At 40.9% G+C, this 72,089-nt stretch overlaps 1 pseudogene across 1 annotated transcript; it reads left to right on the top strand.

The window, feature by feature from the left end:
- The first annotated feature begins 22,718 nt into the window (after positions 1–22,718).
- Positions 22,719–26,132, top strand: LOC147424140 (G-type lectin S-receptor-like serine/threonine-protein kinase SD2-5; annotated as a pseudogene). The gene is made up of 2 exons (XR_015186602.1): positions 22,719–22,852; positions 23,083–26,132. The product of XR_015186602.1 is annotated as a G-type lectin S-receptor-like serine/threonine-protein kinase SD2-5 (transcript).
- Positions 26,133–72,089: the final 45,957 nt, after the last annotated feature.

Genomic DNA, 72,089 nt, shown 5'->3' on the forward strand with positions numbered 1-72,089 from the left:
GTGCACATCCACAGTACCAGTATACATAGCAGATTTCATAGAGTGTGAGTTTCCCTCAGCCCTCATCCCTCCCACAAAACCAATCAGAACGGGGTCAGATACATGAGCTCTACATTCTTTGTCCTGCATGATAACCTTTCTAGATGCCCACGTAAGAGTAACACCACCTAGCTGGCCCACGAAGAAGGACAAATCCTCCAAGGAAATAGACAAGCTTCTTGTGAAGAACGCGGATTCAAAGAGTGATTTGGATTCAATTTTTAACTTTGCAGCTACTGTTTCGGCCACAGTGGCTAAGGTAGTTCCAACTTAACTCCTTCTATATGCTCCAGCCAAAGAGCATACCTTATACAAAGGTCTACGTACTGAGTTTCTATTATGGACTCTGGAACAACAGGGCAGACTGGCATCCATAATGAATCCTAGCACTAAAGAAACAAAACAAATAGAAAGAATTATGACAACAAAAGGGTAGTTGATAGGGTTTGTTGTACAGTCCAATATAAATGTGGAAGGTTGCTAGATGGAAGCATGCTTACTAGTGCGACTAACGCTAGACTTAAGTGTTAAGTATGGAGCCTGATTTACTCCTTGTAACTTTTAGTTTTCAAATTGCACATTTTTAAGGCCCCCGTTATGAGGAGAAGCCATGGTGCATAAGAAAAATCACTCGTTGTTTATCGGAATATTATGGCCAGATGGCGGCCAGAAAGTAATTGGAAAACAGTCAGTCGGTTGGTTGGTGGATGGACGTCAATGTCTAGTGGTCGGTGGTCGGAAGTCTTTGGTCGGTGGCCAAATTCAATGGCCGGTGGCTGATTTCTACACGAACTTGTCTTCTCAAAGGCGGCCTCGCATGGGTGCATGGGAGAATTCAACTCGGACTTATCTACACAAGGGCGGCTACACAGGGATGTCTCTCATGAGAGAGGGTAGCCCTTTTGGCCTATAAAAGGGGGTCTCTTCTACACACAAAAGGTATTGTGGTGCATTGTGAAGTTGACATGAGGTGGTGAGAGTGAAGCAAGGCAAGAGCTCCATTCAGGGTATATATCTTTTGTAACCTACTTCTAGTTTGAAGTACTAAAGCCATTGAGTGGCTGCTTTTCCGTGGATGTAGCCCACATTGGGTGAACCACGTATATCATGCTCTCTCTCTCTCTCTCTCTCTCTCTCTCTCTCTCTCTCTCTCTCTCTCTCTCTCTCTATAGTAGACAGCAGTCCACACTTTTGATCATAACTTCTTCATCCGAACTCCGATTTGGGTGATCTATAGCCTCAATCGAAGAGCACAAAATCCTCTACGCATTGATGTAAAGACAGAAATTTTCAGAGTTATGGAAGGTGTTTCTGTAGCAGCATTTCCTAAGTGAACAGGTTCAACAAAATTGATTCTCATCTCCTATTTTACATACAATGTCTTCCGGCACTCGCAAGGGTTCTTCTTCTTCAACAAGGTCCACAACCATTGTGGAAAATGAATTAAAATCTCCTAAGTGTGGAGATAGCAATACAACCACCCAACCAACGACATCGAAAACCATGATCATGGCGTACTTGGTATCATTGCAAGAGACCGTAAACAAACAAGGCGAAGACTTACGAGCACTTGCAATGGAGAATGGCACGCTAAGTACTTGTGGTTGAGAATGAGAATCTCAAGAGGACACTTGAGATGCAAACAACACGTTTGATGCAACTTGAAGAGGAAGTCAAGGAATGTAAACGCTCTCTTGTGGACTTGAATGCTTTGAAGGAGCGGATGAGCAAAGTAGAGCATGACCATGTATTGAAAGAGGAGAAATTTGACACTATGAGCCGGGATGTATGCGACATGAAAAATGTATGCACAAACAAGTCTTGGGCTGATGTATGTGGTAGCAATGTGGTTTCTAATTCCTCACTCATGCAAGCTATGGTTCAAACAAAGAATGTTGAGAATGTGGATGTGGAGGAGTTAAAGGAATGGGAGCGACGTTCCAAGAACATTGTTATTCGTGGAATTCCCGAAGAGAAGTTAGAGACACCTCCTTCTCTTGCCATTGTTATTGAAGATTTCTTCAAAACCCACTTTGGCATGTCCGGAGTTATGGTCTATAGAGCACATAGAGTGGGGAAGCAAGGAGCTCCTCGCTCGGGAGAACGGCCATTGTATGCACCATGCCGGATGAGACCAAGCGAAAGATTATCCTTGATAATAGTTGGATCTATTTGAGGGATACAAAATGTTTTGTATGTGAAGATCGCACTATTAAGCAACAAAATATGCGTCGCAAGGCATATGAGAAAAAGAATAATAAAAACAAGGAGATCTCTCATGAAGAAAATGTGCCCAAGGAGGAGGCAAGTCTCTCAAGCAAATAGGGATGCGTGACCTATGAGACCGAGTTACAATTGAAAATATGCTTTTGGAATTGTAATGGATACCCATGGAATGCGGGGGTTGGCATTGATGAACTAACAAGCAAAGCCGATGTTGTACTTCTTGTTGAAACTTGGGAGCATGATACACAAAGGATTAACGGCTTGGAGGATTACAATGTACATTCATTGATGTGGTCAAAGAATCTCAAGCAACGAAGAGGACAAGGAGGGTTAGCATGTATGGTTAAGAAAGGATTGGAAGATTTTGTATCAATTGTGAAAGATGACAAGTACAAACGTTATGTATGGCTGAAAATTATGACACCAAAAAGAGCACCCATTTTTGTAGCCGGTTGCTACATTCCTCATCATGATTCTCCCTTTTATGCTTGCATGGATAGAGATCAACCATTTTCTGATTTGGAAGAGGACATTGCTTATTTCAAAGGTGAAGGTGATGTTATTGTATTTGGGGATATGAATGCTCGCACAAAAACATTGCAACATGATACTCAACAATTTGATATGCCATACATTTCAAGGGAGTTGGAGGAAGTTCACTTGTATGATCGTACTTCAATGGATGAGAAAGAGTCGGATCACTATGGAAAGTTACTTTTACACATGTGTAATAGCACGGGTATGCTCATTGCCAATGGTGTATCTTTGTGGAGTGGAACCAATGGATTTACATGTAGGAGACATAATGGGGATAGTGTGATTGACTATATGCTACTCTCTGAAGCCATCATGTATCGCATAAAGAGTTTTATGTTTGGTCAATGGACCCCAGAATCTGACCATCGCACCTTATGTATTGACCTTTCATGTGGAGAAGCAACTAAGCATGATAATCTCAGCCAAAGGAAAGAGAAGTTATCACTATGTATGGATTTCAAACGGGCACCAATGTACATTGAAATGGTTGAGCAAAAATTATGGATGACAAAGCTTCAATGTGATGCACCATTGGAAACTAAATGGGAAGCTTTCAAGAAAGCTATTTGTTCTTGTGTGGAAGAATGCTTTGCCATAAAGCATCTCCATGGTATCAACAAAGATAGATCACGCAAAAGGTGGTTTGATAAAGAATGTCAAGATGCTCAAAAGTCCTTGATAAAGCTTGATGCAACTATGGACAAAGACAACTATCAAAGTCATTTGCATACATACAAGGCATTGATTCAAAAGAAGAGAAGAAGATGGGAAGTAAAGCAACAAGAATTTCAAGTCCAAGAAAAGGCACATGCATGTGGAAGATTTTGGAGAAACTTGAGAGGCAAGCGGGTTGAGAATTTTGGTAACTTGAGTCTAGTGGATATGTACACACATTGTAGGCAATTATATGAGCAAGCAAATACTGAAAAAATGCCATTTTATGGTTCACTCCCATGTATGCCGTCTTTTTTTACTATTGAGGATGTATGCGGTGGGCTTGAAAAGTTAGCCACTCGCAAAGCGGGAGATCTTCAAGGTATCAAGCCGGAGATGATCAAATGGACAGGAGATTTTACCCATGAGTGGATGTGTGATATGTTCAACCTTGCACTTCAACATGGTATGCCTTATGATTGGAGTACTAATTGGGTTAAGCCTTTGCATAAAGGAGGGGATGTAAAGAATGTAAGCAACTACCGGACTATAATGATTGGGTCTCTTATGGCAAAGTTGTTTGGGTGCATAATGGAGATGAAATTGAGTGATTGGGCTGAAGAGAATGACAAGCGTGCAAAGGGACAAGCGGGTTTTCGTCAATGCCATAGCACCATTGATCATCTTGTCACTCTTCGTGTTCTCATGGAGAAAAGTCGGTTGAAAGGCAAGCGATTGTATTGTTGTTTTGTGGACTTTAAGAAAGCCTTTGATATGATTCCACGTAACAATTTGTGAAGAAGGATGGAAGAACTCCAAGTGCCAAGTGAGTTTATGCTTGCGGTTTCTCGAATCTATGAGAAGGTGATTTGTCAATTGCGCATGGGAAGAGAAATTTCAGAAATTTTTGTAAGCACTATTGGGGTTAAACAAGGATGTCCATTGTCACCAACTCTCTTTGGTCTATGCATCGATCAATTGGAACAAATGGTACTTGACTTTATGCAAGAAGAAGGCATTGAAGAGGTCACTATTTGCAATGCGGTAATCATGCTTTTGTTGTATGCGGATGATGTAGTGCTTCTAGCACACACTTTAGAAGATGCACAAAAGCTTATGGTTGTCCTTGAGAACTTTTGCTTGCATAGTGGGCTGATTGTAAATGAATCCAAAACAAAGGTTATGCTTGTGAAAACCAACCATAAGGAGAAGCCATGCATTGTGTACAACAACGAGACACTTGAAGTTGTTGAGAGCTTTAAGTACCTTGGCCTTGAGGTTCCATCCAATCACAAGTGGCATGAATGTGCTATGCGTCGTTTGGAAGCGGGAAAGAGAGCATATTATGCATTTGAGAACATGTGTAATGCGGGAAACATCAAGTGTTGGGTTCTCAAGAAGTATCTTCTTGATGCATTGGTGACACCGGTTCTTCTTTATGGAGTTGAAGTGTGGGGCGGGAGCATCTCAAAGTCTACTTGGAAAGAGTTTGAGAATGTCCAAAAGCGTTTTCTTACAAACTTTCTCCAAGTTAACACACAAACACCATATATGCTCCTACTTCTTGAGTCGGGATCTCTTCCAATTGAGGTTATGGGCATGGAAAGGGTTGCCAATTGAGGTTATGGGCATGGAAAGGTTTGTGGAGTACATGATAAAGATGCGTCAAAACCCCTCACATCGACTTCCTACAATTGCATGGGAAGCAAGCAAAAAAGTTCAAAAGACGCATAAAAGCAAGATCTTGAGCACGGGATGGATGCAAGACATACAGAAGTGGTTTGGGAGATGGGATGCATTACACTTGCTACATAATGCTTCAATTGACTCTCAAGTGAATGAAGCTTTTTTACAACGCCAATGTATTACGGCTTGGGAGAAATCCGGTGGGTCACGCTTCATACATTACACCACCTATATTGCCCCCAACTACAAAACCATGTTCTTCGCTGAGAGAGGGAACCGTACTCACACTTATATGCTTGAGCATATTCCCTTGTCCGCGATACGCACTATCGCAGCAATTCGGCTTAGCTCCCATTTCCTTCAATGCGAGATAGGGCGTTGGGGCAATGGAGAAGAGTCAAATCGATTGTGCACATTATGCTCACTGCAAGTTCGAGAGTCTGAGTACCACACACTACTAGAGTGCTCAGCTTTTGATCACATCCAAACTTGCTTCTCTCACATTTTCATCCATAACTTAGACTACACACTTTCCTCTCCCAGCCAAAGTGTGGGCTCTCCATTGCGACTCTCATCACTACAATTTTGGAGCATCGAGAGTCACTCATCAGCCATACACATACTACATCACATGTAACTTTGGTCCCATAGGTCATATTTGACCTCCGAGGACGATAATAAAATCTATCTATCTATCTATCTCTCTCTCTCTCTCTCTCTCTCTCTCTCTCTCTCTCTCTCTCTCTCTCTCTCTCTCTCTCTCTCTCTCTAATCTCTCATGTGTGAAAATTATCTCTCTCCATTAAGTAAACTACTCTAGTATCTCTTAGATACATCCTATTTTCTAACAGCTGGTATTACAGAAAGGTTTTCTCGTAAGTAAAGTATCTCAAGGAAAGGATTCCTTGAATTGAGTGGGAGTAATGGCGGAGGAAGGTAAGCTCAAGATCGATATGTTCAATGGCAAAAACTACCAACATTGGAAGATGCAGATTGAAAACTATCTCTACTAGAAGGACCTTTATTTTCCACTCAGCTGTCTTGCAAAGAAGCCCATAACATGGCAGATAAAGAATGTATTGTCCTTGATCGAAAGGCATTAGAAACAACCTAGCTAATCTTGGCGTCAATGGTGGCCTTCAATGTTTTGAAGATGAAGACCACAGAGGACTTGATGAAGTCACTTGATGGCCTCTACGAGAAACCATCGGCATCCAATAAGGTATTTGTCATGAAGCACTTATTCAATCTAAAAATGGTAGAGATTGGTTCAGTTGCAGAAAATCTAAAAGACTTTTAACACCGAGGTCTGACATAAGTCAACTTCGATTGGTGAAGGTCAATTTTGACGACCAAGTGTGAGACCTCCTTATACTATCATCTCTTCTGGATAGTTGAGATAGCCTTGTGATGGATGTAAGTAACTTTGTCTCTAGCACAAAGACTCTTAGGTTTGATGATGTTGTGGGTGTTCTCCTAAGCAAGGAAATGTGAAGGAGAAGCACAAGTGAATCACCGTGTTGCACTGTCAGTGAAAATGGGGGAAGATCGAAGGAGAGGTTCAAAAATCAAAAGGGTCGTGATCACTCAAGGCGGAGCAAGTCACACACAAAGTCAGTTCTTGAATGTTGGAATTGTGGCAAGAAGGGCTACGTCAAGAAGGATTGTTGGTCTAAGAAGAAGAAGGACTCGGAGTCTGAAGACAAAAAGGCAATATCAAAAGCCAATGTGGCAGGTAAAGTAGAGCAACACGCTCTAATTCTCTCATTATGTGTCTAATTTCTGGATAGTAGACTTCGGGGCTTCATTTCATGTGACACCACACAAGCAGCATTTCCAAGATTACACCAAAGGTAATTTTGGGTATTCATACTTGGGAGATAATGAAACTTATGAAATTGTCGGCAAAGGTACACTTTGTGTCAAAACTACAAATGGAAATGAATGGAAGCTTAAAGATGTTAGGCATGTTCCTTCTCTTCACAAAAATTGATCTCTACAGGACAATTGGACGATGAAGGTCACAACATTTCATTCGAAAACAAGCGGTGGAAGATTTCAAAGGGATCTTTGGTGGTTGCCAAAGAAGAAAAGGTTGGTACACTTGACTTGTGTACTGTCAGCACACAATCTTCAACTTGTGCAACAGCTATAGAAGTCAACAGTGTGGTGTGGCACTACCCGCTTGGGAATATGAGTGCCAAAGGAATTCAAGTCCTTCAATCAAAGAATATTCTACCCCGTTTGAAAGTGTTCAAAAAGCAAGAAATGAAAGAAAACATAAACAACTTGAATTCGTTCATTCGGCGGATGTTTAGGGTCCTGCAAGTACACCATCCCTTGGTGGCTCATTGTACTATGTAACATTCATAGACGATGCAACTAGTAAAACATGGGTTTATGTAATGAGAATAAATCCAATGTGTTTTCCATATTTCAAACTTGGAAATTGTGGAGAATGGACCAAGTACCAAGCTTAAATCCCTCAGATCCGACAATGGAGGCAAATATTGCAACCAAGCTTTTGAAATATTTTGTGCTAGCAATGGCATTTGGAGGCAAAGTGTAATGGAAATTGCCTATGAACATTGAGAATAGCGGAATTAAGAGAACTGTAGTGAGCATTTTAATGAGACTACTTGTAGAAAATAGAGGGTGAACTTGATTAGCGATAGCAACATAACCATTAGAAAAATACTCTGTAAGAGAGAGAATTAGAGAACTTGACAACAGTTGAGGACCGGATTTATGTGGAGCTGGTCCCCCCTCCAAATGGATTTTTTATTATAATTTCTCCCATAAAGAGGGACTTGGTACAATACAAGCGTTATGTTCCTTGAGACCTTGATGGTACAATGAAGATAGAGAGCTTCATGATCCACATTTATTCCCGTAACTTAGCTAAATGAAAGCATTAACTTGTTCCCGGTCTCAGTCCCAAGACCTCAAACACCTTCAAAGGTGGAGAGAGCTAGCAGGGAATGAGGGTAGGGAAGAGGAAGAAGAAACATTCTTACGATAAAGAAATAGTTCCTCACTTATCATCACTCTTGTTGCTTAGCATAGCATAATACCATAGTATTGATGATGAAGAAGATGGAAAGCTTAAGCATTGAAGCATGGATCTTGGTTGGATTTGCATTCCGTGGCCAAGAGTATTGGTGTAGGCTCTCAACTTCTCAACAAGCTTGGAGAAGGAGATGAAGTTCTTGCACTCACTTCACACAATGAGAGTGTGTGTGCGTGTGTGGTAGAGAGTATACCCCTCAAGCTAGCCCCCAAGTTTCTTGGGTCGACCCCCTCTTTTTTCCCTTGATTGAAGCTCATTTGCTCTCCAAGCCTAGCCAATCACAAGCCTTGGTCACGACTAGCAATAGGGGTAGTCCTTGGACAAGTGTCCTCCTTTCCCTTTTGAGAGAGAGGACTTGATAAATTGTTAAACAATTAATTTATTTAGCTAAATTCTCATTGGACCTCATTAAGGGTCAACCAATAGGCTTTAGGCACACCATGAGGGAAACCTAGCTAGGGGCTTGACATGTGGCCCTTTTGCCTCTTTGAGCAAGGGGTGCCCTATGGATGAGGGAGTGAATACTCAACCCCATCCCCTACTCTCATGGTTCGCCCCCTCCTTTGTAGGCCTTGCTTTGACTTCAAGTACCTCAAGCACCTTAGCCCCCAAGTACCTTAAGCATTTCAAGCACCTTAATCATCAAGCATGACAAGCACCTTAAGCACCTTAGTCAGCAAGCAATACACGCACCTCAAGCACCTTAGTGAGCAAGAACGACAAGCACCTCAAACTTGGGCCGGGTTCCCACCTCAAGCACATCCCTAGCTTGCCTAAGGTCCTATGTCTAATGACTTTTAATACTAACCTTTGGAGGTCTTTAATGAAGATAACCCTAAGGTCTTTCAAGCTCCATTATCTAGCATTGCTCTTTGATAGACCATCTCTCATTTGGACCCATTGACTTTGGCCCCGTGTTGAGATAAATCCATAAGCACATGTCTATATTCTAACTCTTGTTCCTGTTTATTCTCCCACGTTAAATGATCAGTTTGATATGAGAAGATCATTTGGTTAGTTAGATGTTAGATTTTATGACACAAAGGACAATCCCAAGGACACCTCAACAAAATGGCAATTTGGAAAGGATGAATAGAACAATGATCAGTTAATCACCCTCAATGGCATTGGATGGGGGGGTTCCAAAAGAGGCATGGACAGGTAAACTGATGAATTATGCATTTCTCAAAGTGTTTGGGTGCGAGGCTTTCATGCACATAGATAGAAGCCTAAGATCAAAGCTAGATGTAAAGTCCAAAATGTGCTTATTTATTGACTATGGAGAAACTGACTTTGGGTATTACCTATGGAATCTTGAAGATGGTAAAATCTTTAGAAGTAGAGATGTAATTTTCAACGAACAAAATATGTACAGAGATTACTTGGAAAGAAAACATACAAAAGATGCAGGTACATAAAGCTTGAGGACGGTGAAGACTAAAGGAGTGAAAATGGTGACAACGTGCAACAACATCAACCGAATGAGGAGCCTCAACCTATGCCCCAAAGATCTACAAGAGCAAGTAGACCTCCAGAAAGGTTTGTTCCTTCCTTCAACCATCTCTTGGTCTCAGATCTGGAGAGCCGGAGTCAGACGAAGAAGCTATGCAACATGAATCCAAAGAAGAATGGATGAAGAGAATGCAAGTGGAGATGGACTCATTACATCACAACCAAACATGGGAGTTGGTTGAGTTTCCTAATGGTAAGTGGGCACTGCAGAACAAATGGGTGTACAAGCTAAAGGAAGAAGAAGGTGGGAAGAAAAGGTACAAGTCCAGGCTTGTGGTAAAAGGGTTTTCTCAAAAAATAAAGGTATTGATTTCAATGAAATATTCTAATGAACTCAATTAGGCTTGTCTTAAGCCTTGTGGCTACGCATGACTTAAATCTTGAGAAAATGGAATACGGCATTCCCTCATGGTGACTTAGAGGAGGAAATTTACATGCTTCAAACAAAGGGATAAGAAGTAAAGGGTAAGGAGAAAATGGTTTGCAGATTAAAGAAGATCTTGTATGGTCTAAAGCAAGCATCAAGACAGTGGTACTTGAAGTTTGATCGATGGATGCTGGATCACGAATTCAGGAGATGCAACTCATATCATTGTGTCTACACGAAGAATTTGGGATATTAAGTTTAAGAATTATTCTTTTAAAGATGCTAGATGAATGCAAAGAACCTAGCTTAAGGATAATATGAACCTTGTCAATGCTTAAAATGTTACACTAGAGTAAGCATACGAAAATGCATTTTAAATCAAAAATGTTTTTGTCTTATAAGACTAGTTCTCATTTTATTGTGCACAATTTTAAAAGTATGCATGCTTAGAATCATGTTTGTGATGACGACGTCTCCCAAAACCCAAGTAGAACTTGTCATTCTACTTTGGAAGTATGATATGGACTAAAGAGCAGACATGCTTGCGGCAGCTACGTCTCCCAAGCACCAAATGGACTAGTCATCCATCTTGGAATGAAGTCGTAGGGTAAAAAGGGATCCTCTACCCGCTAAGAAACATGGACTAATGACTAGGCTTTATCTTCTCTACCTCATAATCGAGGACGACTATGATTTCAAGAGAGAGGTAATATCATAAAATATAATATCTAGCTTTACCAAATGATTTTCTCATATTAAACTGATCATTTAATATGGGAGAATAAACGAGAACAAGAGTTAGAATAGAGACATGTGCTTCTAAACCTGTCTCAACACGAGACCAAAAGGAGAGATGGGCTCATCTCAATAGGGGTCCAAAAGGAGATGGTCTATCAAAGAGCAATGTGCGATAAGTGCTTCTAGAATTACCTCAGCAGGAGACCAAGAGGAGAGATGGTTACATCTCAATAGGGGTCAAAAAGGAGTTAGTCTATCAAAGAGAAATGTGCAACTAGTGAAGCATAAAAGACCTTAGGGTTAGCTTCATTAAAGACCTCCAATGGTTAGTTTTAAAAGTCCTTTGACCTTAAGCAAGCTAGGGCTGAGCTTAAGGTGGGAACCCGACCTAAACTTAAGCAAGCTAGGGATGTGCTTCAGGTGGGAACCCTAAGCAAGCTAGGGATGTGCTTGAGGTGGGAACCTTAACCAAGCTAGGGTTGCGCTTGAGGTGGGAGCTCGACCTAAACTTAAGCAAGCTAGGGCTGTGCTTGATGTGGGAACGCGACCTAAACTTAAGCAAGCTAAGGCTGTGCTTGAGGTGGGAACCCCACCTAAGGTGCTTATCATGCTTGATGACTAAGGTACTTGAGGTACTTGTCACATTTAATGAGGAAGTTGCTTGAGAAGCTTCCTATGCATGGGGGGTAAGATGCTTGAGTTAAAAAGAGAACCTACTCACTAAATGAGGAAGATGCTTGAGAAACTTCCTATGCATAAAAATCTCAAAGTTAGGGGAATTCTAAAAGATCACATGGGACACATGTCAGACTCTCACTAAGCTTGACCACATGGTGTTCTTGAATGCTATTGGTTGGGCTAAAGAGGGGTCCAATGAGATACTACTTCCATCTAACAAATATCTAGATATTTTCAAGCTCTCTCTCTCTCTAAGGGGTAAGGAGGACACTTGTCAAAAGACTACCCATATGCTTGACTGCATGATGGATGTGATTGGCTAAGGGGAGAGGGGTCCAATGAGCTTGTAGCAAGTAGAATTTTTGCACAAAGCAAGAAAGGGGGGTGCTAGGGGGATATACTCCACACACACACTCATTTGCAAGGCTATTCGCACTTAGTGAAAGTTGAGGAACACCACCTCCTTCTCCAAGCTTGTGAGAGTAAAAGCCTACACCAACACTCACATGGAATGCAAATCCAACCAAGAGCTATGATTCGATGCTTAAGCTTGCCATCTTCTCCATCTTCATTACTATACTATTATATATGCTAGCAAGAAGAGTAATGATAAGTGAGAAACTATTTCTTTCTCCTATGTAATGTTTCTTCTTCCTCTTCCCTATCCTCATTCCCCGCGAGCTCTCTCCACCTTCGAAGGTGTTTGAGGCCTTGGGCCTGAGGCTTAGGATAGTTAATGCTTTCTTTAATTTTATGTTATGATCGTGTTGCATGAAGCTTTCCATCTTCATTGCATCACCTAGGTTACAAGGAACACAAAGATTGTATTGTACCAAGTCTCTCTTGATGGGAGAAACTATAATAGAAATGCCTATTGGAGGGGGGACCGGCTCCATATGAATCTGGTCCTCAACTATTGTCATGTTCTCTAAACTCTCTCTCTTGCAAAAGTAATGTTCATGCCAAGTTAGCTAGGTACCATGTTTATGTTGCTACCATCAATTAAGTTCACCCGCTATGCTCACAAAGTAATCTCTCAAAAGTGCTTCACCTAATTTCTAATTCCGCTATTTTCAAAGTTCATAGGCCATTTCCATTACATTGGTATCAAAGCATTAGGTTTCTCTTTTCTTGCTTAAGAAGAGAGGTCCTTAAGTAGCCTATTAATCGTTGATTTTGTTAATTATATTAGGGTAAGTGGGACTGGTATCTATTATGGTTTTGTTGAGCCCACTATGTGGGATATGGTGCACACCTCGGGAGCTTTGGTCTTAAGAATGGAGTCTTTTTACACTTGCCTACGGCTTTACCATTATTGAGCCATAAGAAGTCCGAAAGGAGCTATCCCTCGTCAACTTCGCTATGTTAGACTCACTCCACTACTCTCTATAATTAACCAATTCGAGCTGTGGGTGTAGATACTTAAGTGCCTATTTTCAAAGGCTAAGAGGAGTAGCAACTAAGGTTTTGAATTGCCAAAGCATACACTATGTAAACAAATAAGATCAATTAACATGGCTAACAATAACCAAGAGAGTAGAATGAACATTGATAACTTTGATTTTGCACATGAAGGTGCTAATGATGATGCCCCCATGTTTGTTAATTATCTTGTTGCTAGGTTGCAACAAGCTATGGGCAACCCCTCTTTGCAAGCCGAAGTTACTCAACAACTTCGTGCTTATGGGATTTTCTTTCCTCTCAAAGAGGAGAGAGAGCTTAGGAGGCCTCTTGGTGAGACCCCAAAAGAAGACTCTCTCCCATACGAAAGGAGGAATCAAAAAAATGACAAAGTAATGACTCCCTAGGTTCCTCAAAAGATGTGGCTCCATGAAGATGGCGGTCTAGAAAATTTCCAACTCCTCCCAAGAGAAAATGGTTAACCCATAGTCCTTCTCCTCGTCACTCTAAAAGGGAAGAGAGGAAACAAAGGAAGAAAAGGGCAAGAAAGAGGTCACCCTCTTCTCCTTCTTCTTCACCTTCCTCCTCTACCGATGAAAGCTATGGCTATTCTCCTAGAGAATACAAGAGGGGAGGACATCGCAAATCTTACCCTGCATGCTGAAGGTCACAAAAGTTAAAGAAGTTCAAAGAGGGAGGAAAGAGTATCTCTTTTCTCACCTATGATGGCACCTTCGGTGCTACCGACAAAGTATTGGCCTTCATCCAACAATTGATGTGGCCTTTGGAGACGAGGGCTTCACGGAGTCCTCCAAGCTACACCATGTAGCTATGCACTTCCAAAAATCGGCTCATCAATGGTGGGCTAGCCTTTGTGGCAATGGCAAAGCCCCAAAAACATGGAAAACTCTACGAGTTTCCATCATGAAGCAATTCCTTGCAAGTAATGCAAAGGACAAAGTGCTTACCAAATGGTGAAGTTTAAAGCTTCTCTCTCATGAGTCTATCCATAAATATGTGCACAAGTTTGGGATTACATCTCAAGACTACTATCTTTCAAAAGATATACTTTGCCGTGCAAAAGAAACAATTTTGTGCGAGATTACCCAAAGAGATGGCCGAGTATGTCAACTCTCAACGGCCTAGTTCTATCACCAAAGTAATCCACCACACCATGGTTGCTTCGCGCATCAATTTCCAACGAGGGGCTAGACGGAATGTCAATCCCATGGAAAATAAAGACAAAAATGATGCCAAGGGGAAAACCAAATGCCCAAAATTCTTACAAGGCTATTCCAATAACAACAACAATTGGTCCAAGGAGAAGGGAGTTTACAAAGGTAAATATAAATTTTAGTAAGGACCGCAAATGTTTTAAGTGCGGGGAGCAAGGCCATGGTTATCGTCCTTGCCCCAAGAGAATTGCCCGCAATGAGACCCCTAGAGTCTCTATGTTTGAAGCTCCAAAAGAGGATGCTCATTGCCAAGGATTTCTCCTTTCCTATGCTTGGGGAAAGATGCAAGAGCATGATGCCCTCGGGGGTTCACTATGTGTGAAACGACCAATCATGTGTGTTCAAGACATGTTTGTAAAACCCCTTATCTGTGGATTTTTTAAAGAATATAATGTACCCTTTTCTTTTAAAATCTGTAAGTTTTTTTCAAATTTGAAAAAATAATGCCCGTTTGTATATATATTTTTGTAAGTTTCAAGAACTTTAAATACCCTTTTGTTGAACTCACGTGATAGGTTACATTTTTATTAGGTGACCTCCCCGGGATGATGCCTTTATTTTGTTTGACCCTAGTTCAACTCACAACTTCATATCCACGGAGTTGACCGCTAAGCTAGGCATACAAACCCACAAGATGGGAGATGCATTGAAAGCCAATGGATCTATCATAGGGGCAAGACGTCTCAGTTACTTCTTTCATTGGAAAATTAAGGCTTCATGTCCAAAGCTATTTGGACAAAGAGGATTTCTTCATCTCCCCTCTCAAACATGAGAATGTTATCGTTGGGGCACCATGGTTAAGCACATGGCTTCCAACATGAAGTTCCTTGAAAGGAGAATCTATTTCACTACAGGGAAAAGAGCATGTACATAGATGCTAATGAGCTGGGGAACACCATATCCCTGCAATAAAGGGAATCAAGAGGAATTAGTGTTGTCTAATTTTCTAAGAGGATTCCAAGATGTTTTCATTGATGGCATCCCTAGTGAGCTATCTCTAAAATGAGGGATGATGACCATGCAATTGGCCTCCTATCAAGAAGCTCACCGCCTAACAAGCCTCCTTATCGAGTTTCACAAGCTCAACAAGAGGAGATCATGAGGCAAGTGCATGAATTTGTTTTATAATTTAAAAAAGGGGGAATGGTGAGGTCTAGCTCCTCTCCATTTCGTTCACCATTGCTTTTAGTGCAAAAGAAAGACAACACATATCACATGTGTGTCGACTATAGAGCACTAAATAAGATCACTATCAAAAATAGATTCCTGTGCCACGGGTAGAAAATCTATTTCATAATTTACAATTTTTGGCCTGACAAATGCTCCAGACGCATTCAAACTCATGATGGACAAAAATCTTCAGGCCATCCAAATTCTCTTGAAGAGTACAAGCAACACCTCCAGGTAACCTTTCAAGTTGTGAGAGAGAATAAGCTTTTCATTAATCAAAAGAAAAGTGATTTTTTTCTACAAGAGATTCAATACTTAGGTCACATTATCTCTAAAGATGGCACCCCTATGGATGCAACAAAGTTAGAGGTAATAAAAAGATGGCCTAATCCAAGGAATCTACAAGAGGTACGAAGCTTTGTAGGTATGTGTGCCCATTACATGACTTAACAAAAAAAGAACGTTAAGTATTCATGGACTGCAAAAGTGCAAGAAGCTTTTGAGAAGTTTATCTCTCAACGTGTGTTCACACTACTAGATCTCTCAAAGCCATTTGAGGTCCAATCTGATGCTTGTGGTGATTGCCTTGGAGCTATTTTGGTTCAAGAAGGGCATACCATAGCATATGAGAGTCAAAGATTCAACTTCATAAGTGAGTATTGGGCAAATACAAAAAAAAAACTATTAGCTAATCTATATGCCCTAAACACGACGAAACACTATCTCTTTGGGACTCCATTCATCCTATGAATGGATCACAAAACCTCAAGAACTTCATGATGCAAACCAAGCTCTCCAAGAAACAAATGAGGTGGGAAAAAAAAAATTGTAATTTAAATTCCATATTTCTCACATTGTTGGCAAGCACAATCAAGTGGTCAATGCACTTTCACAATGACCAAGGGTGAATGTGGTGTCTATAACAACTCACAATGATCTATCTTTTATGATAGATGAGTATGCTACTGACCAAGACTTTAAGTATGTAAGTACATCCTTTGCAATAGGAAAGAAACAAGAACCATTCACCTTGAAGGATGGTTATCTTCCAAACGGCAATAGGCTATGAGTTAATCACCCATATAATACAAAAGTCATGTATGAATCCCATACTTCTCCTTATGCGGGGCAAAGAGGGATTCCATAGTCTACTCTCGAGGAGTAGAAATGAATTTTTGTTGGTCTACCATGAAAAGTAAACATACAAGAGTATGTTTCAAAATGGGTGGTATACCAAAAGTTGAAAATTGATCGAGGGAAGCAACTTCAATTGTTTCAGTTGATAGGCTTAACAAGAAAACACGCTCTATGCTTGTCAAAAAGACTATTAAGGCACATCAAATGGCAACCCTCTTCAGATATCAAATTTTCAAGAATCATGGATTTCCAACATCTATAGTGTCGGACAAAGATCCTAGAATGACCAATAATTTCTAGAAGGGTCTCTTTTGGAATCTACGAAGTAGATTAAATTTGTCTTTCGGCCTATCATCCACAAACGGATGACCAAAGTGAAATAACTAATCTAATGATCCTTAAATCTACTAAAAGCCTACGTCATGGAAGTAGATCAATGTTCTCAATGATAGAAGTACCTACCTCTTATAGAGTATGCGTAAAATGACATTGTACACACTTCTATGGGGAAAGCACCTTTCAAGGTTAAAGAGGGAAGATCCAAAAGTCCCTTACTACTTCAATTACAGGGGAAGACCTTCGTTGCTGATGAATATAGCTGAGACCTACAAGAATCTTTTCCAAAGATTAAAGGGGCTATATCCATTTCACAGGAAAGGCAAAAAGGGCTGCTGCTAATAAGCAGAAAAGAGCCTTAGCCTTTACGAAAAATGACTGGGTCTTGCTAAAGTTTCTCAAGGCTCATCTGAGGCATACTACGGGCAAGAGTCCTACGGACCACCAAGAGTATGATGCTAAACTAGCAAAAAGATACTATGTTCCTTAAAATTCTTAAGCCAATCAATGATATGGCTTATCAATTGAAGTTGCCCAACCATTGGTTCATGCACCATGTTTTCCATGAGAACCTACATAAGCCTTACAAAGGAGCGCCATCAAAAGAAGCAATACTTGTTGCAGACCTTCCAAAAATCAAAGATAAAGAAGAAGTACTTCAACCTCAGTCCATTCTATGACATGAAGACAAGGTATTAAGAAACGGTAAGATTATCTGAGGATATCTTGTTAAGTTTAAAAATTATTCTTTTAAAGATGCTAGATGAATGCAAAGAACCTAGCTTAAGGATAATATGAACCTTGTCAATGCTTACAATGTTGCACTAGAGTAAGCATATGAAAATGCATTTTAAATCGAAAATGTTTTTGTCTTATAAGACTAGTTCTCTTTCTATTGTGCACAAATTTAAAAGTATGCATGCTTAGAATCATGTTTGTGGTGATGACGTCTCCCAAACACCAAGTAGAACTTGTCACTCTACTTTGGAAGTATGATATGGACTAAAGAGCAGACATGCTTGTGGCAGCTACGTCTCCCAAGCACCAAATGAACCATTCATCCATCTTGGAATGATGTCGTAGGGTAAAAAGGGATCCTCTACCCGCTAAGAAACATGGACTAATGACTAGGCTTTATCTTCTCTACCTCATAGTCGAGGACGACTATGATTTCAAGAGAGAGATAATGTCATAAAATATAATATCTAACTTTGCCAAATGATTTTCTCATATTAAACTGATCATTTAATATGGGAGAATAAATAGGAACAAGAGTTAGAATAGAGACATGTGCTTCTAGACCTATCTCAACACGGGACCAAAAGGAGAGATAGATGCATCTCAATAGGGGTCCAAAAGGAGATGGTCTATTAAAGAGCAATGTGCGATAAGCGCTTCTAGAATTACCTCAGCAGGGGACCAAGAGGAGAGATGGTTACACCTCAATAGGGGTCCAAAAGGAGGTATTCTATCAAAGAGCAATGTGCAACTAGTGAAGCATAAAAGACCTTAGGGTTAGCTTCATTAAAGACCTCCAATGGTTAGTGTTAATAGTCCTTTGACCTTAAGCAAGCTAGGGCTAAGCTTGAGGTCGGAACCTGACCTAAACTTAAGCAAGCTAGGGTTGTGCTTCAGGTGGGAACCTTAAGCAAGCTAGGGATGTGCTTCAGGTGGGAACCTTAAGCAAGCTAGGGTTGTGCTTGAGGTGGGAACTCGACCTAAACTTAAGCAAGCTAGGGATGTGCTTGATGTGGGAACCCGACCTAAACTTAAGCAAGCTAAGGCTGTGCTTGAGGTGGGAACCCCACCTAAGGTGCTTATCATGCTTGATGACTAAGGTACTTGAGATACTTGTCACATTTAATGAGGAAGTTGCTTGAGAAGCTTCCTATGCATAAACATCTCAAAGTTAGGGGAATTCTAAAAGAGCACATGGGACACATGTCATACTCTCACTAAGCTTGACCACATGGTGTGCTTGAATGCTATTGGTTGGGCTAAAGAGGGGTCCAATGAGATTCTACTTCCATCTAACAAATATCTAGATATTTTCAAGCTCTCTCTCTCGAAAGGGTAAGGATGACACTTGTCAAAAGACTACCCATATGCTTGACTGCATGATGGATGTGATTGGCTAAGGGGAGAGGGGTCCATATGCTTGACTGCATGATGGATGTGATTGGCTAAGGGGAGAGGGGTCCAATGAGCTTGTAGCAAGTAGAATTTTTGCCCAAAGCAAGAAAGGGGGGTGCTAGGGGGATATACTCCACACACACACTCATTTGCAAGGCTATTCTCACTTGGTGAAAGTTGAGGAACACCACCTCCTTCTCCAAGCTTGTGAGAGTGAAAGCCTACACCAACACTCTTGGCTATGGAATGCAAATCCAACCAAGAGCTATGCTTCAATGCTTAAGCTTGTCATCTTCTCCATCTTCATTACTATGCTATTATATATGCTAGCAAGAAGAGTAATGATAAGTAAGGAACTATTTCTTTCTCCTATGGAATGTTTCTTCTTCCTCTTCCCTATCCTCATTTCCCGCTAGCTCTCTCCACCTTCGAAGGTGTTTGAGGCCTTGGGACTGAGGCTTGGGATAGTTAATGCTTTCTTCAAGTTTATGTTATGCTCGTGATGCATGAAGCTTTCCATATTCATTGCATCACCTAGTTTACAAGGAACACAAAGATTGTATTGTACCAAGTCTCTCTTGATGGGAGAAACTATGATACAAATGCCTATTGGAGGGGGGACCGGCTCCATATGAATCCAGTCCTCAACTCTTGTCATGTTCTCTAAACTCTCTCTCTTGCAAAAGTAATGTTCATGCCAAGTTAACTAGGTACCATGTTTATGTTGCTACCATCAATTAAGTTCACCCGCTATGCTCACAAAGTAATCTCTCAAAAGTTCTTCACCTAATTTCCTAATTCCGCTATTTTCAAAGTTCATAGGCCATTTCCATTACATCACTTATAAGGCAAGCAAGCTTTCTGCTTGCATGGCTTTTGTGTATTTAAAATATTTAGCTTGATTGAACGGACGTATAGACCTCAATTCCTCATACGATAAATGGATTTCTACTCTCTTTACAATATTGAAGAGACTTACTAGCTAATTTAGACAAGGAGCACATAACCATAGCACAAAAACCACATGTCATATAAGTAAACCAAGTCAAAGAAATACAAAGTTTGCAAACTCTCACCTTGAAGCGACAACTCCCTTTGAGGAACTCTGCAAATATTTCACACACACACACAATTGTAGTGAATAGTAGTATACCTTGCTCTTATGCTTGGTCTTTGCTTTCTCTCTCTCTGCACTCCTCACGTTGCTGCTATCAGCAAAGCTTTCTTTTAGCCATATCGTTCTTAATTGAATTCTCTCTCTCTCTCTCTCTCTCTCTCTCTCTCTCTCTCTCTCTCTCTCTCTCTCTCTCTCTCTCTCTCTCTCTCTCTCTCTCATACACACACACAAACACAGACACACACACACACAAACACAAGTGTAGTGCTTCGTGCTTGCTCTCGTCTCTACACTCCTAAGGAGGCTCGAGCTAACAAAGTCTTTTTTACACAAGCGCTATTTCTTTAACAAAGCAGTGCTATTTTTGAAGCATTTGAAAATAGCCTTGAAAATGTGTGCAACATTTGATAGGCACCCCGCCTATGTCACTCCTTACAAGTAGGCAGTGCCAATAACAAAGCCTTTGATAAAAATCTTTGAAATGTCTTTTACAATAGGATTGAATAGTCTCACCTTGATCACTCCTTTTACACTTAGAATCCTTTACCCCTCTCCGCAAAGGTGATCATCAGAGCGCTATAAACAAGGCTCATATCTACTTGGAGGAGCGTTATAACAAAGATAGCATGAATCGAGTGTGTGAGCTTCAATGTGGCATCTAAAGATGAAAGGAAGCAAAGCACAATAGCCAATCTAAAGTGCTACAACTAGTGGGGTGGTCTGAACAACAATGGGTTGATAGTGGTAGTGAACAGAAAGAGGAACCTGCTTGGGACACTATGTAAATTTAAGTTACTATGATATACTTTTGGCCATGAGGGTATGTGTGACCAGCCTCAGTTGATAAAAATTTGCTAATCAATTCATGTTCTTAGCCAGGAATTGATTAGCATATGACCGTGATGGGGCTAACTAGTCCTCATTTTATGGTTATGTGAAAATATTGATGCAAAGGTGATTGCACCATCACCACAGATACTCATGGCGATGTTTGTGTGCAAGAACTACAACAAGGGGATTTAGAGGAAATTCTCATGTTAGCACTGTAGCAAGCCACAAGCTTCAAATCCCATCATCGTCTTCGATGCGGCCATGTCTACTGCTAGCCCTATCTCTATCTGCTCCTCTCTACAACCAGCTATTCTTTGCCCAAGTGTTGCATCTCCATTTGTCGCAACTCTACTTGCAAGGAAACTACCATCTTTCATGCAACAAGAGGCACTGTTGTTGCTCCTGCTGCTAGCGATGGTAATGATGATGATCAAGATGAGGATACCCATCATGAACCCCCACATAGATTGCCCTCTCGCACCCTCCACTTTAAGTCGTTTCTCCCCAAGCCTTCCTACCTAATTCGCAACACAGAACATAAAGTTAGCTTTGTTTCTCTTTAAGCTTAATCAATATCCTGTATCTTTTGTATTTGCCTTGACTCATGTTTTGTGTCTCACAAAGAGGACATATAATCACAACAATAAACGTTTTGACTACACAAGCATGACTTTAACTCAACATCATTGCAAGGTTTGTTATTTGCATCCAATTCCTTATGCATATATGTTTGCTTGGCGGAACACATAAATGCTACTACGGGACAGGACATGGCTTCTGTTTCTTATTATTTGCGGAGAGACCACAGTGCCAACTCTCCACCATACTTTTGTATGGCACTTCTATATGATGTGCATTGTATACTTAGCATTTGCAATCTGTGGCGCTTCATTGCAAGACGAAATGTTTAACTATTTACATTGCTTTTCTGTAGCTTGACTCAAAGATCAACGTGTAGCTTGGACAATCAAAAAACACCTCTACAACATTGCAGGTCAGTAAAGCACTTCATTTCTTATTGCATTCCATTGATGCTTTATCCATTTGTTTGTTTTAGAATTGTGTACATTGCTTCCTTTAGTTTGGTTTACTTGCATCTTGTTTTCACAACTATACACTCGATGTCGATTAACAAGTGTACATATTAATTAGACATGCAATTCTTTGCATATGGTTGCTACCCAATGCATGTAGTGTATTACATTAGTGAATGCACCTTGTGCACCTTTACTTTAGTCCTAAATATTGATGCCATACTATATATGTCATCGTTTCTCCCATACTAGGTCTCAGTATGAGGTTCTCAAGGCCTACAAGACTAAAGTCCAAGCGTAAGAAATCTAGGGAGCTGCAACCAAATTGAAACTAGTTCACCATCCATATGCTAGTCATGGTTTGAAATTACTGCACTATATAAAGATTGGACCATGCAGTGTGACGTTCTTGCTCATAATCCATAAATATGTCCCTGTTGCGTGGCGACAGACCTCACATATGATGATAAACGAAATCATCAGACAAATGAAATAGATAGTCCTACTGCCCTCACTTTAGTATTATTGTTTGACGCTTTGGAACACAAAGAAGTTAAATACTCATGGACAACTTAAACTAGACGCTTGATGTCAATCTACGTATGTCTTGTTATGGGACAGTTCACATGGTGTGCTGGTTGCCAACAAGTTCGCAATCACGCACTCGTCTTGCTCTATTCATGTGCCATCGGTTTTCTTTGCAACGCGTCGCAACTTGTTGCCAGCTGGTTGGCAACCCGGCCACCGGCTGAACCAGCTCTATGCTCTACAGCAATAACCATCAAAAACGTTGCCCGGTCTTCATTGAAGACCCCCTGGTATATAGGGCCGAGGGCCCGAGGGGCTATTGCCGTCCAAGCTTCTGCATTGAAAGCGTCAACCCACCACGAGCTTCGTCTTCGTCTACGCGATTACTACCGCCATTGTTCTCTCAAGAAGCTTGAAGATCAGGTCAGTAGTTGTGCTCTTTTTCGACGGTATCACACACAGTGAACCGTAGCGATGCAGAGAGAAGTCTAAAAGAATTGTGCCTTCAAGTTGCTTTAACAGAGACAAATTTGTTCTCAAAATTGCTTGAACAGAAGAAATGCATGTCTCTCATGAGGCTGTACTCATGTTCTGTTGTTGTTCGTTTCGGCTTGTTTTTGGTCTACCCCCTCTTCCACCTTGCGAATGCTCAGCAGGTATGGCACCTCAACAGCTCCTATTCTCTCACTCAACCCAACCTCACACAAGAGTATGCACCATGGCCTCTCGAGCATTATCCCGGCTCCCTCGCATTCCTCATCTTGCGGGCAGCCTCCTGATGTCTCCACATATCTATGCCTTCTCTCCTCTCCAACATTGTCGTCCACGCCGTCCATACTTGATCTGTCCTTCACGCTCTCCATCTACACTTATTCAGGCTCAGTCATCTATGGAGGTGCCATTGTTTGGACTGCCAATCGCCTTCATCCGGTCACTGCAAGCTCCATTTCGCTCCAGCTACTTGCTGATGGAAATCTTGTACTTTTTGGGGATGACCTTAACATACCCATCTGGTCATCCAACACTGCTAACAAAGGAGTCGCCACAATGGAGGTCGTGGAAAACCCAGTAAGTTTGGTTCTGCGCAATTCCAGCGGGTATGTCATATGGCAAAGTGGAGATTACCCTACAGACACGCTCACCAGCACTCAATTCCTACTTCCAGGACAAAATCTCACTAGTTGGATCTCCCCAACTGACCCCTCCCCTGGTGCCTACACACTTGTGATGGAGCCAAGTGGTCTCGCTCTTTACACCAACCGTCAGAATCCTGAGCCCTACTGGATATGGAGCTATTATGGATTCAACGACTCTCTCTCTGTCAAGCGCACATGTGAGCCGAGCCTACTTGCTGCATTTATGAGCCCTGAAGGTGCACTTACATTGAACACCAATTTTCCAGGGTCTCCAATTGCTGATAATGACTCATATTGGCCGCCATTCTGCTCTGCTCAGACATCATCTGGGCTCCTTCCTTTCAAGCAATATGGAACTAGTGAGAGTGTCTCGCTTAGTAATTCAACCTTCTTATGCCTCCAACATGACGGCAATCTGCGTGTTTACTCATTAGGATCTGTGTGGTCCATTCAACTAAACATCTTCCAATCAGACTCATGTCTACTTCCAAACTATTGCGGGCCTTATGGGGTTTGCACTGCAGGTTCGCAATGTGCATGCCCTGCAAATAGCTCATTGTTTCTTCCCGCCAACACATCTGATTTCTCGTTTGGGTGTAGCCCTGGCAGTGAGCTCCGCTGCAATGCTTTGGCTCTAACAGAACAAACCATGCTACAACTGAAGGGAGTAGACTATGTGGCCAACAACTACAGACCTCCTTTAAACATCTCCACTGAGGAAGCATGTGTGCAAACATGTGTGCAGAATTGTTCTTGCCTGGTTGCATTTTGGCACAAAGATGTGAATGTGTGTCATCATGTGGATGAAGCTCGGAGTCTTCGTGGTTCTCTCGACCAAGGTGCTTATTTTACATATATCAAGGTGAATGTACTTCCTCAGGGTGAAGGGAAGTCATCTAAAACAACCATTCTTGTGGCAAGTATTGTCCCGGCTGTATTTCTTTTGGTTGTCTTTGTGCTCCTGATTTTGTATTGCTGGTATAGAAAGCTCTTGGAAGAGGAGGATGAGGAGGATGAGGGTTTGCTTGATGCTACTGAGGGGCTTCCCACCAGATTCGCCTACAAGGATCTACATCAGATGACCAGTGGTTTTGAAAAGCAGTTAGGCAAGGGAGGTTTTGGGGTAGTGTATCTTGGGCAGCTTCTTGATGGCACAAAAGTGGCTGTGAAAAAGCTTGAAAGCCTCAACCAGGGAAATAAGGAATTCAAAGCCGAGGTAGCCATCATGGGGGGAATTTCTCACAACAATCTTCTTCGGTTGCGTGGATTTTGCGCACAGAAAGGGCATCGATTGCTAGTTTATGACTACATGGAGAATGGATCACTTGACCAATAATGGTTATTTGCTGATGCTCAGAGGAGGTCAAAATTAACTTGGGATGTAAGGTGCAAGATAGCCTTGGGCATTGCCCAGGGTTTAGCGTATTTGCACCATGAAAGCAGAGAGAAGGTTATCCATTTAGACATCAAGCCACAGAATATCCTTCTTGACGAAAGTTTCGAAGCAAAGGTAGCAGATTTTGGTCTGTCTAGGCTTATAAATAAGAGTGAAACACACGTGATGACGACGATGAGAGGCACCCCAGGATACCTTGCTCCAGATTGGCTGAAGGAGGGTGTTATTGATGAGAAGTGTGATGTCTTCAGCTTCGGCATGTTGTTGATGGAGATTAACAGCGGAAGGAGAAACTTGGACTACAGCATTGAGGCTATGAAAAAGGTGTACTACCCAGAGTGGGCATTTTGGCAAGCTCAGCATGAAGATATAGCACTTTTAACTGATGCTTCTTTGGGCAATGAGGATGACATGTTGCAGCTGAGACGCATGATAAACTCAGCTTTCCTGTGTGTCCTAGAAGATCCAGCATCGCGACCAACCATGGCAAATGTAGTGCATATGTTGCAAGGCCTCGTGCGCGTGCAAGATGTGCATCTCTCTGACTTGCACCAAGGTCTTCTCTTTGTGCTCAGGAGCCCTTCTTCGTTTGCAAAAGCGCACATTGACAAGACACTGGAAGGGCTGATGAGTTCCATCTCAGATGTGGATCCTCTCCTTGAGAAGGGCAACAGCTCAATAACGCATATGTCTTCATTCAGCTTGTCTGCAAGATGATTGAACCATCCAGCGTGCAAGCATGCAATGGCAGCTGTTCTCGTTGGTGCCTATCAGATTATGTTCATGTACATGTGCAATGCATAGCCAACAGGATATGGTGACACTCATCAAAAATATGATAACAAGCTCATGATTAGAGCTTGGTAGGAGAGAGAAGGCCTATTGGTGCTTGTTGTTTGGGCCGTTGGTACACAAATGGAGCTTAGGAGTGCGCTTGTTCACCTTACAAGCTGTGTTAAACCCTAAACCCTAAACCCTAAACCAATGAGTATACAGGTTCTGATATGTTCTTGTAGATGCACTTGATGTTGTAATGCTGGTTTGGAATTTTACTGCTCTGTAAAATTTACAGTCATCCTACTTGCAAGTCACTCTGGGATGTTTTTATGGGAATGTAAGTATGAAATTGTTTGGTCTTGTGAATCCCATCCTCCAAAGACCAGGTAAACAACAGTTGCCTACATGCAAAGTTAGTCACCTCAGGAAAAAATATATATAATAAGGTTCCTTTTCAGCCATAAGGTTGGCCTGATAGCATGTGCTTGGGGGCTTAATCTCGAGGATTTATCAAGGTTAACTTTAATTGTCGTTTAGTTTATTAAGGGTTTCAAATGTCATGCCATCACTAAAGGAAAATCAAATGCCAGCATGAATTCTACAAAGGATCATGTGAAGGAAACCTCTCCTCCTTTGAAATTTCATAAGAGCACGTTCGTTGGAGGCTTAGCCACCAGTTAATTATGTTGGGGTAAGCCTTATTTGTGACCTGTCTGCAGTGCCTAACTATTAGGCTTGCATAAATTGGCTACACTAGATTTTCCTAACATGCACGGCGTGGACCTCTAGACAAAGTGGTGGAAACATTGCATTTTTGTGCATATGTGCTAGAATAGTATTAGGATGGCTCTTAAGTTCTCCCCCATATACTTTCAACTCATATTAGAGCCTTGGTGCAGTTGTTGTCCTATAGTCATAAGGGGACACCTTCTAGGAATAAGGCCATGACGCAAAAAACGTTTACTACCCGTGTACACCGTTTGTGACAGGGAGGTGTTAGCCTCTTGATTCCATTCACAAAAACAAAATCGTTCCATGATATCAATAATTATAAGGTATTTCTTTATAAGGTATTCCTAATGGCTTCAAAAAATAAATATTCACTCGCTAACTAGTGCAAGTACATAGTGCAAGGATACTTTAAAGAGAAGAAAAGGCTAAAGGGATACTAAAGGAGAAGAAAAACACAAATGCACCATTGTGAAGTCCGTCGTCTCTTTATATGGACACAAAAAGTCTTTTGACTTTTCACCTTCATAAATGGACACAAATGCACCATTGTGAAGTCTGTCATCTCTTTATATGGACACAAAAAGTCTTTTGACTTTCCACCTTCATAGGTCTTTTCATTTCCTAAATTCACCCTACACTTACGCACTTACGATGTTTTGAAAGATTTTTTATTTTTCCGAGATTGAGGAGACCTAATTGAGTACATGCAATCACATTATGAAAGAAATAGTTGAGATAACAATCGAAGGAATGTGTGAAGCACCGTATACGGTACTATCCATTTATGCCATTGATTATAATGTAGTACTATCCCTCAATCTATTTGATAAAGTATATGGCTTGTCTTTCCTTGTATATGCAATTGATTATAATGTAGTACGGGTCTGTCTTTGGTTGTATGGCCAGATTTGTTGCTAAGCTTTATGGCTATTTTTATTGTACATATATATATATATATAGATATATATATATATATATGCGCTTGTTCTTACTGATGTATGCTCAAGATATGAGATTTGTACATGACTACGTTGTGTGCTTATATCTATACACTGATATGCTTTAATTAGTCATAATCTTTAAACTCGCTCACAAACCAATCATCAGTTAGGTCTAGTTTTGTGAAAGTGCATCCAAGATATCATTTAGGTAAATTCTACCATAACATCTAGTGTAGATGTAACACATTATGGACACTTGGGTGGCCTTTAAGCCTTCTATAATCAATACAATTGTCTCTCATCAGAAACATCACAACGTGATATCATAGAAGGCCCTATCACAAAAGTATATGGACAATGGGTGGACAATGTTCTGCCAAAGAATGCCTTGAGTCTTAGTATACTAATGTGGTTAACATCTCACATAACAATGTAGCTCATGTCCTGTGTAAAATTTGTACCCCTCGTACTACATGTCTAATGGTGTGCTCTTAGTAGATGTAGCCAAGGCTCACCCTACAATACCACACATATGTCACACTCCCAAAATTTGCTTGCACGCTATGATAAGGGTGTCGTATCGCTTTGCATCCACAAAAGAAGATTTTGGGAGTACCTACTTGTCAAATCGGATCAACCTTGATATAATTTTTATCGATATATATGCTAAGGTGGTTCGTAAAGAAATCAAATTTGTAATGAGGAAGCTTTTGTTGAAGGCATTGGATTGCAATAAGAGTGATGGAAAATGCCAACTTTTGACTCTTTTTTGTTGGCAAAAATTGGACAACTATGAGGGTTAGAGATGAAGCAAGGGAAAGTTGGAGAAGGTTGCCATGTTTTAGGGGCAATTGTCCCATAACATATGTCAAGAAAATCTAACACTTACTTTTAAATTCAGCAGAATTTAACTATGAAAGGAGAGAGAGAGAGAGAGAGAGAGAGAGAGAGAGAGAGAGAGAGCAATGAAAACATAGGTTGTACCGGGCTGATTTCTTTATACAAACACATTAACCATGCACATAATTGAAAGAGAATAACCAATTAAGATTGACAACTCAATAGAGACTGAATTTGCTTAGAGCAAGTCCCCCTTCCAAAAGGAATTTTATTATAATCCTCTCAAAAGATATCTTTGTTACAATACATGTGTGTGCTCTTGTGGAGCCTTTCTTGAATCAAGAAGATGTTGTCTTCAAGATTCCATGGCATAACCCTCCTTCACAAACCCTAAACACCCCAATGGAAAGAAAGGAACTGCTGAGAAAGAGGAAGATGAAGGTGAAGAGAAGTATTTTTCAAGCAAGAGAATTAAAATTCCATGTACACTTGCTCATGGGCAAGCTCTTATCAAATCTTAGTATTAGTATAGTAGAGATGTAGAAGAAGAAACTTTCATTGTCTTGGATTTTCATCCATAGCCAAGAGCTTGAGCATAGAGTCCGTCTCTGGAGCTCCAATGAGTGAGAGAGAGAGAGAGAGAGAGAGAGATAGCTTGCTTTGACAACTTGGGCATTTGACTGAATGTGTAAGAAGAGCAAGAGCTTCAAAAATGCAACGAGTGCTCTTATATAGCTATGCTAGTGTGCATCTATATTAGAATGCTTCACACTTGACCAATGAGGTGAGAAAACCTCCTAATACAAATCAAGCATGCCCAACACTTGTCCCCTCTTGCCTTGCATGCTAGAGCTCGCCCCCCTCTTCTTGGGACTCATCTTGGCAAGTGGAGACACCACACACACTCACACACACTTGTTTAAGTTCACACAAAGCAAGCATGTGCTAAGCTTAGTAAACAAAAACTAGAGTCAACTTACTAAATGAAGAAGAGCTCATTTGACCTTAGTATTTAGCTTTTTCATTTCATTTAAGTAAAACCATAAGCTTACCTTTTAATTAATTAGCTCGGGTGTGCAAGACCTTTGCACAAACCTTGGAGGCTTATGAAGTTGACCCGTGGTTATAACCTACTTGCTAATTTAGGACTTGCTAAACTAAGATAATCTTTGGCAAAAATAAAACTCATCCTTTGAGCTTTAAAACTTTCATCTCTTGTGCAAAACCTTAGTACAATGCTTTAGAAGTGCCGCCAAGCTGCTCTTAGGACTTGCTAAACTTAGATAATTTATGGCAAGTTAAAATTTCACCCTAATGCCTCCAAGACTTCATACCTAGGGTCTAAAGAGTTATTTTGATGACTTGAGCTTAGCATAGTCACTTTCTATTTTTAGACTCCTATCATTGCTCTCGGTGATCTCCTTTGTCATGTACCTTTTATCAAGGCTGCCTAGGATACATGTATCCTTCCTTGACATGTACCTACGATTGAGATAATTAATGAGCAATTAACGATTGAGATAATTAATGAGCAATTATCCCTTCTCTTTTATGAACTTTTCCCTTTTGATCCCAAGCTTTGACCGGTTGGTCCATTAGCACTTAATCAATTTCATTTGTTCTCTTTTTTTTTCCCTTGGACTTAAGTAGCCAATATAAGTTGGAAAATAGTTTTGGAAGTTTGAAAATTAATATTCATGACATTACCTCTCCCTTGAAATCATGGTCATCCTTGACTATGGAATGGAAAAAAAAGCATAGTTAGTCATGTTGCTTTGGGTAGAGGATCCCTTTTTACCCCGTCGACATTCTTCCGTAGTGGTGACTAACTCCTCTTGGTGCTTGGAACTCTTAGTTGTTGCAAGCATGCCTTTACTTAGCCCTAATCTTCTTTCTAGTAGATTGGCAAGGTATACTAAATGCTTGAGAGACTAAGTTGCCGCAAGCTTGATAACTGGTATGCATACACTCAAAATTTATGAACATATAGAAGAAGTCTTAGGGTCAAAACAAGACAAAATTCTTTATAGAATATACTTTGTTCATACCTGGTTCTTATCTTTACAAAGAGTCATTGCAAGTATTTACAAGGTTTACATTATCCTTTAGTTGAATGTCTTGCATCCACCTTGCATCTTCAAAAGGATAATTCTTAAATTTGACAAGATATCGTCGGATAGTCTTACCACTTCTTAAAACCTTTTCGTCATGTCATAGAATTCTCTCTGGCTGCAAGATCTCTTCTTGACTCTCGAACTCAGGTGGTTCTTCAATAACTGATTCTTTGGGTGGATCGCCCTTTTAAGGTTTCAAGAGGCTCACATGAAAGGCATTATGAATGAGCCAGGTACTGGATAACCTTAACTTGTAAGCCATTTTAGTGATAGGCTTGAGAACTTGAAATGGGTCATAAAATCCTTTTGCTCTTCTAGCATAATATTATTGGTGACCCGTTGGGCGTCCTTGTGTTCCCTTCTCCATAGTGTGACCTAGGCGTGCTTTTGGAAACTTGAGCAATACCCAATCATTTTCTTTGAAGATCAAAGCTCGTCTATGCTTATCAGTAGTAGCAGCCTTTTGCTTTCATTGCATGATGGATATAGATTCTTTGATCTTTTGAAAAGATTCTTTAAGATCTCTACTATACTCATCATCAATAGAAAATATGTTCCCAAATGTCTTGACTATCAATGGGAGGTTGGGTCTTCCTTCAATTACTTTGAAGGGTGCCTTTCCTATAGAAGTATGAAAAATGTTATTGTACACATACTCTAATAAGAGTAAATACTTTTTCCATTGTTCTCTTTTATCTACTTCCATAATATTGGCTTTAAGTAGATCATTGATGGTTGAATTTTCTATCTCACTTTGGCCATTCATTTGTGGATGATAGGCCGAGGAGAAATTCAACTTAGTACCCAAATTCTCAAAGAGACCTTTCCAAAAATTACTAGTCATTCTTGGATCTCTATTGGATACTATAGACTTTGGTAAGCCATGATACTTATAAAGTCCTAGTAGATAAAGAGGGTTGCCATATGGTGTGCTTTAATAGTCTTTTTTATCGGTATGAAATGCGATTTCTTGCTAAAATGATCTACTATTGTCCATATTCCATGGATATACTTTCCCATGGGGAATCAGGTATAGGCAATGGCTGAAGCAAGCCAAGATGCTTCCCTCTATCATACTTTGTCTTTGAACATACAATGCATTTGGCAACATAGTCCAACATGTCTGGCTTCATTTTTGGCTAATAAAAGTACATCTCTACTCCCTTGAGAGTATCTTGAATCCATCTATGTCCCACATAAGGTGGAACATGAGATTTTTACATAACATTCTCATGTAGCTTATGTGTAACGCATAGCCTATTGCCATATAAAAGATAACCATCTTGCACATTGTATGGCTCCTCTTTTTTCCCTAGTGCAATAGTTGACATTACATCTTTGAAGTCCAGACCTGTAGCATACTCACCTATCATAGAGTATAGATCATTGTGAGTAGCTATTAATACAAGCTTACAACATTCACCCTTGGCCTTCATGAAAGTGCATCGGCTGTCAGGACAAGGGTCCTGTACCCTAAGAACTAGGATGGTCATGGACTACGGCCAAGGGTCGGGCTAGACAATGTGGACAGGGGATCCGTCTAGGGCAAGGGGCTAGGAACCCGCCTATATAAAGGGAGGTTGGGAGGAGGATCTCAGGTCTAGTTTCCCTAGTTCTTACACTGGTATCAGAGCTTAGGAGTCTCTCTTCCTCTCTCTCTCTCTCTCTAGGCGTGGTCACTTTTAGCTCCTAAAAATAGGGTCTTTAGGTGAGAACCGTGGCTTTACTGGGGTTTTTTCCATTTTTAGCAAGGCACTGCCTAAATCGGGCAGTCTTGCCCGTTTTGGAAACCATTGTGTGGTGCACGGAATCGTGAGGGCTTGGGCTTGAAGGAAGCGCCCTCGGGAGGTAGAAGCTTTGCCAACATCTCGCGGCCGCCACAGGCCTGAGCAAGCCGCACCAAGTTCTTTCTCTCTCCTCGCGCTGTCGACTGCTACCTGTGTATTTTTTTCTGTCAAAAAATCCGCCAAGTTCATATTGCAAGGCCTTTTGGCCATTGGCTTTGAGCCTTGGCCATTCTAGGTGGCCCTTCCCACAGGCAAGGCAGCACAAGGACGAGCCTTCGTGTGCCGGCAGGCCTCCCCTCAGTTCTCTGATCCGGTGGAAGGCAAACACCAATCTTTGTTGAGCAGGAATAACTCAATATTCCGAACCAGCTGCAAACCAGATTTTGCCGTTTCCCACAGCACAAATTCCAACCGATTTGCCGTTTGCATAAGATGCAAATCCACTTATCGCCCACTACGAATTGATCGGTGTTTTCAAGTGCATCCTCGGCTGCAAGTCAATTGCTGATTTTGCAGTTGCTTGGGATTTAAAATCCGACTTCGAATTCAGCGTTCGGTTCATCAAGTCTACATTAAGCGACTTGCAACTTGCTGGACTGCACACGATGCGAACAAGTTTATTGGGAAGCTCGACTTTCTCGAATCTCAATACCCTCAATGTCATCGGCAGTTTGAAGTTCCTCGGTGATTTCACCTCTTCGCCAATTCTACCGTGGCTTGAAATTCACCTTCTTTACGACCGCCGGCGAAGTTAGCACGGCTCACTACCGACCTCTGTGTTCGATACGGCTACGAGTTTTTTTTTGCACTCCAAGGTACTGTTTTCTCTTTTGTTCGCACAACACGGATTTTCCATGAGTGCGGAAATTGATGATCAACACATGTTTGACTTTGAATACCTGGAATTGGCTCCACCTGTGGATGTCATGGGGCCGGATACTCTCACGAAGGGTACCATCGTGCCAACAAGGATGGATGGTGCAAACCCAGGCGATCTATCTCTGTCTCCTCATTTATCAACCCCTCCTCCTCAGAGCGTGTTGGATATTCTAGAGGATGACAGGCAATTTCCGGATGCCAGGGAGTTTGTCACTCGACAGGACTGGCAAACTTTTGATGCCCGATTTCGCAAGCTAGATGTAAGGGTCCAAATATTGTTGGCGCAAGTAGAAAATCTCACACAACTAATTTACAGAATGCTACCAGAATCAGCTCCCCACTTGCCAGCAACCCAAGGGGTTGTCAATCTACCAGTGATGACCAAAGAGGTCCAACATGTCCAAAATAATTCAGTTGTCGGAACAAATCGGGGCATGACCAACGTGGTCAGGAAGCGACTATCACCATCCGACTTTCAACGTGCAAAAAGTAAAAAATTATACTTTATTTGCTTAGGAATGCATCAAAAAAGCCAATGTCCACATGTCCGACAAACGTAAACCTGATGCATTAGTTAGTGATTCAACATAAACTCCAGTTTTGGTGCAGGGCATAGTAGTTATATGTCCTTATACGTGCATGTGACCTTTTCAGAGTATTGCCCATGTTTTTCCAATTGGGTAGGATTATGCCCTAATTTCTTTTCTGAAATAATCATCCTTTATAGTACAACCAATTTCACTTGCAACACGGTTTCTAAATCGTGTTACCATTAACTTGGGGCCAAGAGCAGTGGCAACCAAGTTTAGGGCATCTACATTAATCAGGACCACATTTCACCGAGTCATTACCAGTCCCGTCGGTACAAGAAAATTATTTTCATCGAATCACTACCACTCCCATCGATGCACGGCATTTTTGGTAGTAACTTTTACGGTAGCCACGAGCTTCACTTTTATATGCAAGGCATGCTAGAAAGGAGGAATGACCTCCACCACTTCATTGATTACGCTACCACACTCGCAAATTTGTCAAGGACAGAATCAGTGACAGACTGTTTAAAATGATTGTCGGTTGTTATTAACACACAACCACACTAAAAGGAAACCTAAATCTAGGACTTATTTCAAGGGCAACCTGCCAATGCTAAGTCATCCTTTTACAATCATGACCCCTGTAATCTAGGTGGATTGGAATAAGTTTTATGTTATCTCTCTCATCGAGAGAGTCATATCGGAAAACTGAGGAATGCTTATATGATAAGCTGCAAGTCAGGCATACGATGCGTAAGAGCACACAGCTTAGGCACACACTCTACAAACTTAAGGAATGTTCCTCAGCCCAGCATGCTCTTCTTTTCGTTCTTCATCTCTTTCTCTAAGGAACAAAATGAAAATTTTCTACGAAGTTTTGTTACATGTTTCACTAGTGAGTTCTCCTGAGCCAAGATGCTCTAAAAACTCTCAGCTAGAAATTGGGCAAGGTGCCATCCACATTAGTCTTCATCGGTTTGACGATTGAACGCTAATTGCCATGATGGCTATGAACCACGCATGCTGGCTAAGAGCCATTGCTAACACTAGGATAAGATCCACTTGTATGTATTCCTTGGACAATTGTTTCCAAGATCGAACAGCTCTACCCAGTGGAATACACATTGACTTTAATTGACAAGCAAGCGTCTTGCCATTACGGATGTCATTACGGATGTTTCGGGTATCATTTTTGCACTACATGTTTTAGTGCAACGCTCAAGTGAGTTTTTTGATAATCTTAAACTCACACCGGCTGATCTCTACCACGGAGTATAGACGCAGCAATCAGTTGTGACAGCATGGTTGTAAGAGATCGGTAGTTTGCTTGTGTGGGTCTCCTGCTCTCTCTCTATAGCACTACGGAGTGTCTATGGACATACTGTTTTGGGGTAAGACCCGGCAGGTGATTGCTACATCACCCCATAGGCATTAAGGATCACAGTTTGATCTGCATTGAGGATCACAGTTGATCTCTCCCAGTTCTACTTTCAAGGAAATAATTCCGCAATCTACCACGCGGTACCAAACGAACACACTTTTCAAGTTGATTCCACTCAATCTGTACACGGTTAACTATGTTGGTTACCGTTATCACCTAGTTGAGCAGTTTCTACAAAGAAGTCTTATCAAGGGGTTTGACTACGTAGATTCAAATCCAAGGGCTTCGGTTGCAAAGGCAACACCCAGAGTTCCCAGTGCAATGCTGTTTGTTTTTCAGGTAGGGGACGTGCTCCTCTCCATTTCCATATAGCTAAGTGCACATTATGTTATTCCATTTGCATACAGGTAAGTGTACATTATGTTATTCCATTTCCATAAAGGTAAGTGTACATTATGTTATTCCATTTGCATACAAGTAAGTGTATTGAATTGGTGTCATTCCATGTTTAGTATGCTTTGCTTGGTTTTTCAAGACGTCTAAGTACGCTTGAATGTTACAGAGCCATGCCAAGGGCATGTCGGCACAAAGTATTTTGGGCCAAGGGTCCAATCTATCTTTCTGTCCTATGCTGTTATGAACCTAATTTTAGGGTTCAATTTGGCACATGTTGTCACATGGGATACAACATGGCCTAGGAACTCAAGGAGTTCGGTTTAGCCAGTGTGGAGCAAGATAATGAGGGTCCCTCTCACTCTTGTCTTGGAGTGTTTACAGTTCCTCCACACACAAGTACATCTTGTACTTGATGGATGTCGCTTTTTTGGCCATCCTTATTTGCGAAATATTCCACATGTGGTGAATATGAGTCTCTGGACTGACACTGGCGCCTAATTCTTAATGATGTGTCGTGACTAAGTCCCTACGTGTTGGTCGCATCCGTTTATTAGACCATTTGGAGCACACCGTATCAGGAACAATTTCAGTGGCCAGAAATTACCAGGAACTCAGTACAGATTTGTTGCACTGACAAGTGCTGTGAAACCATCTTAACAGAGGGTCGTTTCTACATATAACCAAGTATGCTAAGTTATTGAGAATGTCTCAGGGTTGGTACCTAGGTGTGACTGATCTTTCACATTCTGTTATGATCCAACTCTTGTTGAAAGGCTTTCACTTACGTACCATGGAAAGTCTCGTCATGGAATTGCGGTTTGGATAAATTTGTGTTAAATGCATGCACACTAGGTGTTATGGGCCCTAGTGTTTAACATTGATTTATTTGAAGTGGCATGCCAATTCATGGACTTTATTCTCTCTGCACCTTCTTGCACTGCCTGTGCAATCTCTCTTGCAGATTTATTAGGAGTTTATACCCTGCCATACAAGGCACTGGCTCAAGATGGGTGTCTATGGTTGGATGGTCTAAACTCTAGGAGCTTACTCCAGTCCACCCTCTTTCAACCTAGTTGGTTGTCTTCACTCCATATAACATATATGGCGGATTACTCAATGATTGAGTCCTAGTTTACCGACAGCCAGGGACGACTGTCTGTAAAGGTTGGGGAACATTACTGCTGCTATTCATCTCGTGTTGGATGGGCAACTTACAAACATTTCTTTTGCTAAAGGATTTGCTAAGATCATACGTTAGCACAACGCATTTCTGAATAGATGATTTTCTCCCTATTCCAGAATTTGCGTAAGTATGGTTTTCAACTTTGAACACCTATTGTGGTGGGGTTGGAGATTTTTTTTTTAATAGTTTCATCCTTCAAGGACTTACCAGGTGTGTTGACAAAGTATGTTGGCAAGTAATCTTCATTAGGGATGAACATGTAGTTATATGTGTTCCAATATGTTCAAAAGTCTGACATAAGGACACACCCTACTCTACTTCTTCGTAGCTATGAAGCTTTTTAAGATACTCACACGAGTTGGAAATCTGGCTCTCAACTTCATGGACAGTTGCACCAATGTTTTCTTGCATTATTCCAGTACCTTCAGAAGATCTGAACACTGTTTATGCCTTTGGACAACTCTTAGTTATGGTTCCTTCTTTACAGTATTCAAGTGAGTTATAAATGGAGTTACCATTTAGACCCAAGTGCTTGCAAACGGACAACAATGTTGAAAATCAAGATGTTGCTCTTGGTTTCATTGAACCTCCTCACTGCATCACGTTTGGGATACCAACACAGAAAACATCAGTGTTCTTACGAAGGTATCATTACTTTTGTTTTCGAGGACAAAAACTCTTCTTTAAGGGGGAAGTAATGTCTTTAAGGGTGGAGTAATGTCAGGACAAGGGTCCTGTACCCTAAGAACTAGGATGGTCATGGACTACGGCCAAGGTTCGGGCTAGACAATGTGGACAAGGGATCCATCTAGGGCAAGGGGCTAGGAACCCGCCTATATAAAGGGAGGTTGGGAGGAGGATCTCAGGTCTAGTTTCCCTAGTTCTTACATCAGCCACTTGGTTGTGCTTACTAGCTATGTAAAAAAAATGAAAATTAAGTTGTGAGAGAGTGTTTGCCCACCTCATTTGCTTATCACTCAATTTAGTTTGCATCAAAAAGTATTTAAGACTTTGATGGTCTGTGCGCAAAACAAATGGAGTGCCTAGGAGATAATACTTCCAATTATCTAGGGTATGTAAGATAGCTAAAGTTGTTTTTCATATATGCCTAGATTCTTTTTTTTCTCATCCAATCTCTTACTTTTGTATGCTATGACATGCCCTTCTTGAAGAAAAACAGCTCCAAGGCATTGTCCACAAGCATCACACTAGACCTCAAAAGGCTTTGAAAGGTCTGGTAATATTAGCACGAGTTCAGAGGTAAGCTTTGTCTATAAATTTTCACAAGCTTCATTCTCTTTTGCAGTCCATACAAATTTAACATTCTTTTTAGTCATACAATGGGCCTGCTATGAGTGAGAATTTTTCTATGAAGTGCCGATAGTATGCACACATTCCTATAAAGCTTCATAATTTGTGTAAATTTATTGGTATAGGCCATTCTTTTATTATCTCCAATTTTGTAGGGTCCATTTGGATCCCTGCTTGAGAGATGATATGACATAAACATCAAATCTCTTTTAAGAAAAATTCATTTTTCTTTTAATGAATGTAAAGCTTATTCTCTCTCAAAACTTGAAATATTACATGAAGATGTTGCTTATGTTCCTCAATAGTCTTTGAGTATATTGTAATGTCGTCAAAGAACACTCTCGTGAAGATTTGATGAGGTCTGAAGTGCCTTTCCATTATTCGATTAAAGATAGTTGGCGCATTTGGTAAGTCCAAAATGGAGTACCAAGAATTTATATAGGCCAAAAGTTGTTCAAAAGGCCATGGTATGAATATCTTCAGGCACTGTCCTTATTTGGTGATAACCACTTTTAGGATATATTGTACTAAAGTAGGTAGACCCTTGTAGCTTATCGAATGTATCTTCTATCCCTGGGTAGAGGAAATCTATTCTTTATGGTTCTCCAATTGAGTGCCCGATAGTCCACACACATTCTATAAGTACCAAGAAGGGGTGAACAGAATGGAGATGAACTAGGCCTAACCATTCCTTTTTCTACAAGCTTGTTCACTTGCCTCATAATCTCCTCTTGTTGCCATTGAGACCCAATAAGGAGGCTTATTAGGAGGTGCGCTACTAGGTAGATGTTCTATGGAATGATCATATTGTCCCCTTTTGGGAGGTATCTCCCTGGGAATGTCATCTGTAAACACATCTTGAAACTCATTTAGAAAACTAGAAAGTTCTAATTCCTCTTTAGTTTCATTTTTAACTTCATTAGGAATACATGCATCTTTCTTAGACTCCTTGACAAAAACCATGTAACAAGAAAGAGTGATTTTCGTTACTTTGTCTAAAGTTGAGTCTGTACAAGAGATATAGTGTTGCCCGCACTATCAACATCAAGCGCAACATACTTGCCTCAATAGGAAAAGAGGACTTTTCTCTCTGGAAACTTCATAGTGGCATCAATGCAATCAATATGTGGTGCCCTAGGATAACATCTTCATGCTTGAGTGGAGAGATGAAGAAATCTTCCTTATCAACATAAATTTTCACATGGAGTCTTAGCTTCCCAATCAATGGAGTGACTTGGACCAATTTCATTTTGAAGGCTCCATTTGCTTGTACCACATCTCCCATCTCAAAGTCATGAATTCCTAGTTTGGTAGCTAGCTCAATAGAAATGAAGTTGTGGATAGAGAAAGGGTCAAAACATTATAAGAAAGCATCATGCTCTCTTACTTTTCCCCAAGCATAAGAGAGTTATGATCCTTTGAAATGGCCTTCCTATTTTAGAGCTTCCACCATGGTCGCTCTAAGAGGGTCATTACGTTCACTTCTCTTGGGACATGCACAGGAAATATGACCTTGCTCTCCACACTTCAAACACTTTTTATCTTTACAATATTGTTCAACCTCTATAGCCCTTTTCTCTTGTCTTTCCTTTGTTGTTGTTGTTGTTGGCCTTGAGAGAAGTCCATGTCGCATTGTTCTTCTCATTTGGCTCAATCGGTTCTTTGGCTTCCATTGGCTTTGAGCCCTTCTTAGTCCCTTGTTGGAAATGAGTCCTCAAAGAAACCATATTGATGTATGACCTCCGTAATAGTTTTAGGTCTTTGTGAGTTGACATACTCACTCATCTCCTTAGATAGACCAGCACAAAATTGTTTCTTTTGTTTTGCAAAGTCTTTCTTTTCGTAGATTTTGTCTTTGAGATATAACTCCCAAAAATTATCCACATACTTTTGGATAGACTCAGACGGGGCCATCTTCAAGGTTCACCATTCCGTGAGGACTTTGTTTTTGGCATCACTTAGAAGGAATTGCTTTGTAATAGCAATCCTCAAAGCTTTGCAAGTCTTTGGAGCTTCACTGTGACTATGTAGGATTGCCCACCTTTGACAGGCTGACTTTTGAAAATGCATAGAAACATTTTGAAGCTTTGAAGATTTTGAGAAATCTTCATCTCCAAAAACCGCATCAAATAGTTGGATAAACGCCAGTACTTTGTCAGTTTCTCCAAAGGTTCCATCATGGGTAATAAATCTAATGTTCTTTCCTCCCTCTTTGAATTTATTCAATGTACGTGACCTCTTCTATGCCGCATAGCTCCTCCGTTTACCCCTTCTCTTCTCTCTCTTAGGTGGCAATTCAATGTCCTCCGTGTTAGAAGATGGTGATGATGATGAAGAGGAAGAAGGTAAAGATGGTGACCAATTTCTTTGCTCCCTCTTACTTGGATTTCTTTCTCCCTTCTTTGGATTAGCATGGGAGGGAGTGCTTGATGAGTTCCTCTTCTTTTTGGAAGGAGTAGGTGACCATCATGCCCACTGTCTTCTAGGGGTAGCATCAATTTTAGGGGTAGGTGGAGTATCACTTTCATACCTCTCCCTTGAAAGTTTAGGGTGCACTTCTTCTTCTCAAACAATTTTCCTTGGAGGTCCTTTCGGTGTCTCCTCCTCATTACCCGAAGAGATTCCCCTTTTGGAGGTCTCACTAGGAGCCCTTGCAGGAATTCTCTTTTCTTGGGCATTTGGGGAAACTTGAGCTTGAAGGGATTGAATTTGGCTTTGAACCTCCACTTGCAAAATAGGGTTTCCCATTGCTTCTTGTAACTTGTCAACAAGGTAGTTGACAACTCTGCAACCATCATCAAAAGCTATAATATGAGCCAAATCTAAGTTTTCAATATCAATTACATTCTCTTGATTATGTTAGGCCATTAAGAAATATCTTTTATGTGTATGCTAACTCTTTCCTTGGCATTTCCAAAATTTTGACTGTCACTCCTCTTGTCCCTTGAAAATTAGCACTCGAGTAACTACATCGATCGTTTAGAATATTGTTAATTGCAAAGAGTAGTGGAGTAGATGTAACAGTGTGAGGTTGGCACCAATTCCTATCAAGCTTGCTACTAGCTCAATAATGGTTTATCCAATGGCAAGTCCCAAAAGACTCCATTATTAAGACCATAGTTTGCAATGGTGTCCCCCATACCTTGTAAGTAGGCATACCAACCAAGTTCATAAATCCCAGTCCCACTTACCTTATTGAAATGAACAACTCCAACCTTTCATAGATTACGCAAGGATTTTGCTTCTTAGTCAAGAAAAGAGAAGCATCAGCTCTGACACCAATGTTAGAGAATCTAACACTTACTTTTAGATTCAGCAGAATTTAACTATGAAAGGAGAGAGTTTTCCTTTAAGAGAGAGAGATGGTAGGTTGTGTCAGGCTAATTTCTTTACACAAACACACATTAGAAAAACTTTTAAACATGCACATAATTCAAAGAGAATAACCAATTAAGATCGACAACTTGATGAGGACCGGATTTTCTTGTGGAGTCTTGCTTGAATCAAGAAGATGGTGTCTTCAAGATTCCATGGAATAACCCTCCTTTCCAAACCCTAAGCACCCCAATGGGGAGAAAGGAATTGTGGGTAAAGAGGAAGATGAAGGTGGAGAGAAGTATTTTTCATGCAAGAGAATTAATATTCCATGTACACTTGATCATGGGCAAGCTCTTAGCATAGCTTAGTAATATCATAATAGAGATGGAGAAGAAGAAACTTCATTGTCTTGGATTTGCATCCATAGCCTAGAGTTTGAGCATAGAGTCCGTCTCTAGAGCTTGCATGTGTGTGTGTGTGTGTGTGTGTGTGTGTGAGAGAGAGAGAGAGAGAGAGAGAGAGAGAGAGAGATTACTTTGACAACTTGGGCACTTGAGAGAGAGTATGAGAGGATCAAGAGCTTTGGAAATGCAATGATTCTTCTCTTACATAGCTATGCTAGTGTGAAACTAGATTAAAATGCTTCACACTTGACGAACGAGGTGAGAACACCTCCTAATGCAACTCAAGCATGCCCAACACTCTTGTCCACTCTTTCCTTGCATGTTAGAACCTGCCCCCCCTCTTGTGACTCATCTTGGCAAGTGGAAACACCACACACATTCACACATAGTTGTTTCACACAAATCAAGCATATGCTACCTTGGACATATGGCCTAGTCAAGCTTAGTAAACAAAGACTAGAGTAATATTACTAAATGAAGAAGGGATGATCTAACCTTAGTCTTTATCTTTTTCCTTTCATCTAATAAAAACCATAATCTTACCTTTTATATACTTAGCTCGGGTGCAAGATCTTTGCACAAACCTTGGAGGCTTATGAAGCTGACCAGAAGCTATTGCCTACCCGCTAATTTAGGATTTTATAAATTAGGATAATATTTGACAAAAAATAGAACTCACCCTTTGGGCTTTAAAACTTTCACCTCTTGTGCAAAACCTTAGCTTAGTGCTTTTGGAGGTGCTGTCAAGCTACTCTCAAAACTTACTAAATTTAGATAGTTTATGGCAAGTTAAAACTTCACCCTAAGGATTCCCAAACTTTATACTTGGAGTCTAAAGAGTTGAGCTTAGCACAATCCCTTTCTATTTTTAGACTCCTATATTGCTCTCTGTCATCTCCTTTGTCATGAACCTTTGATCAAGGCTACCTAGGATATATTTTTCCTTCCTTGGCATGTACCTATGAATGAGACAATTAATGATCAATTACCCTTGCTCTTTTATGGACTTTCCCCTTTTGGTCCCAAGACTTGACCAATTAGTTCATTAGCACTTAATCAATTTCACTTGGTTTCTTTTTATTTTTCCCTGAACTTAAGTAGCCAATTTAAATTTAAAAATACTTTTAGAAGGTTAGAAATTAATATTCATGACAACCTATGTGGGAGATTTGGGGTCCAAGATATATATAAAGGAAGTGGAAGAGTTAAATACATCAGAAGATGGAAGAACTCCCAGCTCCCCTCCGCTTGGCTATTGAAGACATGTTGGCAATTGTCTTGCTCATGGCATGCACACACGCACAGGTGTTGGTGGTGGGGTGCTATTGTTGGTTGTTGAGATGACAAAAATTGGCATCCACCTCCTCTTCATGGAAAGCCAAAAGCATGACAATCAGCAATAGAAATGGACAGAATGATAAGAAAGCAATCAGAGCATACATGGGTAGAAAGAGCCATCTATTAGTTTATCCATAGGAGTGGATGCAACATCCATAAACCATAGAGTCCATCATAAAGGCAACAAATTAATTTCATGTCAATGACGAAGTAGCAAAGCAATACCCTGTCAATGTAGAAGAGCATGTAGCTACATGTGATCAAGAGGATGAAGAAGCCATATCCCATTAGTTGCATACAATAGTACCCTATATCAATCATACAGACCATTGAGATCACTGCATACAAAAGTAGGAGAGAAGAAGTATCTGAGAAGGATGATTGCCTCAATGCAGAGAGGGGGAAAGAGGACAATCATTTTTGACAATGGTAGCTAAATCCCGTCTCAATGTCCAAGACATACCCTAGAGACACCAACCATTACAAGTTAAGGGAAGGTTCCCGCATCAAGTGTCAATGGTCAAGTTTAAAAAAAACATTGGTTCAAGCATTAGGGAGGGAAAGGTTCTCATAGGTGAGAATTAAGCTCTATTTCACCATTAGGTAACCCATAGAGGGGGCAAGCATATCAAAATATTACCCAATGTCAAAAAATTTAAGATAAACATATGTAGGTTGATCCCAAGGGCAAGCATAAGTGGCAATCAAACATATCAATGAGGGGAAAATTTTTGAGATAACTACTTCCAAGTGATGAGAGAGAATTTTAGTTTGAAGGGACCAAAAACAAAAAAATAGGCTTGATGTAGTCATTTTTGGCTCTCATCCATCCCTGGGTGAAGAGGACAACTCTCATAAGGAGAGATACATTTCCTATAACCCAACAATGAACAATATATGGGAGAGCATTGGAGCCAATGGGATAATCTCAAATTTAAACCAATTTGTCCATTTTCTACTGCCAAAAGAAGGAAGCAAACATTAGATACTTTTTTTGAAAAGGAAAATTTCAACAAATGAGAAAAGGTAATGCCTTGTGAAAATGTTCAAAGGTAGCCATAGTTCAAAATCATAATATAAGTCCATTCAGGGTGAAGGAAGTAGTCCCCTAGTAGGAAGAACATTCTATTATATCATATCAAACATATCTAGGGACTACAAACAATCAATTCAAGCTTCACATTGAGGCCCAAATTTAGACCAAAGTACTAAGGACCATTGTATGTATGAGATTTTGATTAGAAAACCCTCTAAGTTGAAAGGGAAAAATCTATTCAAGGCAATTAAGTTAAATCCTAACAAGATTGAATTGGGAGAATTCAAATCCATTAGATATGTCAAGGTTTTGTGAGGGAGAATAGGGTAGATTAGGGTTAGAGAAAGACACCTATTTGTACAATTATGTGTGTGTATTGCATCCATCTTTTCTCTCTCGAAGAGGCCAGGGTGGTGCGGTGTGTGTGGGTGCTTGGCCACAAAATCCTTAGTGTTCTTGGCATAAGTACATCTTGTCCTATAGTCCTTTCCTAATATAAGAAGATACCCTTTGCATGAGAAGGTATGCTCATTTGGGTCTAGACTTGACATGATCAACTTCAATGCCTCGTAAAGGGGGAACTAACAATGGCTGAGAACTCGAGTTAGGGACTGATTGTAGGGGCTAAAAGGTGACTCACATCATGACAAATAGGATGGCCCCAAGTGGGATGGCTATTTCAACATGTGCACACCATGTCAAAGCATGGACACACCTTGCTTGCTATCCCAACATGAATGGACAAGACAAGGAACAAGACGATAAGGGTTGTGTAAGTAACGACAAGGGACACAATCTTTTTGTGATGAACATCTATCTCAAATAAGAGGCTTGGTGTGATCATGGTTTATATTGAACGTAATCTAGTGCTAAATAGAGAGCTAACCTGATGAAGAATTCAAAATTCCAAGAACTCAAATCAAGGAACCGAAAGTGAGAAGGGAGGAAACTACTAGGATCTCTAATTCTTGAATGTTGTCAGTGACAAAAGCACCTCTCTAGGAATGATGCATCAACTCCATTTACCAAGAAGAATACTATAACCCATTTAAAATCAAAATGAGGACATGCGCTATAAATCTCATTTCACTATAGCCTCATGTTGCTTATAGCATTTTTGTTGAAGGTGGTTGCACTTGAAATTGAAAGAACAACCTCCTGTTCACCTGAATGGTTAACAAAGCAGTCACAGAAATCCAACTTCATCAACCACTTGGCCACTGATTTATTAATTTTCCTTGAATATTGGCGGTTGGCATGAGACAATTGTGCTATCTTGTGTTCTTAAGGAGCTTGCTGATATTAAGCTGGTCATCATGTGGTGTATGGTAAGCCAAACTCGTCCAGCCAGCATTTTCATAGAGGGACACCCCTTAATCCACTAGGGCCATTGCGTCCAGAATCTAGAGTAGGAGATGACTCAATGGAAGGTCTTGAAGGAGAGGGTCCGGCATTTAATGATGTTTCAATTGCAATAGCTTGTCTATGTAAGAGCATTGAGGGTATAAAGGCACACATGGTAGAGTGCACAACTTGTAAGGGTTGTGGGTTGTCACAGTAGGAGGTCCACAAAGAAGGCATATCAGGCTATCAGGCTGAATTGGAGGTTGTAAGAAGCTTCTACACAATAGAAGATCAAGATGTAATTGAAAGCTTCTGCTATGTAATTTGATAGCATCCACACATTTTTGTCAAGATTCTTATTCTTTAGCTTTTGGGTGTAGGTGCTACCTTAGAGCCCCTCTCAGATGATGACATGATATTGTAGCAGGGGTATTTCCACAAGAAACTAAGTTGGTATCACTAGACAAGCATCACACTTTGTGTTATAGCTGGAAGTGAATTACATTGAACTACATGATGGCAAGTTGGCATACCTTCTACACCTCTTCCGCCAAAGGAAAGCTAGTTGTAGCATAGGAGCTTCGTTGTCAAACTTGAGGTTGGCTAGTATCATGAAGACTTGAGACATTGGAGATCAGGCTAGTCTAACACCTATGAAATCAAGGGTTGCAATACCTAATGTGTATCAAAAGAAAACTCCATTTCTACACGAAAGCCCACCATAGAAAATCAAGAAAGTCTTACTAAGTACCTAATGCCAAATGGGCTTGCTCGTCTCCTCCACCAATGCAATGTACTATTATAAGAGAGAGTCTAGGCCAAATTGAGTGTGACTTGCATGAGTTCAAGTACTTCCTTATATATCAACTAAGAAGGTTGCATGTGAGGACAGTAAATGACAAGAAAGTAGAGTATCCTCCGACACTGGACTAGTCTAAAACTACCTCCAAGGCCAGACTCCATGTCAGGATAGTAGAAGACAAGAATATAGAGTACCCTCCCACACTCGGCTAGTCGAAAACTACTTACACGACCAGACTTACCCAATCGGCATTCCCCTCACATAGGTCTTAAGCATGATCCCATTGAAAAGTAACATCGGGGGCAATGCCTTGCTGAAATAGAACAACCATTTACTGACCCTAACCCTAACATGGACAAGGTCTAGTGAAACATAGGGCAAGATGGAGCTCTCAGGAAAGAACTTGAGGGATTAGCAAGCTGGCATAAATAGCTACATGATAGGGTGGTCAATGAGTATTGTCATGGAGCCAGCCCCACAGTAAATGCTTTCACATCATGGATGGCTCACAACTGGCAGAATAGTTAAATCGCTCGTCTTAAGAACCTTAAAATAGTCGAATACCCACTCCTAATAAACCTCAAAAGAATAAGTGTTGGATACGAATGGTTTTGTACTGATTATGCAATAGGTAAGAAAGGAGCTACCGTGGTAATCTTCCTCAGTTATGCAAATTTTGATCCAATCTACAAAGTCTACTTATTCAATGACGACAAGGTTTTCTAAAATAGTCACTTTTATAATTAATGCAAGTGTTTTTCTCATGTAGGAGGCATAGCTCATTCAATATGGCTTTTGTAATCAATAAACTCACCAAGATGTCCATTAGAGATTGGAATAATGTGAGCATTCTTACATCACAAAGAGATCAAGAAGCCCAAAAACCATAAAGACAAGCACTATATGCCTTTCAGATGCATTTGTGATGTCGAAATGTTCAATTCCAAATCTAACTCATTGTTTGGTAACCATGCAATGTTCAAATTTGGTAATCTAAATCATAGTTTGGTAATCATGCAACGTTCAAATTTCCAAATCTAAATCATAGTTTGGTAATCATGCAATGACACCATTTTTAATAATAATATACATTGTACACAATGTAATAGTCACTTTTCAGAACTGAATATGATATGAGGCACAAAGTGTTGTAAATGGCTCATTAGGTGGAATCTAGACGAAATTCCATGCTGGATATTTTATGTCTATTATTGTGTGCCTTCCCAGAGGTCATTTCCATTCTACCAATTTGCACCTATCATCGCGTGCCTTCCTAGAGGTCATTTCCATTGCCTTCATTTTTTGCTCCTATAGAAGTTGCACCTATAGATTTTAATGCACACAAAAGGGGATAGCAAATGCATGTTCTATTTCTTGATCTTGTTATGTCGCACTCTCTCTCTCTCTCTCTCACGAGGCTCAAGGACCACACACACACACACACACACACACAAGGAGAAATGAGGGATCTCTCCTTCTGCCTTCTCATCTAGGAAATTATATCTCCATAGGAATTTTCTCTGGATTTATTTAAAAATGTCAGTGTGGAGGCAGATGATTAAGCATGCTTATGATTTGTGAATTGTGTTTTCGTATAAGGTCAGAATGCTATGATGCTGAGCATTTCATATGCATGAGACTTATATATCCCAAACATGTACCACATCCTACCCAATTTTCCTCCATAGGCATGACATAGACTAGATAATAGGCATACCTGCTTTTAATTAATATTTAAGTGTTTGAGTCAACAAGATGACAAAAAATGTTAAAGTGAGTTATTATGTTGTACATAAGCGTAATAGATTAACATGAAATTGATATCCAAGGATGAGAGATTTCTCACAAAGTCTATCATTACCACATAAAGACATAGGAAATATGGAACTCTAAAAATTGACTATAACATCCCATTTAAACCTTTTGCTAGAATCTTAAAATACTCTAGTATTTATTTTTTCACATGTGTAGGTTTCATCAACAAGCATACTTAATCATAAGGAAGAGTCAACTTTTTTGAGAAACTCTATTCCTTGAAATTTTCCACGAAACTCTATTCCTTGAAATTTTCCACGAAAGGAAATTCATCTACCAACACATGATCAATGATCGTCATAGAAAATACCAAAATTACATCGCTATGTTTTTGACTAACAAAAATTTGAAGGTAGAGTGTCTAAGACTTGAAGTGGCCTTCACTATCTCCTTCATAATGAGTGTTGTAATTTCGTGACCAAACTCCTCAATTCCATCAAGTGGTAGCTCAATAACTTGATCAACAATAGGAGGAACCCTCGTAGACATTTAAATTCGGGTTTGTTCTCTTATGAACTCAAGATGCCTCAACCTCCATTTGATCTTGTGTGTTGCAAATTGTTGCAAGATTCTATTCCTCAAAGATTCCTTGATGATGCCAAGTGAAGTTGCTAATGAAGATGCAAGGACTGAAGACGGATGTTGCACAGTGAAGTCTTGAGTTGAAAGTAGTCATATTACTTTTCGTTGTGAGGAGTTTTTGCGAGATATCTTGGGCCACCTCGAGGAGATTTGTTGATGTTTTTGGATGGTTTTAGAAAGCTACATATGTACATAAAACATGCAAGTACAAAGTGTGCATAAGAGATGTGTGCCAAGTGTCACTATGCATGGACAATGTTACACACAACTCTCCAAAATGATGCTTTTTATATATATTGTATATATAGGTGTGTGCAAGATCAGGTGTTCCCAATTTGTGCACTTTAGACCATTTCAGAATGCCCAAAAATTGGTCTTTTATGCCAATAATATGGCATATTATGGTGGTTGTGCTTATTTTTGAAGCCAAGAGTTTGTAACGGAAGTAAAGAACACATTGTTCCATCCTTATTTGCAAGTAGCTCCGCCAAAAGAGTACTTTTAGTGTGCAAGGGATCCCTTGGTTTGACATGTCATGCCTTGTCACAACATAGTACTACTAATGAAGATGTCGATGTAAGTCCAACATCACTAATTGTGTCGGAAAACTTTTCTTGCATATCAATCATGCACATGTTGAGGAACTTAACTTTATTTATTGGTAATTTCTTGGCCTCATGGGTAATTTCTATTAACTAATTTCTTGAAAACATCCTTTGATTTATACTATGATTTTTGTGCACAAGATATCTATAGATGTAATGTTCAATTTGCAAGATCCTACGGTCATTTGATATATAACCGCTCAAGGAATGTGGCTGTGCCAAAAATTTCAAATTCTAATGGTTAGATTTTGATGGATCTTTAGTATAAATTCATTGTACAATAATATATTATTATGTTAATATTTATAAAAATTATAAAAATACAGATTTAATGTTTTTGCTTAAAATATTATTTATAGTTTCTAGTATTTGTTCCAAGCTGGGTTTTCTCAAAAACAAATCTATGAAAATTAGGCTTTGCAAGTCCATTTTACATCCTCTTCACCAAAAATTGTTTGTTTAGTTCATCTTTGGCATATACTTTAGGATTAAACCTACAATTTTTAGCAGTTTTTCATCATCTAAGGGTATTTTTTAGCTTTTCCATACTTGTTGGACATTGCAATAGATAAAGTGGAGGCTCTACATAAGCATGTGCTTGAGATATCCTAAGTGTCACACTTCAAACCAAAGTGCACAAAGTGGGTACACTTGACCATGCACCCACCCATATGCATATATAAGTTGAATAAGACTTGAGGTTTTAGCCTTTCTTTCTTGGATTTTGAACCTCTCTTTATAATCTATGTACATGCAAGGCAATCGTGTAGCTTGCGTCAACTAGTCAATTAGTTTAGGAACTTTCTACATGCGATTTTCGTCAAAAGACATGTATTTAAGTGAGTTGTTGTCATAAGCAAATGGAGGGCATGCTTATATAAAAAAATAATCATTATATATTAATTTGTTTTTCATGAGTGAGCTTGGGTATTGGTTGAAGCAAGAGGACCCATACACAAGTGCAGCTTGCGTTGAAGAGTGGGGCTTTGGGAGTACAAGTGCCATGTGTCTATGTGAGGGCCTAGGAGCTTGATTCAAGATTGTGTCCCTCATCAAGAAGGCCATGAACATCAGGATTTACCTCTGAAATTTTAGACCTCTTCATGTTTGGTTTTGTGATGGAAACTGCATCAAATAGAGCTCTCTTCTACACTCTTGTTTATGACTAGACTTGGTAGCTAGTGCCTAGTGTTTGATATATAGAGTGGAGAGTTTTTCTTCAACTTCCCCTCACTTTTTTTGAGTTTTTCTTCTTGACCTTAGTGTGACCTGGAGTTGTATATGTTTTGGATGGATTTTGATCAAACTATGTGTATATATTAGAGCAACTATGGAGTCCCTACAAGGTTATGTGAGGGCAAGTGAGAAAGAGTGAAGCCCATGGATTCTATGAGCAAAAGTGTAGAGATTTTCATCACTTTTCCCTTGTTTTTTCTTTATTTTAGTGATCCATTGGCTTCATTGAGTAAAAGTGATCATGGTGAAAGTTGTGATGGTGTAGAGGGAAACTAGTTCAGGCTAGGCAAAGGTGATTTGTGAGACGGGTAGAGAGATTTGTGAGGAGAGATGATACCATGTCCTTTTGAGAGAGATACTTTCTTCATCCTCTTCTTTTGTGGAGACAAGTGTTGTTATAGAGGCCATATCCTAAATCCCCATCTTTTGGTTTCCCCACTGAGGAAAGAGAAAGCCTATTTGCTTGCTTTGGTAACTAGGTTGGCATCCACTTGGGAATCAATTGAAGGCCTTGTGTAATTTTGATTTGATTCTCTCATGATTTTTCAGGACTTGGAAAACTTGAAGAGCTATTTGGAAGCATGTAACAATGTATATGAGACTTGCGGATGCAAAGATGATACGAAGCATGGTTTGTTCTTTATTCTAGCTTGCCAATATAGACAATTTGGATTTTTACAGGTGCTCCAAAAGTATGTTTTGGATGATGCTATGTATGACACTTGTGGTAGTTGGTCAAAGACAAATGATGCTCTCTTCATGTTTAGCAAGGGATTTGCAAATGGAAAATGAAAGTACCTAGATGAGTATGCATACCTATGGGGTAAGAAAGAGAGCAGGTTGGCAATTGATGCACAAGAGATGAGGTTTTGAAACTTATCAATTTGAATTTCAAGTGTGAAGGGACTCTTTTGGAGAATTCTTTGTTTGATTATGCAATATGGAAAGTGGATGTAGGATTTTGTGAGATAGAGGTGAAGCACGAGACCAAAGCCACACATGGATGTATGAAAGATGATGCCATAGATGAGGTTGACATTTATGATGAAGATTCCCATGCTATAAATGATCTCATGGATACTTCTCTTGGTGCTAAGAGTTATGATTTTGATGAATTTAATGCTAGTTTAAAGCCCTTAGTAACGATAAATGATAATGAGGTGGATGAAGACTACGTGTCTATATATGATTTGTTTGATAAGTGATTTGGAATGCAAACTTTTGGAAGCGTGCGCTATAGAAAGGCCTGTGGTGTGGATTCCATGAAGTTTCCTCTTAAGGATACAAATGCTGATTTTGTTGAGCTTAATGATCTTGTGGACTCTCATGATTTTTGTGTAGTGATTGATGATGACTATGTTTGCACATATGGCCTATTTGAGGAGAATGTTTTGGAATATAATATTGTGGGAGCATATGCTATGGATGATGAATGTGATCTTGGTTTCATAGACCCTACTCTTAAGTATGAGGATGCTAATGTGGATACATTTTACGGTCTACAAGACTCTCATGCTATACTTGTGGTTCATGATGACTTGGTCTCTGGTATGGGTTGTTTATGACTACCAATGATGATGTAGATGGTTTTGCTGATTTTGATTATCACTTGGATGTTCATGAGGAAAATTTGGATTCCTCTCATGTCAAAGGAAATCCCATTTCTAAGGATGAGGTGATTTGAAAATGATGAATACGACTTCTCTTATGGCTTGTTTGATGAGTTGTCAGTTCCTTATTGCTCCCACTTTGATGTAGAGAGCGTTTGTTTTAACTTTATGCAAGAAAAGGAAGAGGATGAGTACTTGAAAATTCTGATTTTATGGATGGTCTTGTGTCTCTTATGTTTGATTTTGAGATCCCAATAAAGAATAAAGGTTGTATGGTTGATTGTATTTCTTGTGATGATAAGTAGCATGATCTTGATGAGGGCTTGGCTCTAGTTTTAACAAATAGGGATATCATGAAAAGTGATGTAAATGAGGAATGTTTTGATGCTTATGGAAAGAAGAATTTGGATGATCTTATTACATATCTTGGGGCAAATAGAAAACATGTTTCTTCTTGTGATGCTCGTACTTTATGGGGGATGAGTAGCTTTGATTGAGATTACTATGGTCATTATGAACATGACAATATGCATTCTCTCTTTTATGATGAGATTTATGATAGATATGTGGGAGGTATCAAGCTGAATTTTATACTTTTGAAAATGGATCTTTTGTTTTGAAAGATAGAATCCTGTGTGTTTGATAGAGGTAAGTGGAATATGCTTGATAGGATAAGAGCATGACTTCATGTGTATGGTTGTTGAATAAAATATGGAAATGGGTGGTGAGATCAACCACTTATTCTTGGTGTTTATCATGAGCTTAAATGCCTTCTTGGGATGGAAACTATATAGACTACTTGATGTCACAAGATGCAACGTAACACTTGAAAGTGTTCCATGCATGTTTGAAGGGGCAATATGTGCGGAGTTTTTGAGAGATAATGTGGGTCACGCCAAGGAAATTTTGTTGATGCTTTTGGATGGTTTCGAAAAATTATATATATATATATAAAACATGCATGTACAAAATGTGCATATGCGGTGTGTGCCAAGTGTCACTATGCATAGGCAGTGTTACATGCATCTCTTCAAAAAGATGCTTTTTGTATATATTGTATATATGTGCATATAGGTGGAATGATGTTTTGGATTTTCTTTCTTGGGTTTTGAACTCTCTTTAGAATGTATGTGCACATCCAAGGCAAATTGATTAGCTTGCACCCGCTAGGTGAGTAGTTTTGACACTTTCTGCATGCATTTTTTGATCAAAAGACATGTATATAAGTGAGTTTTTGCCGTAATCAAGTAGCAGGCTTGCTTATATCACCAAATATTCATAAATATCAGTTTTTGGTCGTGAGTGAGCTTGGGTTTTGGTTGAAGCAGTAGGACCATACACAGGTGCAACTTGTAGCAAAGACTCCGAAGAGTAGGGCTTTGGGAGTATAGGTTCCCATGTGTCTATGCGAGGTACTAGGATCTGATTGGAGATTGTGTACTTCATTAAGAAGTCCATGTACATGGGGATTTACCGCTGATATTTCAGCCCTCTTCATGTTTGGTTTGGTGATGGAAGTTGCATCAAATAGAGCTCTCTTCCACGCTCTTGTTTGTGTTGACTAGTCTTGGCAGCTATTGCCCAGTGTTTGGCTTATGAATTGGAGGGTTTTCCCCCAGGTTTTCATCAATTTTTTTGAATTTTTTTCTTGATCTTAGTGTGATTTGGAGTTGTATATGTTTTGGATGGATTTTGATCAAACCATGTGTATATATTGATGTGAGCATTTATGGAGTCCCTACAAGGGTATGTGAGGGTGAGTGAAGCCCATAGTCTTTATGAGTGAAAGTGCAGAGATTCTCATCACTTTTATTTTCTTTTTTCTTCAATTTTAGTGATCCTTTGGCTTCCTTGAGTGCACTTGATCACAGTGGAGTTGTCATGGTGTAGAGGAAAGTTAGTTGAGGATAGGCAAAGGTGATTTGTGAGATGGGTAGAGAGATTTGCGAGGAGAAATTATAAAATATCCTTTTGAGAGAGCTATTGTTAGCAGATGCTAATGCATGGCTATGATTTCCAGTAGTCACGAATGACACACAATATTTTTTGCCATTTTGTATACTTGGCATATTCACTTTCAGGTTTTGGATTTGATGTATATTGGATATATGGGCTCCACATGAGTTTCAATTTGTATTTCTATAGATCTTGCATGCCTAGCTTGTGGTAGAAGCGCCCCTAGTTTTCATGCATATTTTGGACAACCACCCACTTCTAGGAAACCCTAGGTATAAAAGTCAAATGCTACAATGTGAAGGGGTAGAAGTCATTTTTGTAACCGTAGAGTGGAGAGAAGAGAGCTGAAGGATCTTGGCTATGGAGATGGAGCTTGGAAATGGCCTCACATGTACTCTTTCATCGGAGCTACATGCTTGGGATCCGAGCATCAATGCTTGTACGCTTGCCGTACGTGTCTTTGCAAGGGACTTGCCTCCTACACCGCGTGTGAGCCACGAGGGCTGCAAACACGCAACTAAGCTAACCTAGCAAGCTTCAAAGAGAGCAATGGTGTGTCACTCACCGCTCTATGCTGCCGTCGTGAAGGATCCTCGTGCGATGAAGAAGAAGGAGCCGCCGTCGCCAACGCTCACCACCTCGTCGCCGCCGCTGCCGCTGCCGCAATGCTCGATCGGACACACACTCTCTCTCTCTCTCTCTCTCTCCCTCAAGCATACACACACACGCACGCACGCAGACACACAAAGGAGATGGAGAAGGAGATAGAGCAAGAGCAATCTCTATAGCATGCACCCTCAAGAATGAGGAAATTAGGTTACAATGGCTCTTTTATATGAGTTCAGTCCGTCTACACATGGGCGTCCATACTTGGGCGGCCATCCCAAACCCTAACCCTAAAAATAGTCAAAGTCCTATCCAGTAAGATAAGTGGTGCGCCTCTCATCGACGATCACCAAGCACCCAATGTGCACATATGGGACCGACAAGCCCGGCCCATGACTCAAATAACGTAATAGTAAGGTAAATGTCCATCGTGCGTTAACATGCCCCCCTTCCTGATGTAGATTCCGTCCTCGGAAGCTATGAATGTGCAAAGTCACACATGTGTAGCGTATACGTCCATAGAGGAAAGCCTGCAGCACAAGAAGAAAACAAAAGATGTAAAAGCGCAAGTGCAACATGTGAGGAAGTGCAATAGGTGACAATCAAACAATGTAAACTATGAAATGCAAGAAATTATGAAGTGTTACGTTGCCAATGTAGAATAATAAAGTAGTACCTGGAATGAGTCATTATCCCGAGTTAAGGTTTATTAGAGAGTCTAAAAGTGAAGTAAGCAAGGTCTAGGGCTAAGCCAAGTACTAAATTTATCAACTTAAATTGAAAATGGTCCATTAATAAGTAGTTAATCCTAGTAATGCCGGTCGGTTTCTGAGAACTAGCTATCTAGTCACACAACACACAAAAGAGTGATAATCTTGAAGCACAAGGAAGTTTTTCTTGTTTTTTTCTTTTCTTTTCTTTTTGGTGAAGTGATTTTTTTTTTCTTTTTGACATATTTGCCAGGGGCAGCTCATATGGGAGCACCCAAACGATAGCTGGGAGGGTATTACTCGTTTCACCAGCTTGGCAAATAGAAAGCTGTCGTGCAATGTGTATAAATGTGCCAACAATAGCTGGGAGACTCGAGGTCTCAATACCAGCTTAAGCATAAAGCTCAGGCATCTTGACTTCCATTGTCTTTATTCACAACCTATGCAGGTTTTGCTAGAGAGGAACTAGACACTCATAGCCTAAAGCACCACTAAGGTCACTACCCTTAATAAACAATATACCAATTATGGCCAGTAATAAAGTTACCAGGTTTAGCCAAAGGTCATGACACCTACTTAAAGTCAGAATAATAAAACAAAACTCGAGGTGGTGAAGCATAGAAGGTACTAGAGGTCTAAAACCTGTGAGCATCTAGATTGGCAACAAGTAACAACATCATAATGAAATGCATTTCTAGCATACTACAACGACAACCATGCAACAACAATGAAATGTGGACAACCAAAAGAATGGAAAGGAGTACATCTGGTCGTCCGATGGATCATGCACATAGCTGTAATCGAAAGTCACTCCCACATTCACCATTCCTACATAGAAAGTCACAACAGGCACTACAAACCTCCAAGAGGCATATTAGTGGGCAAAAGAAAAGATGCATCAAATCATTAGACCAAAGGGACATAGCGGCAAGCACATGTACTATGATCTCTCATGCTATATTACTCATGCTCCATTTACTAGTTTTATTGTGTGTTTACTTTTTGATATATTTGGGTATAATAATATACAAACCCATTCCCTAAAGTCTGGAAGTTACAAGGTCAGGGAAAGAATGTTAAGAGGGAAGTAATCGAATGAAACATGTGAGGAATGACTCCCCCCTTCCTCGGGTAGATCATACCTTTTGAAATGAAGTCTTCACTCGTTGAAACCAATTGTTCCAATCGGTAACAGGAGGTGACTTGGGTAACGATGTTTGAATAATCCTAGGTGCAGCATCCATCTGTGATAGAGTCGGTTGTTTGCCCTTGCCCGTGTCTAAGAATTGCATAGGACCTGTTGAAGGTATGTTCATCCCTCTATTCTGTCTCTCAGACTGGATAAGCCTATGGATGACATTGCAAATCATGTGTCGTTGTTCCTCTAGACTGGTGGCACTAGATGTAGAAAGTACCACTTCTAACCAACCTACATGATATGTATAGCCTGTGTATAGGTCAGTCAAAGTCTCGGTGCCTAGGTCATATTCCCAATTTTCATTGAGAAACGACCCCTCTAAGTTTGGTGTACTAGAGGTATCTCTTGATGTGGATGCAATATTGCTTCCCATGGTCACGTTTCTAGTTGGTGCTATGATAGAAGCCTCTTCAGATGGTGGTAGCTCAGTGGGGCCCTCATTGAATGAAGTGGGTAGGATATCGACCTAAACACTCCTAGGATGTGTCGGGTCTACCCGAGATGTGAATGGTGAATTCACTTCCCCTATTCCTTCATTCACTTCAATGGGTGCAAGGTCAGAGCATGTAGCTCGACTAAATGTCTCCATTAGACGGCTAAACACGCTACCACTTGGCTATGGAGCCAAGGCAAGTGTTTCTTGACTTCGATTCTCAGGGTGTTGTGTAGGGTATCCCTCCATCCCGTCGTAATTGGAGGAAGAGTCGCTTGCCGCTAGGCGTGGGTCTTGAATAACACTACCTTGGGTCCTAGCCGAAGGCCCAGAACCTAACGTATGCGGGTAATTTGAAGCCCCCTCTATGTGGTCAAGCTCTAGCACTCAGCCAGAGCGTAAATGCATATGAGTGTGGTACCCTCCCAATGTTGGCGAGTACGTTTGGAGGCCTCTCTATTGGCCTTTTGAGTGTTTTTCCTCCCCGTTTTTCACTTGGTTTTTCCTTGTTTTCTACTACTTTTTTTAGGTCGCAAATACGCAAATAGTCATAGTCCTCAAAACAGGGTCAGCACCTATCTGAAGAGCTTATCAGGCCCTCCAAAATAGGCTCCAATGGTGCTTTGACAGCTGTCCTACTGCTACGAGTGGAAGCCTTAGAAGGCACCCGAGGGCTAGACGGCAACGATTTTGCCCGATCTTAGATTGCATGTAGCTTTTAGTCCGTAAGTCTGATTGACTTGGGTCTTAGTGCATCAGAACACACTTGTGAGGGACTACAGGCCTATTAAATTTGACCAAATTTGGAGGACGTGTTTTTTTGGGTTGCTTTTTGCTTTTTGGCCCGAAAATTGACGTATCTGACACTACAACTGTCAAAACGCACTACGGTTTGTTTTCACAAGGTTTCTAGGGTTGCTGAATACTCCTACCAAGTTTGGACCGATTCAGAGACAAAAAATGTGCAATTTTTGGTTTTGGTACCCTTTTTTTTTTTTTTTTTTTAGGGCCAAGCTAGCTGCGGGTTTACTGGTCTTTTTGGGCCGCAGGATAGTCACCCACTACCCTTGAACCGCGTGCGCAGGTGGCTTCAAGCCACGCACGCACTAGGTGGTCTCGGCCCGTGTGTGCGTACACACACTCACACAGCCTTTTCTCGGGCCGCACGTGCACATAGAATCGCGCACACACAGATTTGTGCACGCACACACACGGATCCACACGCACTCTTTGGTAATCCTAATCGCTAGCCCTAATCACTACAGCTAATCCTAATCCTAGCAAGTTAGCAAAAACGCAGGTTTAACAGTAAAAACGCAGGTTTAGAAAAAAAACACAGAAAACGCAGAAAACACAGAAAAACACAGAGATTACCGAACGTACAGAATGATTCAAAAACAGTGAAAACACAACAGACGCAACAGATTGGCGACTAGAACTAATCCTAATCGCTAGCAGATTAATAAAAATAACACAACAGATTAACAATTAGTTGGCCTAAAATTTGTGAAAATTAGCAAGGATCGATGAAAGAAATTGTAGCGGAGTGATCTTTACGATCGTATGAGTGCTGGTGATTTTATTGGTCATTTTAGGTATTTTGCGTTATTTTTTATTTGTCGGGGTAATGTTTTTAGCTTTTGGGCTATTTTTGGGACAAAAATAAATAAAAAATAAATAGATAAAAACAATTTTAAAATAATACATACCTCCTCTCTCTCTTTCTTTCTCTCTCTTGTTTTTCTCTCTCCTCTTTTATTTTATCTTTTTGTCTCTCTATGCATTTGTGCACATACACACGCTGCTCTCGCACATCCGTTCTCCCATGCTAGCATGCATCCGCACACGTGCACCGCTCACTTTCTCGCTCGTTCTTTCCCCGTTTCGTTTGTGCTCCCTCCGACATTCGTCGTTTCTGTGCATGAACCTCCTTCTTTTTCTTTTTCTTCTTTTTCTCTTCTTTTTATTTTTTGTATTTAAGAAAACTTCTCATTTCTCCTCTTTTCTCTCTATTTTCTTTTGGTTATTTATTTATTTATTTAAAAAATATCCCATTGTTTTTAAATTTTTCACATTTTCATTAAAATTTAAAATTAAAACAAAATAAAACAAAAAACCAAAAAAAATATCTTTTCTTAAAAAACTAAAAAAAGGAAACCTCAGAAAACAAAAAAATACCTTTGAAAAAAGGGCCAAGGCTCGTAAATGGGGCGAAGGCCCACGAAAGGCAGAGGCCGCTCAGCTAGCAAGCTCTGGGCTCGGGAGCGAGGCGACCCCGTGCCCTACATGCCCCCCCCCCCCCCCCCCCCCCCCCCCCCCTTGTGTTTCATGGTGATGCCTGCATGAGGAGGCCCTCCTCCGCTTGCCCCACGTGCGGGCCATCGACCCAAGGCCCCTTGGCCTTTATCTACGTGGCCCCACCTTATACACCCTCTTGGGCCAGTCTTCCTCAGGTACCACCCCCTTCTTCCTTTTGTACATCCCTCGGGGCCCCAGCCCATGCATGCGCACCTCCCTCGGGAGCCTTCGCTCACTCCCTTGTGTGCCAACTTGGATTCCTGGAGGGCCGCTGTCAATTCCTTTCACTCTCTCTTGGTTCCATCGATGCCCCTACTGACTCGCACACTACACGATGTACATGCTCGTCCCTCTCCCTCATGTGCACCCCCTTACACGTCTCCCTTGACCTTCAAGGATTCCATGCTGGACTGCCTCTGCCCATTAGCCTATTGCCACCTGCCCACATGCCCCAGTGCTCTAAATCAGTGGCAGATCCACTCCTTGCATCAAGACCATTCCTCCCCTTCTCTGTCGAAGGGTTGGCTCAAACCACCCTTGCACACAAACACTTCCTCTTGGTTGGGACTGGTTCCTGCACGTGGAAGTTGGAAAACACACACATACACACACTTCTCATACGTAGAGCTAGTTCCCATGTAGAGACGCATCACACACACAACATCCCTCTCTCTACCCTAGTCACTCCTTGCCACCTACGCTAGTAGTCCATAGACACATAGCCCGTAGCTTAGTTAACTCCACCATTGCTTTAGGCACCTTAGTTTCTTGCGTAGGTGTGGGGTATTAGCTTTAGATACAGTGCTTCATTGCCCTCCACTCTCCCACACCCTTTCACTTAGCCTATCATAGCCTTAGCTTACCCTCTGAGCTTGGTCCTAGTGAGACACACTTGATCGTTCATTATCCTTAGCTCTAGCTTCAAGCTTAGACACCAAGGTCAATTAGCTCCTTCCCATCTATGCTTTAGGCATTGCACCGAGCCCGTGGAGACACCCATATCCATCCTTAAGCATTAGGCACATTCCCTTTGCACCTCCTCATTTTGTAGACATCGAAATATAGGATTCCACATGCATTAGACTAGAGACATGCCAGACATAGCTTTGTGAGTTTTGATACTACCTAGTGACCACACACGTTGATACACCTTCCTTGGAGACATCGACATCGTGCATCTACGAGTGGGACGAGTGAGCATTTGTTGACAAGACATATAGCCATCTCTAGTACATAGACTTGAGATAGCTCCTAGTGCTCCGATTGCATATTATTTGCATTCCCTACGAGCACTACATAGAATGTGATATCAATTTTGGCATACATTTTGACATAGGGTCCGCATTACACATACTCTTACCTAGGCATTTAGGGCCACATCATTGGACATTAGGGCCATCTTTTCTGGCGCACCTAGTGTACATTGTTTGACCACTTTTGAGCATACCTTGCAGCATTGATTGTCCAAACCGCATTGAGAGTTTATACTCTATTTAGTTGCACATCTAGGCCTAGACAAGAGCATAGTCTTGATAGCCTTTTGCTTGAGAGGCACACATAGGCCTTACATTGATCATGACAACATTTAGTCTAGATCCATCTACACCTATAAGTGCTTCATGATCTAGTCCTATAGATATGTGCAGTCACTTTTGGACCATCGACAGTGAGTGCCACACATGCGACATATCATACACCATATCCAATTGAAGACTACACAATTTTAGTGATTGAGGGTGATTATGATGGTTGCATGATTGTTATTATATCCAGCTTTGGCCTAGCAACCACCAGACCTCAACATGACAGATCCTTGGAGCACGATCAGATCTTGCAGTAGCTAGCTGGCTGATTGATGACGTAGCAATGACATATATACACCCCTATCATCGAGTGCTAAAGATTAGATAGTAGCAGTAGTTCCTAATGAGTGTCCGAAGACATGTTTTCATCCAGCGAGCATTCGTTTACAACGAGTTGGAGAGAGCAGGATGTACATTGATGAGTAGACGTGCATGTATATATGAGCCTCTAGAGTATAGGATGAGCCTCTTTCTGTGGATACATGGATACTTATTGATGAGCACCTATTGAGGTTTTATGGGATTTCATATGATTCCGGAGTTTATTCCTTATTGTTTGGACTCAGATAATCCCCTTGTTTGAGCACACCCTATCCTACCTCTACGGCTATAACCATGCCTAGTGTACAACCCACACCTATGCCAAAGCAATACTCCTAGACATCCTCCAAGATTTCCAACTAGAACTATCTTGCCATCGAGAACCTCTATATCTATAGGTTCTAGCATGATAGCACATTTGGAGTGTTCTACACATGTAGATTCCATGATGAGTGAGTGAGTCATGATTAGATGCTCAGAACTATCTAGTGCGACATGAGATTCCACAAACACAGCCTATGCATACTAGTACCACATTTGAGCTAGTATCGACACCGACCATGACACATACAAACATGGCTATACAGACACGAGAGACCACAAGAACTTTATGTGTTGATCATGCTAAATTAGAGGCTCCAACACCGATGAGGAACGACATCTAGACCATCACCCACCATCGAGGTAACATGCCCACATGACAAGATTAGACTTGACGGCTGAGACATTACCTCTTCAAGAGGTTGTGTTAGTTGTTGTAGGCCACATACGAGGATATCTTAGATATGTTGATTTCCATGGACATTTGTATGGGAAATCGATAGATTATGCATACCCAAAGATTCCTCACTACCACGTTATCATAGTCATTGCACATGAGACATTGCCTGACTATTTTGTTGATGAGTTTGGACATATTTACATTTTCTTACATGCTACATCCCTCCAAGGGATATAGCTAGCACTTTCAGATGACCGTTTAGATGCGAGCACACATCCTAGCATATTGGAGTTACATCGAGTAGCCTAGATCTTTACATACATTGATGATTCAGGTTTTTGATATCAACGCGAGGCACATAGTGGATCTAACCCTATACCTCAGGCCATGCTAGTCTATGCGATAGGAGTTCCACTTAATAGAGCTTATCAGGGCACAAATGATGCATTATATGGTTTGACTCTTGGATTCCTTTTCACTTTGTGATCTAGCCAGCCACCCACTCCACAGAGACCTTTGAGGTTGATGCCATAGTGACATCACCACCTATTAGGTCACCTCCTAATTCCTCATCATCGAGACAGATGTTGTCTCAGAGCAGCATTGATTCTCTTAGATCTCAGGTGATTGAGATGAAGGAGAAGAATGCCATTATTGAAAATAGGACGAGTCTTCTAGAGAGGATCACGATTGTAGAGCCATGAGTACCCATTTTAGATGAGACCACTTACTCTACAAAGGATGTTCTGCCTAGTATGAGTCCTTCCATACATGACATCATGAGAATAGTGCAAAAACAAAACTCATATGATACTCATAACACTAAACAAAAATTAAAAGACTTTTAATCTTTTACATCTTAATGTATGTTGAAAACATAAGCACTCTCACAAGGGTTTACAAATAAGATGCTAGAACATTAGAAAACCTTGTTCCATCATCTTTTCAAGTGTAAATCTATTCAAAAACATAAGCACTCTAACAGGCGTTTCCAAAGATTGTTTGTAGATGCTAGAACATTATAAAATCTTGTTCCATCATCTCTTTAAGTGTAAATATATTTGATCCAACCTATAGGGTGCTTGTTTTGTTAGCTCTCAACCCTATGGCCCTAAGGCCATAGGGTTCTTGTTTTGTTAGCTTTGAACACTATGGACCTATAGGGTGCATGTCAAGCCTCTATACACCAACACTATGGCCCTATGGCCATATGATTCTCCTTTTTTTACTACTTTCTATTAGCACCCTAGTGGCATAGGGCCACAAAACAAGAACCCTATGGCCCTAAGGTCACAGGGTGCTCTATTTACAAGTTAGTTAGCTAGAAACCCTATGGCACTAAGGCCATATGGCTCTCTTTTTGCTAGCTAGACACCCTGTGGCCCTAAGGCTATAGAGTGCTCTCTAGACACCCTATGGCCCTAAGACCACAGGGTACTCTTTTTGTTAGCTAGAAACCCTATGGCCCTAAGACCACATAGTACCTTTTTTGTTAGCTATAAACCCTATGGCCTTAGCTATGGCCCTAAGGCCATAGGGTGCTTGTTTTGTTATCTCTCAACCCTATGGCCCTAAGGCCATAGGGTGCTTGTTTTGTTATATCTCAACCCTATGGCCTTAGGGCCATAGGGTGCTTTTTTTGTTCGCTTTGAACCCTATGGACATATAGGGTGCATGTCAAGCCTCTATACACCAACATTGTGGCCCTATGATAGTATTCTCCTTTTTTTTACTACTTTATATTAGCACCCTAGTGGCCTAGGGCCACAAAACAAGAACCCTATGGTCCTAAGGTCACAAGATGCTCTATTTACTAGTTAGTTAGCTGGAAATCCTATGGCACCAAGGCCACATGTCACTCTTTTTGTTAGCTAGACACCCTATGGCCCTAAGGCCACATGGTACCTTTTTTGTTAGCTACAAACCCTATGGACCTAAGGCCATAGTGTGCTGTTTTTGTTAGCTAGAAACCCTATGGCCCTTGGGCCACAGGGTACCTTTTTTGTTAGCTACAAACCCTATGGACCTAAGGCCACACTCTGCTATTTTTGTTAGCTAGAAACCCTATGGCCCTTGGGCCACAGGGTACCTTTTTTGTTAGCTACAAACCCTATGGACCCAAGGCCATAGGGTGCTTGTTTTGTTATCTCTGAACCGTATGGCCCTAAGGCCATAGGGTGCTTGTTTTGTTAGCTTTGAACCCTATGGACCTATAGGGTGCATGTCAAGCCTCTATACACCAACACTCTGGACCTATGGCCATAGGATTCTCCTTTTTTTTACTACTTTGTATTAGCACCCTAGTGGCATAGGGCCACAAAACAAGAACCCTATGGCCCTAAGATCACAGGGTGCTCTATTTACTAGTTAATTAGCTCGAAATCCTATGGCACTAAGGCCATATGGATCTCTTTTTGTTAGCTACACACCCTATGGCCCTAAGGCCATAGGTTGCTCTCTAGACACCCTATGGACCTAAGGTCATAGGGTGTTGTTTTTGTTAGCTAGAAACCCTATGTCCCTAAGGCCATAGGGTTCTTGTTTTGTTATCTCTAAACCCTATGGCCCTAATGCCATAGGGTGCTTGTTTTGTTAGATTTGAACCCTATGGACCTATAGTGTGCATGTCAAGCCTCTATACACCAACATTGTGGCCCTATGGCCATAGGATTCTCCTTTTTTTACTACTTTGTATTAGCACCCTAGTGGCATAGGGTCACAAAACAAGAACCCTATGGCCCTAAGGTCATAGGATGCTCTATTTACAAGTTAGTTAGCTGGAAACCCTATGGCACTAAGGCCATATGGATCTCTTTTTGTTAGCTATACACCCTATGGCCCTAAGGCCACAGGGTACCTTTTTTGTTAGCTACAAACCCTATGGACCTAAGACCACATAGTACCTTTTTTGTTAGCTATAAACCCTATGGCCCTAAGTCCACAGGGTGCTCTTTTTGTTAGCTACAAACCCTATGGACCTAAGGCCATAGGGTGCTTGTTTTGTTATCTCTCAACCCTATGACCCTAAGGCCATAGGGTTTTTGTTTTGTGGCCCTATGCCACTAGGGTGCTAATAGAAAGTAGTAAAGAAAGGAGAATCCTATGCCCATAGAGCCACTGTGTTGGTGTATAGAGGCTTGACATGCACCCTATAGGTCCATAGGGTTCAAAGTCAACAAAACAAGCACCCTATGGCCTTAGGGCCATAGCCTAAGGCCATAGGGTTGAGAGATAACAAAACAAGCACCCTATGGCCTTAGGTCCATAGGGTTTGTAGCTAACAAAAAGAGCACCCTGTGGCCTTAGGACCATTGGGTTTCTAGTTAGTTGTTAGCTCTCAAGTTCTTGTTTTGTTAGCTTTGAACACTATGGACCTATAGGGTACATGTCAAGCCTCTATACACCAACAAAAAGAGCACCCTGTGGCCTTAGGACCATTGGGTTTCTAGTTAGTTGGAAATCCTATGGTCCTAAGGCCATATAGCTTTCTTTTTGCTAGCTAGAAACCCTATGGTCCTAAGGTCACAGGGTGCTGTTTTTGTTATCTACAAACCCTATGGACCTAAGGCCATAGGGTGCTTGTTTTGTCATATGTCAACCCTATGGCCCTAAGGCCATAGGGTGCTTGTTTTGTTAGCTTTGAACCATATGGCCCTAAGGTCACAGGGTGGTCTATTTACAAGTTAGTTAGTTGGAAACCCTATGGCACTAAGGCCATATGGCTCTCTTTTTGCTAGCTAGACACCCTATGGCCCTAAGGCCACAGAGTGCTCTCTAGACACCCTATGTCCATAAGGCCACAGGGTTCTCTTTTTGTTATCTAGAAAACCTATGGCCCTAAGACCACATAGTACCTTTCTTGTTAGCTGTAAACCCTATGGCCCTAAGGCCATAGGGTGCTGTTTTGTTATCTCTCAACCCTATGGCCCTAAAGCCATAGGGTTCTTGTTTTGTTAGCTTTGAACCCTATGGACCTATGGGGTGCATGTTAAGCATCTATACACCAAAACTCTCCCCATATGGCCATAGGATTCTCCTTCTTTTACTGCTTTGTATTAGCACCCTAGTGGCATCAGGCCACAAAACAAGAACCCTATGGCCCTAAGATCACAGGGTGCTCTATTTACTAGTTAATGAGCTGGAAACCCTATGGAACTAAGGCCATATGGCTCTCTTTTTGTTAGCTAGACACCCTATGGCCCTAAGGCCACAAGGTGCTCTCTAGACACCCTATGGCCCTAAGGCCACAAGGTGCTCTCTAGACACCCTATGGCCCTAAGGCCACAGAGTGTTGTTTTTGTTAGCTAGAAACCCTATGGCCCTAAGGACACAGGGTGCCTTTTTTGTTAGCTACAAACCCTATGGCCCTAAGGCCATAGGGTGCTTGTTTTGTTATCTCTCAACCCTATGGCCCTAAGGCCATAGGGTGCTTGTTTTGTTAGCTTTGAACCCTATGGTCCTATAGGGTGCATGTCAAGCCTCTATACACCAACACTGTGGCTCTATGGCCATAGGATTCTCCTTTTTTTACTACTTTGTATTAGCACCCTAGTGCCATAGGGCCACAAAACAAGAACCCTATGGCCCTAAGGTCACAGGGTACTATATTTACTAGTTAATTAGCTGGAAACCCTATGGCACTAAGGCCATATGGCTCTCTTTTTGTTAGCTACACACCCTATGGCCCTAAGGCCATAGGGTGCTCTCTCGACACCCTATGGCCCTAAGGCCACAGAGTGTTGTTTTTGTTAGCTAGAAACCCTATGGCCCTAAGGCCACAGGGTACCTTTTTGGTTAGCTACAAACCCTATGGCCTTAGGGCCATAGGGTTCTTGTTTTGTTAGCTTTGGACCCTATGGTCCTATGGGAGCATGGGGTATGATATGAGCCATTGGGTGGCATAGGTCCTTATGTAGAGTCACTTTGATGATAATAAGTTACCACATTTAGAATATACCTTGATGAACCTTTGACCTTAGCTTCTCTTCAAGCCCAGCTTGATGACCCTATGGCCATAGGGCCATAGGGTTTCTAGCTAACAAAAAAGGCAGCCTGTGGCCTTAGGGTCGGACATGCACCCTATAGGTTCATAGGATTTAAAGCAAACAAAACATGCACCCTATGGTCTTAGGGCCATAGGGTTGAGAGATAAGAAAACAAGCACCCTATGGCCTGTCGGCCATAGGGTTTCTAGCTAACAGAAAAGGCACCCTATGGCCTTAGGGCCATAGGGTGTCTAGCTAACAAAAAGAGAGCCCTCTAGCTCTAGGACATGGGGTTTCGAGCTAACAAAAAGAGAGCCCTCTAGTCCTAGGGCCATAGGGTTTCGAGCTAACAACAAGTGCATCTTGTGACCTTAGAGCCATAAGGTTCTTGTTTTGTGGCCCTAGGCCAATAGGATAATAATATAAAGTTGTTAAAAAAGAAGAATCATATGGCCATAGGGACAAACTATTGGTGTATAGAGGCTTACATGCACCCTATAGGTCCATAGGGTTCAAAGCTAACAAAACAAGCACCCTATGGCTATAGGTCTATAGGGTTCAAAGCTAACAAAACAAGCACCCTATGGCCTTAGGGCCATAGGGTTTCAAGCCAACACAAAAAGCACCCTATGGCCTTAGGGCCATAGGGTGTCTAGCTAGCAAAAAGAGAGCCATATGGCCTTAGTGCCATAGGGTTTCCAGCTAACTAACTTGTAAATAGAGCACCCTGTGACTTAAGGGCCATAGGGTTCTTGTTTTGTGGCCCTATGCCACTAGGGTGCTAATAGAAAGTAGTAAAAAAAGGAGAATCCTATGGCCATAGGGCCATAGTGCCTATAGGACCATAGGGTTCAAAGCTAACAAAACAATCACCCTATGGCCTTAGGGCCATAGGGTTGAGAGATAACAAAACAAGCACCCTATGGCCTTAGGGCCATAGCATTTGTAGCTAACAAAAAAGGTACCCTGTGGCCTTAGGGCCATAGGGTTTCTAGCTAAAAAAACAACACTCTGTGGCTTTAGGGCCATACGGTGTATAGAGAGCACCCTGTGGCCTTAGGGCCATAGGGTTTCTAGCTAAAAAAACAACACTCTGTGGCTTTAGGGCCATACGGTGTATAGAGAGCACCCTATGGCCTTAGGGCCATAGGGTGTGTAGCTAACAAAAAGAGAGCCATATGGCCTTAGTGCCATAGGGTTTCCAGCTAATTAACTAGTAAATACAGCACCCTGTGACCTTAGGGCCATAGGGTTCTTGTTTTGTGGCCCTATGCCACTAGGGTGCTAATACAAAGTAGTAAAAAAAGGAGAATCCTATGGCCATAGGGTCACCATCAAAATGATTCCTCATTGCAATTCTTTTCTCTAAAGAGGCATCTCCATCCTTTCCGAAATGATATGGTTCACTTCTTCTTCTGGTAGAAACAAAGCCATCTGAAATGGTAACCATGAGTGTCATCTAGATATATATATATATATATATTGGCCAGATTTTTCAATCAGAACTTTCTTTACCAGAACATTTAGATTTGGGTTCAAAAGAGACCGACTTTAAGTTAAAATGCAGGACTAGATTTCAACATCCTCAGGTCCAATCATTCTTAGGCCCAAGATAAGGAACCAGCTCTGATACCACTTGTGAGGGCCATACCCCGGATTCGACCGTACCCAACTTCCCCAGTCCCTCCAGACCATTCTAGGAAATGGGCTACGTCTATCCACGGGTATCCCTCCCGCTTGGGACCGACACCAGACAGAAACTTGGCATGTCCTTGATGCCAACCCATAGGTATTCCTCTCAGTCGTTCTCACCCAAATTGTGGCCATCAGTCTTGAGTTACATGATCTTATACTTGAAGATCTCTTTCAGACAATTATTGTTCTCCCTTGGTTCATGGTGATAACCCCCTTTTCCTGACTAGCAGGCACGACAGTTAATCACTTTCCCCTAAGAAGAGGGATTTTAAAAGTCCTAACACGGTTTCTCTCGTCCCCACTTACAGATTTTTAATTCCACGTAATATTAACTTTAAACTTAAAATTTGACTTAGACCTCCGGTCAAACTGACCCTCCGGAGTCCACCCACCCACCAAACCTTTCAATGAAAAATCCCTTCCCGAGGTAGTACTGAGGACTACATATCAAAATTAGGGAAGACCAATTGTCAGACAAAGTCAGACCAACAAGCAGCATACAATCTCTCTATACCCTTGTTAAGGGAAATTCATCGGGTTGTTCCCACCTGTTCTTTACAGAGATTCTTTTTAAAATTCTTTTCTTTACTTTATCTGATAGATAAACTAGATTGTCTGACTAATCAAGCAACACAGGTAATGTCAACCAATTCCATCTTACTTGAATAAGTGAAGATGATCGGTTTTAGCCATCTACACTAGCAACACCTTTCACAGATAATTTACAGGTTAAGATATTTGGGAAAGGCTTATAAATAAAATCTAACAGTTCCTTTTTCTTTTTCAGTTCCGAATGGTACCGTGATTACCTGGTAGTAACAGTACTGGATAGCTCACCTAATTCCTAGCCTTTCTAGTTCATTTTTACTCAAGCAGATCCGACAAAAAATTCTTAATTAATCACATCTCCTGCCTTCAGTCTTATTCTCAAACTAATTCTCAGACCACTTTCTTTATTCAGTCTGTCCAATCATTGGCATCAGGCCCTACCCGGACTAAGGCTGTTTTCCATTAGATTCTACGGATCCTTCATCCGACCGAGACCCACACCCATTCATCCTTATCTAGTACAACATGCATGAATGACCCACTCTTCCATATCCAGTACAACAGACAAGAGTTCCCCTAGAGCTCACACTAGATGGTCACACTGCCTTAGCCAACAAGGCATCCCCGTCTAGTCCCCCAAGAAGAAACTTCTTGGTCTGGCACGTAAAGCAAAACCGACCATAGGAAAGAGCTTTTCCCGGTTTTGGCCATTTCCAGTCATTCTTTAAAAACCCTTTTTTTATGCTATGTGATGCAGTGGGCTATCCTAAGTACCAGTTCAGGATTCTTTTTGACTCCTAATTTGTAATTTCTTGCTTCCTTGAATTATCATCCTTAATTCCTATTTTCCTTTATTATTTACCAATCAAAATTATTTTAGGAAAACAAACGGATTTCAGAGTTATTTATGTGAGTTCAAGGTTTCTTTGTAGATTAGTTTATAAGTTTAAACCCCGAATTTAAGCGGTTTCCCCTAAAATTTGCAATTCCTCGGCATCCATGGGGCATTTCCATGGAAGCTTGCGGAGTTTTTGGTTCAAATTATATGGGTACAAATTCCGTGAAGCTTTCCCCTTGCTTCCCCAAAACCCGAACAAACAAACTTTTAAATTAAACTACATTCATGCTATTGCAGATTTTTCAACAAAAAGAAGACAATGAGTATACAAAAATTAATGACCTAGAGTTGCTTGAATTAAGATTCTAGACTTTCATGAGGGTTTCAAGCTCTCCATTGAAGCTACGGGATCGAAGTTCTACCAAGACTTCCATTGAAGCTTCCAATTTCTTTGAAATTTGGCCATTAGTTTATCATTAAATCCTAACTAGTTTCCCATTCAAGGTGGTTTAAGAAGAGGGTTGGTATGTGCATTAAAGCTTTCCATGAAAACTTCAAGAGATTAGCATCAAGCTTTCCATTGAAACTTCCAACTTCTTGGAAATTTGGACATTAGTTTGCCACTAATTCTTAACTACTTTCTTATTCAAGGTGGTTTAGGAAGAGGGTTGATATGTGCATTGAAGCTTTCCATGAAAACTTCAAGAGGTTAGCGTCAAGCTTTCCATTGAAGCTTGGAAAGATTTCTAGAAAATTTCGGCATTAGTTAGGTACTAAGTTCTACTTAAAACTCTTTTTGGAGCATTCTTAAGAAGAGGGTTTGTCTAAAAAACCATAAGGGAAAGATGATGAAGTGTAAGTTCTCCATTAAAGCTTGTAAACATTCCTACCTCTAGCATATCTTTTGGCCTAATCATACCTTAGTATGCAAGGGAAATCTTTACCCATTCCGAGTAGGTAAGAAAAGGGAAACCTTCTTAATATAGTCAAGACGAGGGAAACCTAGCAAGCTTTCCATTGAACTTGAGATCATGCAAAAAGCATAAACTTTCTTATTCTAAAAACACATAAAAGCATGCAACCATTAGGGCATTACCACCTCTAGGTAAGAGGGGAATTGGAGGTGATTGTCATAGAAATCCTTCTTGTAGGGGGGTGAGGATCAAGAGGAAAGGGAGGGGAGTGTCCACCAATGTAGAAGATGGAGAGAAGGCAAGGTTTGATGGAAACCTTCCAAGGTTTAGTCCTTCATGTGAAGAAGAGATGATGAAAGTTTAATGGAAACCTTGGAGTGGGCAAGGTCTAATGAAAACCTTGGCACTTCTAATGTATAAAAGTTTGCATGGCAATGGAGCATAGCATAGGCAATTATCTCCCTAAATACAAAGGGGAGGGCTCATATATATAGCACAAGGCAAATACGGTATGTATACAGTGAGGGGGGGTCCAAATACAGTATTTTCTACAAGAAATTCGAATTTAGGAGAGATGGGGTGTATTTTTGGTCCAATATAATTGTGAGAGAGAGAATGAGTGGAATAATGCATAGCTTGGCACACGTGGTTGGTCTTCCCTATGTACTACCTTGTCAGGAGAGAGATGACAGAGAGAGAATGAGTGGAGAAATATTCATACTTGGCACAGAGCCTCTAAGAAACCTCAAAGAGAGAGACTTAAAACTAACCTTCGTAAAGACTTAAAACTAACCTTTGTAAACACCTAAACTTGTGCTTTAGTAGAGACTTAAATTTAAGTGACATGCAAGGGACCGGGTTTCCCTTAACGATACCTTATCTGAGTTCTTTGAATTGAATAGGTCCAGAAGGCAAGGTTGCCTCCTCGTCCCTCCTTTGTTTGCTATAAGCACTGATGGGCTTAATTGTCTGGTCAAGGAGAGGAATTCTGAAGGCCGCATCAAGGGGATCTCTCTCCCCAACAACAGTAATCGGCGGCGTCTATCCTAGTTTACTGATGACACTAATGTGCTGCTTAACTATGACCCCATCTCTCTCCAAGATTTTTGGGCGGCTATGGAAATTTTTTGTACTGCTTCGGGTTCAAGGATCAACCACAGCAAGACTGGGATCCGGGATTCCATAACCCCTCTTCCCGAATGGTTAAAGTAGCAGGGATGTAAGGAACTTCAAGAAGGAGAGGTGTTCAGGCTACGACATCCCCTTCGATTTTAAAGTCACCTTGAAATAGAGGTGGGACTAGGTACTTGAGAGGTTCATCTCCAGGCTTGCGCGATGGAAAGGCTTCCAAGCCTCC

This window comes from Adiantum capillus-veneris, chromosome 26, assembly GCF_014529385.1.
Source record: "Adiantum capillus-veneris isolate H3 chromosome 26, ASM1452938v2, whole genome shotgun sequence".
In the NCBI taxonomy this organism is placed as follows: Eukaryota; Viridiplantae; Streptophyta; class Polypodiopsida; order Polypodiales; family Pteridaceae; genus Adiantum; species Adiantum capillus-veneris.